Source organism: Melitaea cinxia, chromosome 15, assembly GCF_905220565.1.
Source record: "Melitaea cinxia chromosome 15, ilMelCinx1.1, whole genome shotgun sequence".
Classification (NCBI taxonomy): domain Eukaryota; kingdom Metazoa; phylum Arthropoda; class Insecta; order Lepidoptera; family Nymphalidae; genus Melitaea; species Melitaea cinxia.
The window spans coordinates 1,892,676-1,964,764 of record NC_059408.1 but is presented as its reverse complement, the minus strand read 5'-3'; the positions used below and the strand labels follow the sequence as shown (position 1 = coordinate 1,964,764).

Below are 72,089 nucleotides of genomic sequence, written 5' to 3'. Positions count from 1 at the left end.
ATAATTTCATAGACTAACTGTATACAATATTATTAATGTTTTATAAACATTGACGCAACTTATTATCATATTAAAGCTATTATAATTGTGTTGGCCATACAGGTGTTTGCCGTGGTCTGGGTGTTTGTGCAGTCCTTGTGGGTCTCCCCACCGTGCCTCGGAGAGCACGTTAAGCCGTCGGTCCCGGTTGTTATCATGTACACCTGATAGCGATCGTTACTCATAGTAGGGAATATATCCACCAACCCGAATTGGAGCAGCGTGTTGGATTGAGCTCTGATCCTTCTCCTACATGAGGAAAGAGGCCTATGCCCAGTAGTGGGATATTACAGGCTGAAGCGTAACAGCAACGGATTTGCTATAGGTTTTATGATTTTATAATTGTACCAGTTAGATTAATATAATAAAATTTTCTTTGGAACTACATTTGTCCATTTGTCCTCTTCAGGACCTAGATCTGTCCAATGTCACGCTACTGCGCTAGATCTGCAGTTCTAAACAGAATAGACTTATGCAGTTGATAATATAGTAAACTATTTACATATAGTAAACTATTTACATATGGAACAACTAGCTGACTCGGCAAACGTTGTCTTATCGCTAAACGTTATTTAAAAATAGGGGTTGGTGGTAGAAGGGTGAAAATTTAGGGTTTTATGTATTTTTCAACGCCAAAACATAATAAAATTTATTAAAAAATTAATAAAAAATTTAGGGTGGACTACCCTTAACATTTAGGGGGATGATAAATAGATATTGTTTGATTCTCAGACGTACCCAATGCACATCATGCACACAAACTTTCATGAGAATCGGTCAAGTCATTTCGGAGGAGTTTAACTACAAACGCCGCGACTCGAGAATTTTATATATTAGATATATCGGCCTATATCTACACACCTTATCTTACAAAACTAACCTTATAGTTGCAAGATATAATTATATTCCCATCGACGTTGAAATTCGAAAAAAACATTAGCCAAATGCAGAGTTCAATGCACTTCCGCGATAAATCGATTCTCAAAGCTATGTTGTCATAGTAACGAAATTGTAAACAGAGTTTGGCACGGCAAATGTAGTTTTTTACATTGCACTTTTTAATTTAAATCCGTCGAGCTCATGAACTCTTTAAGCCATTTAATGATTTTGAGTTTTCACAGTTTTGTTTTAATTTTATAAGGAATTTAACATACTTTCATAAAATTAAATTTAAAAAAATATTTTAGTTTTCTCAATTGAATATTGTAGCCAAAGTTATGGAGCGGGTTACGAATCTCTGCTTCTTCTTCAGGACTAAGGTGGAAATCAAGCGGCTACCGTAGTGAATGGACGCTTTATCTAAACCTATTCATTTTATTTAACGCGTTGTCAAAGTACGCAATAAAGTAAGTTATAAATATTCAGTTTTCATTTCTGTGACAGTGGTTAGTATCGTCCTCCAAATAACGCGTGTTTTAGCGCTTTGACTCATGAACTATAACCATATAAAATTTTCTAGCATAAATACCTCAATGCGATCGTTTTATATCGATACTTTTTTATTACGTCAAATTTGAAAAAAGTTGAACAACAATATGCGTTTTCTATCGAAACTCGTATTTAATTACTCTATTTACACTTACATGTAAACGATTCGTGTAAAGAAAATTGACACACACATAGTAGGTAATCCACGCCATTATGTCTTGAAGCATCTTTATAGTTATCTTTATTATCATCTTTATGGTTTATATATATTACTAGCGACCCGCCCCGGCTTCACATGGTTGAAAAAACTACCAGTATTCCTCTACTATATTATGCATGTATTATACATATAAACCTTTTTCTTCAATCACCCTATCTATTAAAAAAACCGCATCAAAATCCGTTGCGTAGTTTTAAATATTTAAGCATACATAGGGACAGAGAAAACGACTTTGTTTTATACTATGTATGCTTTTTGTATGTATGGTGCTTTTTAGCTTATTAATGAATTGTTTACTATTGGAAACTTTATTGGTTTATGTATTAGTTTTATAAGTTTTTTTTTTTTTTGTATTATTGTACTGTTTGTTTCCAAAATAAAATAAAATAAATAAAATAAATAAATAAATAAATGTAGTGATTACCTTCGACATCGAAGGTAATCACTATATAGTATTGTTTTATAATCAAATTGATCATTTCCTCATGATAATAAGCCACATTTTCCATAAAATGAAAAATAATCTAAGAAAAAAATAATTAATAATAAATATTAAAATATGTATATACATTTGCTTGCATCTATACTCGTAATTGTACGCATAGCATGTTTCACATACCTGCGTGTTTACGCTATTATTGTATATAAAACGTGGTTTCCACTTGCACCTGTACTAATGGCATATCTGGTAAAGTCGTACAAGAGTGCTAATAATATCGGCGGTTGCTAGTATTATTATCGTTCTCACTATATATTTTTGTTTCTGAAATGTTTGTGTTAGGACTAGACACTGTTACGTAGCGAGCTTAACTCGAGCGCGAGGCACAATACCTTTTTCCCCCTCCTCCCCCCATTCGAAACCCATATAATATGCCCAGCAATTTTTTTTTTTGCGAACCATATTTGTATGATGCCCCAATTCCCTTGCCCCCGCCACTCGCTACGCCACTGACTAGACATATTTTACATTCTTTTGGGCCTCTTCACCAGTTGCAGGAAAGACTGGAGGCAGATGCGGTTGTTACCACAGTAAACAAATCAAAGTGATCATTATTATAAGTAGGAAAAGTATCCCCAACCTAAGAAGGAGCAGTGCGGTGAATAAATTTTGTACTTTTTTAGTGCAGTGGAATATTTACAATCTATTTTACATCGGTAAAGTTTTGTATGTGATTGGGATAGCAAACAAGCGTACGGCGTAACCGATGGTAGCGGTAGGTACTATAACATGTGGACCTCTGCAACGCTAGAAGTATAGAAAGCACGTTGCCGACCACCTTCTCCTACTTAAACCTCTGGCTATTTCACTCACCAGAGAAACACAGAAAATTTTTCGATTATAATCACTACCATTTTTAGTAGCAAATGAAGAAACTATTATATTATTACATTATTGCTATCATGTACAACTGATAGCGTTCGTAGGAAACTCATAGTAGGGAATATATCCGCCAACCCGCATTGGAGTAGCGTGGCGGATTAAAATTTGATCCTTCTCCTAAATGGGGAAAGAGGTCTATGCCCAGCAGTAGGATATTAAAGGACGAAGCGGATCGGATTTATTATATATAAGCTATCGCTAAGCGAAGCGAGTTAAAAAACTATAGTAAAAACAATTTTTTTAATGAAAATCAAGCTGACGGCTTCAAGATTCGACTAAGGAAGATTAGGTAACAAACTAATTTTATGCATATACTGGCATTCATTATTATGGACAATCCTCATTATTTATAGAATAATTGTGTCTGCAGGCAAACGAAGAAAAACCGACTTCAATTATATCGACAAGTAATACAAGGTAGGTAAACGAAAAAATAGTCAAGTAAATACGCGTTATCAAAAATTACTCCAAAAGTTGTAATCAGATCTCGATGAAATTTAAATATGACCACATGATTAACATCGGCTTTCGATTAAATGAAAAATCATCAAAATCGGTACACCCAGTAAAAAGTTAAGCGGATTTTCGAGAGTTCCCCTCGATTTCTCTGGGATCACATCATCGGATCCTGGTTCCCTTATCATGGTACCAAACTAGTGATATTTCCTTTCCAACAAAAAAAGAATTATCAAAATCGGTTCATAAACGACGGAGTTATCTCCGAACATACATAAAAAAATATATATATATATACGGTCGAATTGAGTAACCTTCTCCTTTTTTTTGAAGTCGGTTAAAAATAAACCTTGTCTCAACATCCAATACAATCATTTAAGCACTAATACAACGTTTTATCTATACATATATAAAAGCGAAAGGTCACTCATCACGAAATCTCCGAAACTATAACACCTACAAACTTGAAATTTGGCAGGTAGGCTCCTTATAAGACGTAGGCATCCGCTAAGAACGGATTTTACGAAACTCGACCCCTAAGGGGGTAAAAGGGGGTTGGAAGTTTGTATGAATGTCCTATGTTTTTGAAGTAAAAGACTTGAAATTTAAAATGTAAGCTCTATAGATAGTGAAAAGGTGTCCAAATAATGTATCTTTAGAAATCAACTCCTTTTTGGGGTTAAAACGGGGGATCGTAGGTTGACTTACTGATCACGAAATCTCCGAAACTATAACACCTAAAAACTTGAAATTTGGCAGATAGGCTTCTTATAGGTCGTAGACATCCGCTAAGTACGGATTTTACGAAATTCAGCTTATAAGGGAATAAAACGGGGGTTGGAAGTTTGTATGAAAGTCCTATGTTTTTGAAGGAAGAGACTTGAAATTTAAAATGTATGCTTTATAAATGGTAAGAAGGTGTCCAAATAATGTATTTTTAGAAATTAACTCCCTTTTGGGCTTAAAACGGGGGATGGTAGGTTGACTCACTAATCACGAAATCTCCTAAACTATAACAGCTACAAACTTGAAATTTTGCAGATAAGTTTCTTATAAGGCGTAAACATCCGCTGAGAATGGATTTTACAAAACTCGACCCTTAAGGGGAAAACGGGGTTGGAAGTTTGTATGAAAGTCCTATGTCATTAAGGTAAGAGACTTGAAATTTAAAATGTATGCTCTGTAGATGGTGAGGAAGTGTCCAAATAATATATCGTAATCTATATATATAAAAGAAAAAGGTCACTGACTCACTCATCACGAGAACTCAAAAACCGCTGGATGGTCCATCCATCCAGGATAAACAAAGATGAAATTTAGCAGGGAGGTAGATTATAGTTAGTAAACGTCCGCTAAGAACGGATTTTTTGATATTCCACTGCTAAGGGCGTTTGATTGGGGTTGATAGTTTGTATGAAATATATACAGAAGCTATAAGTTCGCCTGCTAGGTTATTTATACTTCAGCCTGAAAATAAAACTAAAAATGTGGTGTATAAAGAGGTTTTATAAAAATAACTAATAAATTATACTAAATTGTGCCTTTTAAAAAATTACTCAGCGTGATAAGCATTTCAAGTGACTGAAATAAAAAAATAATTTGCTTAAACATCTTGATAGTAATGAATATCTTCATAACCACGCGAACGTAGTCGCGGGCAACAGTTAGTGTATTATAACAATAAGTCCCCAAAAGTGTATGTGATCGATTCCCTCAAAATTTACTGAACGGCTTTTCATGCGGTTTTACCAATGGAGAGAGGACTTCAAGAGGAAGGTTTACGGAACGACGAAGCCGATTTTGCGACTTGCGCGAACTCAGTGAGGCCTTTGTCCAGCAGTGGACTGACTGACTGACTTGATATAAGGCTTAAATAGATAGTCGATTCCGTGTTCATCATCATCATCATCTTCACCATCTTCACTTTAGCTTCATACAGTTTACTGCTGGACATAGGCCTCCGCAAGTTCAAGCTCCTCATGTGTGTTTGTCATAGTCACCACGGTGGGCAGGCGGATTGGTGACCGCAGGGCTGGCTTTGTCGCACCGAAGACGCTGCTGTCCGTCTTCAGCCTGTGTATTTCACATCCAGCAGTTGGATGGTTATCTCACCACCGGTCGGCTTTTTAAGTTCCAAGGTGGTAGTGGAACTATGTTATCTCTTAGTCGCCTCTTACGACACCCACGGGACGATAGGGGGCGGTTATATATTTTATTGCCGTAACAACACAGATATTTTGTCCAAATGAAAGTCCAGTAATAAAATAAAAAATAAAAAATAAATAAAACAACTACCGCAGGTTAGCTGGAAGAGACTTCTTCTAGAGTTATCTCTACCGGCTTTCTACATATAAATTATATAATGTGTATAACGCCTGACTAAGCGCAGTAGTCAGTGGTCGTCGTCCGGGCTACATCTGACGCCCGTTAGCAATAGTTTTCATTCATTAGTTTTGATTCATTGCATATTGGAAAATTACTAAAATCGGAAACATCGACATTTTTTTTGTTGTTCGCTGAACTTAAACACGCCAATACGCCAACACGCTAACATGCCAAAACTCCAACACGCCAACACGCCAACACGCCAACATGCCAACACGCCAATGCGCCAACACGCCAACACGCCAACACGCCAATACATCAACACGCCAATACGCCAATGCGCCAATGCGCCAACATGCCAACACGCCAATGTGCCAATACACCAACACGCTAACAGTCCAACACTCCAACATGCCAACACGCCAATACGCCAACACGCCAACACGCCAACACGCCAACACGCCAACACGCCAATACGCCAACACGCCAACACGCCAATACGCCAACACGCCAATACGCCAACACGCCAATGCGCCAACACGCCAACACGCCAATGCGCCAACACGCCAACACGCCAATGCGCCAACACGCCAACACGCAAACACGCCAATGCGCCAATGCGCCCACATGCCATCACGCCAACACGCCAACACTCCAACACTCCAACACGCCAATGCGCCAACATGCCAACACGCCAATACGCCAACACGCCAATGCGCCAACACGCCAACACGCCAATGCGCCAACACGCCAACACGCCAAAACGCCAACACGCCAACACGCCAATGGGCCAACATGCCAACACGCCAACACGCCAACACGCCAACACGCCAACACGCCAAAACGCCAACACGCCAACACGCCAAAACGCCAATACGCCAACACGCCAATGCGCCAATGCGCCAACACGCTAACAGTCCAACACGCCAACATGCCAACACGCCAATACGCCAACACGCCAACACGCCAACATGCCAACACACCAATGCGCCAACACGCCAACAAAAATAACAAACCTGTTTAATAACGAACCGTTATTTATGATATTATATCTGTCCAGGTGCGGAAGAAGCCACTTCGCCATCTAAGGACATCGTGGCAGGATAGGAAATTAACTTACCCTTTTTGCGCTTGATAAAGCTCCAAAAAAGTTTAGGGTTTGAATTGATATGTTTATGAAGTAAGAGACTTGAAATTTAAAATGTAAGCTCTAAAGATGGTGAAAAGGTGTCCAAATATCTTTAGAAAGCAACTCCTTTTTGGAGTTAAAACGGGGGATCGGAGGTTGACTCAGTCATCAGGAAATCTCCGAAACTATAAAAGCTATAAACTTGAAATTATGCTGGTTCCTTATAGAGTGTAGACATCTGTTAAGAACGGATTTTATGATACTCGACCCCTGAGGGAATAAAACTGGGGTTGGAAGTTTGTATGAAAGACCTATGTTTTTGTAGTAAGAGACGAAATTTAAAATGTATGCTCTATAGATAGTACAAAGGTGTCCAAATAATATATCTTTAGAAAACAAATCCATTTTGGGGTTACAACGGAGGATGGTAGGTTGACTCACTCATTACGAAATCTCCGAAACTATAACAGCTAAAAACTTGCAATTTGGCAAATAGGTTCCTTATAGGGCGTAGACATTCTCTGAGAAGGGATTTTACGAAACTCGACCCCCAAGAGGATAAAACGGGGGTTAGAATTTTGTATGAAAGTCCTATGTTTTTCAAGTGAGAGACTTAAAAGACTCTATAGATGGTGAGAAGATGTCCAAATAATGCATCGTAATATATATATACTAGCTGTGCCCGCGGCTTCGCCCGTGTTGAAATCAGTGTGTCACAAAGTTTTCCAGGCAAACTTTCAGTGAAACTCTCATCAAAATCGGCTTAGCCGTTCAGTAGATTTTGAGGGAATCGATCACATACACTTTTGGGGACTTTGTTTTATAATACACCAACTGTTGCCCGCGACTACGACTACGATCAAGATGTTTATCGCAAATTATTTTTTTATTTCAGTCACTTGAAATGCTTATCACGCTGAGTAACTTTTGAAAAGACACAATTTAGTATAATTTAATAGTTATTTTTATAACAAGTCTCAAAAAAAATAATTTGTGTTAAACATCTTGATAGTAATGCATATCTTCATAACCACGCGGACGTAGTCGTGGGCAACAGTTAGTGCATTATAAAACAAAGTCCCCAAAAGTAAATGTGATCGACTTCCTCAAAATCTACTAAAAGGATTTTCATGCGGTTTCACCAATGGAGAGAGGGCTTCAAGGGGAAGGTTTACGGAACGACTAAGCCGATTTTGATGAGTTTTACTGGAAATTTGCCGGGAAAACTTTGTGACACATTGATTTCAACGCGGGCGAAGCCGCGGGCACAGCTAGTCTATGTATACAAATAAATGGAGAGTCAGTTTTTTTTGTTCGATTATACTGAGAAAACTACTAAACCGATCGGAATAATACTTATACCATAAGATGCAGCGTATTTCGGAGAAGATTTAAGTGTATAATATGTTAGTGATTACTAACGTGTAAAAAATATGGATGGACAAAGGTTGCTAGGATATATTAAATTAGGTGACCAGAGCTCCTAGGGGATTGAGGATTGGGTCGACAACGCGCTTGCGATGCTTCTGGTGTTGCAGGTGTCTATAGGCTACGGTAATCGCTTACTATCAGGTGAGCCGTACGCTTGTTTGCCGGCCTAGTAACATAAAAAAAAAAAAATCAAAATCAAAAATAATTTAAAATAACTTTTGAATCAAAATTCAAAAGTTATTTCAAAATTTTACTTAAAAATTAAACTACCGCCGATTGGAAAATTAGATTCTTAAGTGAAATAAGAATTGGGAAAAACTCCTCAATAACTCCTTCCAAAATACTGTGAAAATAGTTTGATAAAAAAAATACAGCTTCGAAATAAAACACATCAAACATCGCATAAAGAATTGGTTAAAAATACAATGTTATATTTATTGAGGTAAACAATATAAAAAGATTTTGATAGTCATTACATTTTTTATTAAAAATCATAGCCCTTAGGTTTTGTATAGGTATAAATCTCACCGAGTAATATCACAGTGGCTATAAATCTTCAAAACTACACAACTCGAACACTTAAAGAAAACCTTACACTACATTTACGATTACTCGACTGATAAATAAAAGAGATATTTTTTTAAATTCTATTGTCAATATAAAAATAATTTACAGACACGCTATTATCTAATGCATTTATCGACTACTATATCATTTGTACGTTTGTTTGAAGAACATCTTAGCTAAAAAATCTACGCCAATGGTTTGGGAAAAGCACCCGTTCGTTATTCAGGGCTGCGGTATCAGGGATACAAATTGCCAAAATGATCGCCGAACTTCGTGAGAAGATGGCACTTTAAGAAGAAGAAGATATCATTTGTATAAGAAAAAAAAAATACACAAGTAAATAAGTTAGTTATTTTCCCGCAAGTAGAATGAAACGTCAGATTAAGGTATCATCGAGTCTTTCTGTGTTTTTCAACTTCTATTCAATGCAATCGCGTCTTCTGTCTTCAAAACGCATCCTAGCCAATCCAGCAAGAGGCGTCTATTCTTCTTTTGACGTGCCATCATCTGATCCGCTTGACTAACTTCCTACCTGCTGCCTGGTGTTTTATGCAGGCAAATCAATATTTTTGGGTGTGTTTTTTATGTTGTAGTTACCTTTTACTATTTTGCAGTCGTTTTTTCTGAAAATATATATTTTTTGTCTTGTGTTTTCAAAGCTGATATAAATAAATAAATCCTAGGTGATGCTACTTTTTTAGAACTACTAAACGAACTTACTATGTTCTAATAATTTTATCGAAACTTTTGAAGAAAAAATGTTTCCTTATTGCTTTTAGTCACAATTATATTTATTTTAACCGGTTCAAGTCATGCTCATTCTTATGTTAATTAATTGCTGACTGAAATGTATAAAACAGAAAAGGTTATTGTATTAAGCCTTACCCGTATTAAAAACTACAAAAGACAAAGTCAAAATCGATTTATGCAATAATGTGATATCGACAAATCTAATTCACAGAAAAACGCGATAAATATTCGACATACGATTAAGAGCAGCGATCCAACCTACGACCATAAACAGAAGAAACATTTGTTGTACACGTTACGCCAGCCTATTTCCTACGAACCCCGTATTTTTTTTAAATTTATTCGGATGAAAATTTTGTTTCTTACACCAAAAACCCACCACGACAAACAACTAAAATTTTTTAGATAAATTCTTCACATTTGATTTATGTCGTTTCGGTATATTAAATAACATTCCTAACTGTTTTAATATTACGAAATAGTTCATTTTATTTCAGTAATAACTAGAACCCTCAGCAAACATTTCATTAGCCTTGCCACGTCAAAGCTAATTAACATTTCTCTCAAATCTATGCCGCGATTAAGCAGAAAATACTGCCAGATATCTTGGCACTATTCCACACGAATATGACTTACATTGTAATCATTATTTTCGATTTTAAATCTAAATTACCGTTTATCCCTATTATTTAACTTTATTACAGAAATATACAAGTTGCGCAAAAACTAGACTTAATGCCGTACGGTTTTATCTAACAGTTGACTTTAAGACGTTTAAGATAACTTTTGGGGTAAAGGAAAAACAATAAGAGTAAGAAAAAAAAGAAAATTTTGTTAATTAATGGATATGAAAGCTTACTTACTAATCCTTACCTTATTATATAATTCATTTACTAAATGAGATATCTATTTATCTTATTATATTTTTTATAACACATATTGCTTTTCCACTGTAAACAACTCTGTTCGTGTCAAATGTGGGTTTTATTGTTTTACTTGAAATCAGCCTCATAGGCTCATGAATCAATTCAGTGTTTCAGGTTCAAAGGGCAATATCAAATAGAAAAGCAATATCCTCTTTGTTATAATGTAAAAAGGAATTGTTATTTACCCATACCAAATACACATAGCAGCGTTTGTGACATTTTTGAATGGAAATTTTGAGTCATTATTAGTGGAACACTTTTACTATGACAGGGTCATGTTAGCGTCACTCACTCAAAACACAATAGAACAATAGGGATTTCTTCAACAATCGCAAAGAGAAAAAAGGAGGGAAATTAGTTAAGGAAAAAGTCGTGGAAACATCAAAGAGTTGACTGATATTGTGTCATTAACGTGTGTTTCGCCAAAAATATATCCATTATTTTGGCTTATTTTGTTTAGATTTAGATATCAAAAGAAAATAAGAAGTCATTTAACTAGCAGTAGTTCTAGAAGGTTGTAGTAGTATATAGTAAAGATTTAAGAATTGATTTCTCATTTTAAATACTTGATTTTAGAAGTCAATTAAGAAGAAGATGATGAAATAAGAACTTCTCGACATTCTGCCTTCTGATAATAATAGAGAACTGTTCCTACAGTACTGTAGAAAAATAGTCATAAATGTTAATATTAGAAATAAAAATTAGTAATTATGTTATGTTGTCTTAATATAATGGTTATATTCTAGTATAACATAAACAATCAGTATTTACATAAGTAGGAACAAAATTAAGTTGTTAGTATATTTTCTTTGTGTAAATTAGTTAATTTACTTAGAAATATAAATAAATGAATATTAAGTTAAAATTATAAAATGAAAATCAGCTAAAGTAAGTGCTACCTCCATAGGTTAAGTAGTTTAGAAAATAAAGTACCTAATAGTAAACTAAGAAGTTGTTAGTGTATGACCCTATATTATAGAAGTAGAGATAGAAAGTAGAACAGATGTAAGTTATGTAATATTATTATTATTATAGTGTATATAAAAAAGGAAAAAGAAAAAGATTGTAAATAAAAACACCATGCCCAAACCTCACTCATTTTCCCAGGTGTTCATAAAATAAGCAATAGAATTATAATAGTAGGTCAGATGGGAACCCACCCAGTGTGTGAATGTGGAAAGTATGAAAGAAAGAAATTAGTATGCAGAATGAAAGTGCGAAAAGAATAAATGCGAGAACTGGTATGGATGAGCAGTTTAAACACAGACTCCGACCCCATGTCGGAGGTATTTAAAAAAAAAGACACAAGTCACCACAGAAAGCAGCATTATTTAGCTTTAATCTTTCATAAATTTGAAGCACTCCTCCAGACGCCCTGGTTCACCTTTTTGAATATTACTGCTATTCCATATCTCAATGAAAAGATAAACATATTTATGTTATATAAAGGTTCCAAAATCTTTCTTCCAATATATAATTTCACTGTACGTTAATCTTTAACGCGTATTATACTCACATGACATTCAGTTTTATATGTTGTTTTTTATCGCCTGCTGCGAACTTCCGAACAATCTGCGGAAGGGACGAAATGGTCTTATATTCAATATATTTGGGATATCTATTAAGATTAAAGACCTTTTGCAGGTGGCAGGTAAGTTATAATGCCTCCGGTGTGTTTATACCTTTACTGCTGTTAGAAATTTCAATTACAATTTGGATAACTAACTTAGTGTATGTTATTTTTAAGATATTTCTTAATAGTCTTAAGTTTGCTTACATTTAAGTTTTCAAACAAAAAACTATTATCTAGATAAAGTTAATAGAATTGATTGAAAATAGAAATACAAACTGAAATATATGGAAACAAATTAACAATTGGTTATTACATTTGTTTTTTTTTTTTACCAATGTTATTTGTGGTACCAATGTTATTTTTGATGGCCGCTATATTGACCTTGACTGGTCTGCCATGCGCCTTTCACTTTATCCCTATTCCGCGGCCAGCTGTGATGCGACATGCGATAGATGAACAAAAATTTTTAGGGCGATACAATAAAAGTACACTTTAAAAATTAAATAGATAAATTTCCATAAATAAAATAAACTCCACAAAATACACCATTCAATCAAGTTTTGTACATTTACCATAAATGAATTACTGTGATATAGGTATATCATCTATAATGAATTAACGGCGCAGTCGTGACGTTCTTGTAAAACAATATTTTCTGTCGTATTTGTTTTAGACAATGTGTATTATCTCATAATAGAAATCGATGGAAAAGATCAAGGCTATTATTTGTATATTAAATATTAATTTTCGTTTACTTATTACAAGGAAGACAACGACTCAGGATTGGATTCACATGATATTTTTAGTTCTAGAACAGCTTTAATTGTCTATATAATAATCTATACCTATGTGAATATACATGTTGTGTGGTTAGGCATTAAGAATATAGCCAGCCCCTCTCTTCCCGTAGGTGTCGTAAGAGGCGACTAAGGAATAACACAGTTCCATGACCACCTTGAAACTTAAAAAGCCGACCGATACACCGACTTTGAAATACACAGGTCGAAGACAGGCACCAGCGTCTTTGGTGCGACAAAGCCAGCCCTGAGGTCACCAACCCAACTTGTGTGTATAACCAATGTGTATATAATATATATATATCTTGTATATTTATATGATAGGATTTATTTCAAATACATTATTTATATTTAAGATCGTACGATATATTCGAATACTAAGTACAATTATCATACTATCACGTTTACCCATCCATAGTTTATCACCATCACGAGGTAATATCATTTATTGTTATTTATTTTTATCACTATAATCAATAATATAAATCACACAATACATAATGGACATGTATTCAGTTATATATCCTTATGTAGTTATGTATACTAGTAATATGGCTTAAGATATATATCAGGTATATACGCAAACTGATATGAGACTGATTTATATCTATCATCAAAATCTGGAGCAACCCGACTGTGGAAGTAACTCGATATTACAGAAGAACAGTTAAATAATACTGCTTTCAAGCAGTGCTGTGTTTCTGTTGTGCGTAATCTGATCAGATCTCCTGGGGGAGATTGAGGCTAGAGTAGGTATGAGTGGATATAGGATGCAGACGTCTATAGGATCAGGTGAGCCGTACGCTTGTTTGTGTACATGGTATTTTGTATGCATGGTTTAATTTAATGCCTAACTTATACTGTTACTGTTGTGTGGCTACGGCAGTGAAGAATATAGCCACTCCATCTCTTGCCGTGAGTGTCGTAAGAGGCGACTAAGGGATAACGCAGTTTCACTACCACCTTGGTATTAAAAAAGCCGACCGATGGCGGGATAACCATCCAACTGCTGGTTTTGAAATACACAGGCCGAAGACGGGCATCAACGTCTTCGGTGCGACAAAGCCAGGCCTGCGGTCACCAACCCACCTGCCCAGCGAGGTGACTATGGGCAAAACACATGAGTTCGCGCCATTTTTGGCGCAAACTTGTGGAGGCCTATTTCCAGTAGTGGACTATGATAGGCTGAAATGATGCAATGATGAACTGCTAGCTACTGCTACTGCTACTACTGCTACCTTATTAAATAAACAAATAATTATTACAATGAGATACTGAATTATTAAAAACTGCTTGATTTTATCTACTTACTCGTCATTTCGACTAAATCCTGGTTGCTATATAGTAATTGAGAACAAATCATGTTCGAAATTTAGTTGCTCGTAAACAAAACGAATCGTTTTCTGAATATAGCAACAGGGCATTAAAATATAATCACATATATATTAGATCTTACATAACAATGAAATGAAACTAAAACATACCCTAAAGAGACTGAAAACGACTTTAAAATTATATGAACGTAAACAGCATTCGGCCGTAACTTTTGTGTTTGCTCTGAGGCCGCCTTTGAGCACGTAATTTAAATTTTAACTGAAAGGGCATCAGTTGGGGAAATGTAATTTTTAGTATGTTAGCAATTAACAGACATGTTTAACACACGTATGTGAGTTTTAATGTTGTTTTCAATGAAAATATTGCTTCATTATTTGACTTAATATAATACTTACAATGTGCTTGGAGCTATGTTGACTTTTTCTTAAATAATGGCAGTAAATAATCTAAAATATATAAAAAATATGACGCCGCGTTGGCGCAACTGTCACGGCCATGGAGTGAGTGAGTTTTGACATGATATTCAAAAAAATGTTTAGAATTCCTAATATGTGGGTAACAAAAAAATAAAATCGTACTTATTAAAATATAGCCTCGTTAAAAGAACCATCCAACACAAAAATGATTTTTCAGTTCGAATCAGTAGATCCTAATATTAGCGCGTTCTACCAAACGAACGTTTTATGTATATATATATATATATATATATATAATATTAGTATATAGAACTAAATCTAAACCTTAATACATCAATATTACATGCCATTAAATATGGCGTATCCAAATCTCGATTGTTCTATTTAATCTCCATTCGTTGATCCGAGGACATCCGTCATCCTGACGAGGTGATAAATGGAGCTTCTATCGGAGCAAGTTTGCGGTGCGGATGCTGATCTTACGGGATAACGCTATTTGCGAAATTGAGGCTTTGTAAAGATAGTTTAGTAAGGTAAAATGTATTTGAACAACAATAACTCTTGATTTTAGATAAAACGTGCTTCGACATGTTTAGTGTAATACTTCTTTGGTTATTCTTTGTCATTATAAGTTTTTTTTGTTCTATTTATCTGATATATAAAATTCTCGTGTCGTAGTGTTTGTAGTTAAACTCCTCCGAAACGGCTTGAACGATTATCTTGAAATTTTGTGTGCATATTGGGTACGTCTGAGAATCGAACAACATCTATTTTTCATGCCCCTAAATGTTAAGGGTAGTCCACCCCAAAAAAATATTTTTTTTTTTATTTAAGATATATTATTTATTCTTAATTTTATTATAATTTAGCGTTGAAAAATACATACAACCCTAAATTTTCACCCTTCTACCACTAACCCCTATTTAAAAAATAGCGTTTAGCAGCAAGACAACGTTTACCGAGTCAGCTAGTATTCTATAAATGTCCACGTATAAGTAATATTAATTTTAAAAATAGATCAAAAATCAAAAGTAACTTTTAAAAGGCAACTTTGTTTGACAATAGCGAATCTCCTGATGTACAATTTGAAAATCATTATATTATTTAGTTATAATTGTTAGAATAGTTCTATAAGGTAAAACTAGATGGCGCTGCCCTGTGTTTAAACATGCTAACGTTTCGTTTTCTGAATTACATATAGTTTAAGAATATTTTTAATAAATTGCTATGCGTTTTCCGGGTATACGGTAGTTTTACTGGCCCTGGCTCTATCGACTGAGAAACATAGGTCCATACGAGTCGGAACGCTTTTTGAAAAGTATATTGGTACACCTAAATATTAGTTCTAATCGAGTAAAAAAAAAAATAGTTCAGTGTTAGTTGACGAATTAAAAAGGTCGCCGTGATTGTGCAAAGTTTACAAATTAAGAAGTCGGTGCAGCAGTGGCGCCACCTGGTGGAGAAATTTGGAACTAACTGGAGGAGGCAAATTTACGATCTGGTGAAGTGGTAAAGTGCAACAAACTGTGAATACGCTATAATTTGAATCTTATTAACAGTGATAAAATAACTTAGAAAATATATTATTAAAAGTGGACTTGTAAAATTTTAAAGTGTTAGTTAGGACTTAGAATAATTCGCGAAAAAACGACAAGACGAGGAATCTATGCCCGATTTTATTTTGACCGGGCTAAGTCCAAAACACTTAGAATAATTCGGCTTAAACTAGACTTAGAAAATTTTTGAATAAGTTGGACTTGTAAAAGTTTTTAATACATATATAAATTCAAACGAAAATGGAAGCCGACTTTAGACTAATGGACGATTTTATAAACCAAATGGAAAGAGGAAGAAACAATTTTAAAAAATCACCTAAAGATAGAATAACTGAAACATATATCAGTGCGAGATTGGAAAGCTTGGAAGGCACAATGCTTAAGTTCAATCAGAAGCACGAAGAGATTATATGTGCATACAAAAAGGAGAAATTAGACGAAAGTTATTATGTCAAAAATGATATATTTAATACTGGTTATGAAATTTACTTAACTTACAAGAGTGAGCTTAAGACAGTGTTAAACTCCATAGAGAAATCGTCGTCTATAAGCCGGGAACCTTCTACATCTCACGGAAATAAAGACTCTATTGTTCGATTACCGAAAATATCTATTCCAGTGTTTGGGGGTAGCTATGCAGAATGGACTTCATTTAAGGATCTCTTTACGTCGTTAGTACATAACAATGCTGCTTTAGATGACGTTCAGAGGTTACATTACTTAAAAACACAAGTAAAAGGAGAAGCAGAACAATTAATAAAGCATATTCCAGTTACACGTGACAATTACCAGAAATGTTGGGAGCTATTAAAAAATAGATATAGTAATAAGCGGTTTATGTCAAATTGTATTTTAAAGCGTTTGTTTGCTCAACGTACTATGTCTTTTGAATCGCCTAATGCTCTCAAGGATTTACTTGATACCACAACGGATTGTATACATGAATTGTCTAATTTAGGTATTCAGGTAGAGTCTTGGGACGTTATTATCATTTATATTGTTAGTATGAAATTGGACGATGAAACGAGGAAGCAGTGGGAATTGTATGTTAATAGCTTATCAGTAGAGTTACCTAAATTTAATAATTTTAAACAATTTTTAGAAGAACGCTTCCGTGCGTTAGAATTTGTAGAGTCTTCAAAAAATAAATTTAAGCCAGTAAAACAAACTACTTATCAGCCTAAATCTTTGCACGTCGCTTCCAAAACAATTTGTCCTCATTGCGCTGAAAATCATAAACTGTTTTCCTGTAGTAAGTTTGCCAAGCAGGATCTTGATAGCCGTCAGTCTATAGTTAAGACATTAGGTCTTTGCTATAATTGTTTGGGAACCAATCATACAGGTAAGATGTGTCGTGTACCAATAACGTGTCGTATATGCAGAAGGAAGCATCACACGCTTCTTCACGGTAGAGCCAGTTCGAAGACTGATGACTCAGAAGAGCCAAAACCGGAATCGTCTTTAAAGACGAATGAAGCCACTAATAATAATATTGTTAGTCATTTTGTGACAGATCGAATACAGAGCCAAACCTTATTAGCAACAGCTTTGATAAAAGCTGAGTCCAACAACGGTTCGTCTCAGATATTGAGAGCGTTGTTAGACCAGGGATCGCAAGCGTCTTTTATTTCGGAAGCAGCTGTTCAATACTTATGTTTAAATAAAACAGCATCAAAGATTTGCATTTCAGGTTTAGGTGGCGGTCAGAGTGACTTAACCTCAAAATATGTGGTTATGGTAAACATGCAGTCCCTTCATGACCCCACGTTTACATTACAGGTAAAAGCTCATGTATTACGGAAGGTAACTTCAGTGTTGCCGGAGAGAAAATTTCACTTACCTAATTGGGAAGACATAGGTCGAATTAGGTTGGCAGATCCTCAATACAATTCACCTAATAGGATTGATATTTTATTAGGGGCCGAGGTATATTGTAAGATCCTGAAAAATGGGGTACTGAAACACCCTACTGGTTCTATGATTGCGCAGGATACTTACCTTGGATGGGTATTGTCAGGATTAGTAAATGAAGGCAACATTAGTGACCCCAAATGTCATAATGTTATTGTAAATATGCATATTCAACTCGACGATCACGATCTCTTTAAACGTTTTTGGGAAATAGAATCAGAACCTAACTTGGAACGCGGAAAAGTCTTGACGCCTGAGGAGCAAGAATGCGAAAACCATTTTGCCGCTACTAAAAGTAGAGACGAAAATGGTCGCTATGTAGTCGAATTGCCTTTCCGACCCAAGACGAATGTTGAAAATATTTATGGAGATACAAGAACAATTGCAGTAAAGAGATTGTTTAGTCTGGAAAAGAGATTGTCAAAAAATTTAGAAGTAAAGAAGGATTATACAGAAGTATTAAAGGAATACATTACTCTTGGTCATATGGAAGAAATAATAGAAAAGGTAGAAGAAACGGGGGAAAAAGTATGGTTACCGCATCATGCCGTTTTGAGACCGGATAAAAGTACGACCAAAACTAGAGTTGTATTTAACGCTTCAGATCGAAGTGCCAATGGTGTGTCATTAAATGACACTTTAATGGTTGGGCCGACTTTGCAGCCGGAATTGCGACATATTATAATGCGATGGCGAATGCATCCTATCTGTCTTACTGCTGATATCATAAAAATGTACAGACAGGTAAAGATAGCTAGAAAACATGTTGATTATCAGAGAATAGTTTGGCGTGAAGATACTGACTCAGAAATTAAGGATTACAGATTGTTGAGGGTAACCTTTGGTACATCTTGCGCACCATACTTAGCTGTAAAGGCCATGCATCAACTTAGCATTGATGAAGGTCATAATTTTCCCTTAGCTGCTAATAGAGTCAGAACGGACTTCTACATGGATGATCTCATGACAGGTTGTCAAACTGAAATAGAAGCGATTAAAGTATACAAAGAAATGAATGAATTAATGAAGAAGGGAGGATTCAATTTACAGAAATGGTCTAGTAACAGAAAGTTGTGGCAAGAAGATAACGGAAAGGATATGGAGATCAGAGAAGACGATACTATAAAAATTTTGGGTCTTACTTGGAATCGTTTTACAGATGAATTTGAATACACAGTTAGGTTATCTTCTGAAATTGCAATTGAAACTAAACGAGAAATTATATCGGAAATCAGTCGTTTATTTGATCCTCTTGGGTGGCTTGCTCCATGTATTGTTACCGCGAAGATATTTATTCAAAAAATGTGGTTAACGGGATTTGATTGGGACGACCGATTACCGATTGCACTCGTAAATGAATGGGAACTCTATCGACAAGAATTAAGTAAGTTGGTAAATTTTTATTTACCTAGATGGGTTCAGACGTCGGATGATGACGCTATTGTGGAGTTGCATGGCTTTAGCGACGCCTCTAGTGTAGCTTATGCCGCAGTAGTGTATATCAGATGTATTAAGTTAGACGGTAGTGTTGAATCCCACCTCGTCACAGCAAAAACTAAGGTTGCTCCTAACAAACAAATCTCGATACCAAGGCTCGAGTTGTGTGGAGCTGTTTTAGTCACAAAGCTGCTGGTTGAAGTGGCAAAAGCCTTAAACATCCATAAAGCTAGATTACATGCTTGGACAGATTCGACAATTGTTTTGGCTTGGCTAAGCGATCATCCCAGTCGATGGAAAACTTTCGTTGCTAATCGGACTTCGGAAATCCTTATGCATCTAGATTCGTCACAGTGGTCCTATGTAAGTACTAAGGATAATCCCGCTGATTATGCGTCGAGGGGTATCAAACCAGCTGCATTGTTGGATAATCAAGTGTGGAAGTGCGGTCCAAGCTGGTTGTTTGATAATGTTATTAAATATGAAAAACCTGCTTCCATATACACTAAAACTGAACTAGAATTAAGACCTACTAAAGTACATGCAGCTGCGATGACAGACCCAGGTACGGACTTGTCTACTCGATTCTCATCATTAACAAAATATATACGCGTAATCGCTTTCTGTCGAAGATTTCTTCAACTCAAATCTCCCAAAACGAGTGTAAAGAATTCGCCTTACCTGACAGCGAAAGAAATCCAGGACGCACTTGACTGTTGCATTCGACATCACCAATCCGAGGCATTCGCGGTAGAAATGGCAAGTCTTACTAAAACTAAAAATATAAGTAAAAAGAGCAGACTGTCAATGCTCAATCCATTTCTGGACAATTTTGGAATTATGAGAGTCGGGGGTCGCATGGAGAAGTCGAACTTATCATATAAAAGTAAGCATCCCATTATAATAGATGGCGCATCTCATTTAGCAAGGCTTATAGTAGCTGATGCCCATAATAAAACGATGCATGGTGGACAACAATTAACTTGTAATTATATAAGAAGTAGCTATTGGGTGACCAAATTAAAAAATATAGTCAAAAGTCACATTCATCATTGTGTCCCATGCATTAGACATGCAGCTACTTTTCGGACTCCTTTGATGGGTCAAATGCCCTCCTGTCGAGTCACCCCTAGCAAACCGTTTTCAAATGCAGGTGTTGATTATGCAGGCCCTATAAACATACGTGTTTCCAAGGGTAGAGGCCAAAGGTCTTACAAAGGCTATATTTGCCTTTTCATTTGTATGTCCACACGAGCCGTTCATATCGAAGCTGTTTCAGATCTAACCACTGAAGGCTTTTTAGCTGCGTTTAAACGTTTTATAGCACGCAGGGGTCGATGTAACCATTTATGGAGTGACAACGGAACAAATTTTGTAGGGGCTTCGCGAGAACTGAAAAAACTATTTGCAAATGAAAAATCTACCCTGGCCTCTGAGATTGCATCGGCACTGGCAACTAATAACACCGAATGGCATTTTATTCCTCCACATGCTCCAAACTTTGGTGGATTATGGGAGGCAGGAATAAAAAGTGTAAAGTATCATCTGCGTAGAGTAATAGGTGACTCTACTCTTACATATGAAGAACTGTCAACGGTACTGGCTCAAATTGAGGGGTGTCTCAATTCGAGGCCACTGTCAAATGGTAGTTCTGACCCTGATGATTGTGTTCCTTTGACGCCAGGTCACTTTTTAGTGGGCGAACCCTTAGTATTAGCACCTGATCATAATTTAGAACATAGCTTGGTAAGTAATTTGAGACGTTGGCAACTAACACAGCGCATGGTTCAGATTTTTTGGAAGCGATGGTCGCAAGAGTATTTAACTCAGTTTTTTCAAAGGTATAAATGGAAAACGAAAACCCCGGAATTAAAAAAAGGTGACATGGTTTTAGTCAAGGATGAGAATTTACCCCCAGCTAAGTGGCTTTACGGTATAGTTGTAGATGTTCATCCGGGTAGCGATAACATCAATCGTGTAGTTACTCTTCGTTACAAAAATTCAACGATTCAACGTCCAACTTCAAAGCTATGTCTCTTGCCTATTGATGTGAATGAAACCTAAATTGTTATTTTAAAATAGGTTTAAGATTACTGGTGGTCATATTAACGTAAATTTAAGAGTTATTGTTCAGTATTCAATTTAAGTGTTAAGTTTGTTAATGTTATTAATAAGGATTTTACTTTTATTTCTTATCTTAAACTTGTAAAACTCGTTGTTAAGAATGTTAATTATTTAGAAATTATTTAACAGTGTTTTTTTTTATCTTACTAGTTTTTATCCTATGAGGGGTATTGTATTATTTTCTTTAATTTTACCTACAGTCCACATTTGCAATACATTTTAGCAATAAGTATTAATGGCAAGTGTTTCATAGAAAACCATTTACTATAACTTTTTTTTTATTCTTTATAGAGGTGTATAAATGTAATGTAATAATAAATGTGTGTTACGAAGGACTAGTTAGTCCTTGGCGGGCGGTATGTACAATTTGAAAATCATTATATTATTTAGTTATAATTGTTAGAATAGTTCTATAAGGTAAAACTAGATGGCGCTGCCCTGTGTTTAAACATGCTAACGTTTCGTTTTCTGAATTACATATAGTTTAAGAATATTTTTAATAAATTGCTATGCGTTTTCCGGGTATACGGTAGTTTTACTGGCCCTGGCTCTATCGACTGAGAAACACCTGAGATGAATGTAATCGTAGTCGTTACAAAAGATTGGAAATACCGAACAAGAATGTTTACTTTTTATTATTAAATTTTACTTCCTGATATGCTTTGTATTTTAGATTAATTTTTCGAATTTATTTTCTCGAATAGATTAATGTGTATTTCATATTTTTCTTTAACACATGTAATAATAATTGTGTTCGCAGGAAAACGAAGAAAAACCGACTTCAATTATATCGACAAGTAATACAACGTAGGTAGACGAAAAAATAGTCAAGTTAATACGCATTATCAAAGATTACTCCAAAAGTTGTAATCAGATCTCGATGAAATTTAAATGTGACCACATGATAAACATCGGCATGTTTCCCTCGATTTCTCTGGGATCCCATCATCAGATCCTGGTTTCCTTATCATGGTACCAAACTAGGTATATCTCCTTTTCAACAGAAAAAGGATTATCAAAATCGGTTTATAGATAACGGAGTTATCCCCGAACAAACCGAACGGTCGAATTGAGTAACATCCTCCTTTATTTAAAGTCGGTTCAAAAGGTAACCTATCGCTGTCTGTACATGGAAGATATATGAGAAAAAATATTATTGAAACCTTTATGAACATAGAATCCAAAACAATGATTTTTAGAATTATCATCCGTTTGTCTTTACGTTTGTGCACGCTTATCTCAGAAACGGCTTATAAAATAGAGATGTCGTCATCACAGCCTATACAGTCCACTGCTGGACATAGGCCTCCACAATTTTACGCCAAAAATAACGTGAACTCATGTGTTTTGCCCATAGTCAGCACGCTGGGCAGACGGGTTGGTGACCGAAAACCGAATAGAGATGTGGTTTTGATTAATATTTTGTGGTAAGCTTGAGTTAATATCTAGCGTTTGTTTCATGTTAATTGGTTCATAACTGAAAAAGTTATGGCAATTTAAAGAATCACGTTGAACATGTAAATACCCAAAACGCGAACGAAGTCGTAGGCACAGCTAGTTTGAAATAAATATTGTCATTAAAGTTCTGATACTTCTTAGGAAAGCAAAAATAACTGCATATTATTATACTCGTATTGACATCGTTAAATTGAATTGTTACTTTGTTTGTAACTTCAGGTGCTGTGTGGCTACGGCACTAAAGAATTTAGCCACCCCCTCTCTTCCCGTGGGTGTCGTAAGAGGCGACTAAGGGATAACAAGGTTCCACAACCACCTTGAAACTTAAGAAGCCGACCGATGGCGGGATAACCATCGAACTGCTGGCTTTGAAATACACAGGTCGAAGACGGGCAGCAGCGTCTTCGGTGCGACAAAGCCAGTACTGCGGTCACCAACCCGCCTGCCCAGCGTGGTGACTATGGGCAAAACACATGAGTTCACGTTGTTTTTGGCGTAAACTTGTGGAGGCCTATGTCCAGCAGTGGACTGTATAGGCTGTAATGATTGTAACTTCAGAGTCACAATTCAGCCTGTAACATCCCACTGCTGGATATAGGCCTCTTTCTCCGTGTTGGAGAAGGGTTGGATTTTAATTCACCACGCTGTTCCACCGCGGGTTTGCGGATATATTCCCCAAATCTCTACTATGAGTGACCTATGAGGATCGACAGCTTAACTTATTACCTGTTTACGGTGGGGAGAACCACAAGGAGAGACATCCAAATCGGAAAGAATTATTTGTACAAATATAAATACCTATCCTGAGCGGGAATCAAACCCACCCGCAAACGTTGTTTAGGTGTGCATACGTACCCACTACACTGGAGCGGTTGCTGTTCTTTACTTTACAAGTTTTTATTTGACAACACTTGTTTCTGATTAAAGTAAGTAACGAGTCGTTCAATTTCCAAGAAAATGGTATCATAATGTCAAAACTTTAATTAAAACTACTCACGTTGTGTTAAAACGTAACGACGTTATGTCAATTTTAAGACTAAAGCTATAAAAAAATATTATTGAAATTTAAAAATTAAAAATATATTGTAAGTACTTTATTCAATTTGATTGTGAAAAGTGCTACTGAATCGTAATTTTCCAATATTAAATTATAATAAATTTACTATAATATTAAAACGAGATCTTAGTAACTGCTCGGTGTGTATTACAACATTTGGTGGAAACTTTGCTGATTTATAAAATATTACTGTTGTTTATGTTTATGTGTATTAAAAGTTGTTTGTTTCCCAAATAAATAAAAAATATGTGGTGTCATGGGACACCAGGTAGGAACGAAGTTCCTTCGGATAGTATAGAAGCAATACAATTTGGAAAAAAAAATGTTGAATTTTATATATTTTTTCGAGTTCTTGATTTTTTTTTTTTTTTTTTTGGTGATTGGTTTTTTAATTAAGTACATAAAAGTATTTAGGAAATTTAGTATTTTATAAAATAAAATAAATCAAATAAAATAATAACAATAATAATAATTCAAACTATTAAGTGAAATAAAAATCATATGGCGTTATTTATTTTAGTCGACAGTATAAAATTAAATAAATAATTTAAAAAAAAAATTACTAGTAATATTTTAGTTTTACAAACGTTATATTATACAGTCGTGTGACTGTCGTGTCGTGATATTACGTTACTTCCGTTATATATTTTTCTTACGGTTTTAGTAACACATTTTTTTCAGTTCGCTCGCCCAGCCAAATGTCAAGCATACCGTAAGGAACTTCGTTCCAACAAACATTTTGTGCGATCTTCAGAAGTGTCTTTCGCAACAGCTCAATTGCGAATTTTCGTAAATCTCATAAAAAAACATGGACAAATTAATGTAGACCAAATTCTCATAGATCTCCCAGCCTATCATAACTCTGTATACATATTTTAATTTTCGTAGTTGAAAATTCAACTAAATATCTCGATAGAAATTAATTTCGAAACTGCCAATTTTTTTCCCCGCACATTTGTGTCAAGAATGCTGGCGGCATTTCCACGTCAAATCCCACTATCGATTCTCAGGTGAAATAATGCATCAGCTCTCTTATGACCAGTAGAAGCAACAAGAAGTATTGTCACGGACGGAGCTAAATATCTTACAATGATAAATTTACTAAACTATCATTGTGTGCCAACGGCAAGTAAAGTAGCCATTAATGCGTACTTTTTTTTTCGTTGTAAAACAGAAAATAAAAGGTTTCTTATAACCGGTTGGTGACCGCAGGGCTGGTTTTGTCGAACCGAAGACGCTGCTGCCCGTCTTCGGCCTGTGTATTTCAAAGCCAGCAGTTGGATGGTTATCACGCCTTCGGTCAGCTTTTTAAGTTCCAAGGTAGTAGTAGAACTGTGTTATCCTTTAATCACCTCTTACGACACCCACGGGAAGAGGGGGGGGTGGCTACATTCTTTGATGGCGTAGATTTTGACACTTTTGATTTATAGAAAAACTTTTGAATAAAGTAAATTTATTTAATCTGGGTTTTATCTTGGTTCCTCTATAGCAGTCTGAGAAATCTCTTCTATAATGTAAATAAATTGGATAAAAATACCCATAGTAAGTGAGTCTTAACCCGGCGCAAATTACGTGAAAATAATTACGAGGACGATGAGGCCGGGTCATATTGACCCGAATTTTATCAATAATTTTTTTAAGAAATTTAGCAAGTCACTTTAATTTTAATGACTGTTTGTTTAATAAAAGGGTTCTTTGATTAGGTAGTAAAATAAAAATAATAACGACAAGTTCTAGAAATTAAACTGTTATTCACTTTTTCATTAACACATGCAAAATCAACTTTGAAAACATAACATGTTTATATTTTGAATTTTTGGTAAAGTATTCGTAGCAACAATAGGATTCAATAGTAAGGACCAACTTATTTAGGAAAAATCGTCTTTTACATTCCTTTTGGCCCAATGTATTGCTAGATATGTTAGATATGCTAGATATATTAAACATTGTATATAAAATCGTCAGTGGCTTTCGTTTTGAATTTTTGCTCACGTTCTTGCTGGTGCTCATTCGATCTTGCTGGTGCTTTTTGCCACATTCTTCCATCCTTTCCTTGGTAATCAAGATCGACTTTGTACGCAAGATCAATATTATCTGAATCTGACCTTTTATCGCTAGCTTCTTGTTCTTTTTCACTGTCATTACTGCGTTCAGATAAATGATCTTTAATATCCACGTCTGAAGCACCTTGGGAGTCTTCATTGTTGTTATCAGACTTTTCTAACAACGCCACAATTCCAGCTGGGTCATTTGTCAATGTAATTTTCACTAAAAATCTTTAAAAAAACAAAGTTAATTAACATTAAGCACTAAATAAACAAATAAACGTAAGTAACGAAATTACTACGCCAAAGATGACGCTGGGTCATAATGACCCGTTTTCACTTGACGCACTTGTATCTGCCAGCGCACGTGGCGTCGCACTAAGTGTACCAATGGAGCTGGTAGAAGAGGGCTATATCTCCAGCTACACAAACTTTCGATCCATAAAACCAAAGCAAAAATAAAATATATCTGTTTAAAATTGCCTCGGGTCAATATATTAATAACAAGTATTTTATATAATTCTGTGCGTATGATAAATAAATAATAAATAAGAAAATTCGAAATGGAAAATACATAACTGCGCTGAAAAGGATAATAAGGCCAATGGGATTGGATTAAGAGAGTACATGAATAGGTTTGCATCTTATGTAATTTCATTGACTCTATTTAGATATTTTTTTGTATCTATTTTATCCTGAGAACATTAGTGATTTGTTGGTACTACGATTTTTTTTACATTACTAGGTCGGTAAACAAGCGTACAGCTCACCTGATGGTAAGCGATTACCGTAGATTATAGACGGCTGCAACACCAGAAGCGCGTTGCCGGCCCTATCCCCAATTCCTGCCAGGAGCTCTGGTCACCTTATTTATGAACAGGAACACAACACTTCTTGAAAACAGTATTATTTTGCTGTGATCTTCTGTAAGGTCGAGGTACTATCCCAGTCAGGCTGCTCCATATTGTGAGCAGGAAATTTCCTGCTGTGCCCTACCTCAGTTGTTGTTATGAAAACATAACAACAAAACTTTTAAACTATATATCATATATTTTCACTGTGTCAAAAATATGACAGTCAATTTGTATCAGAATTTTGCAAATACTGTACGTACGTACATAAAATAAATTTGCCCAAATTATATCCGAAATTGCAAAGTACGTAAAAAAGCTCAATGTTTTTTTTAAATTTCCAAGCCTTAAAGGCGATTTTTCTTTAGAATTTGTAGAGAGAAAACGTCCATTAATTGATTACATTACTAGTCAGAACCCACCTCAAAATTAAATCGGTATTTTTAGGATCTCGTGGACGTCATTTTAAACATAAATTTTAAACAAAACTTTTAATGAAAAACAAAACGAATAAATAATTATTTGTAATTCTGGATTTCTATTACGTGAATAATTTGATCAAATCTCTTTTAAGACCAACTGTATGAAATTGAACATTTAGGTAAACTTTTTTTTATATCTGTCCCATACCGCAGTGTTTTTGCCAGACAGTTACTTTCCAACATATTATTAATATCTACATATTCAGGTTTTCGTCCCCATAATGGCTGTGAGACTATTTTCTTTCAACCTATATTCTATTGATCAGAGGCTTTTAGGTGATTGCCCGCCATTCATCACGATTTGGCATATCACGGTGTATTGAATTAAAGTGTAGATGATTTTCTAATACCTGTTTCTCATAAATTAAAATAGAATTTGACGTGATAATGACGTGACTTTCTAGATCGTAAATCAAAATCAAAAATGCCATCGGACCAGATAACCTAGGCCTTAAATATTATGAAAAAATTAACGGCTAAACTATATAGATCACAAGGTGATGACAAGGCGAATGTTTATTATATACAAAGATTAAGAAATAGACAAGTAGATAAATGTAACTGCCAGGGTGCAATTCTATAGTGTGCTATGGGCTCCCGTTGGTTGAATCAGTACATTTTCAATGTACATTTCTTTATAATTTAAATCGTACTCAGAAAATAACGCAAAACAATTTGCATATACCGCACAAAATGCTTAATAAAATGAATAATATATTGTGCTCAAGTAAAAGATTTTTAAAAGCTTTTCGTTAATTAAGATTTCCTTACAGATTTTGTACAATTTTGACGACATTACATTTCCTTTATAGGCTTGTAAAATGTATCATTAATCCATTTTCTAATAGTTTTATATTATTACTAGCTGACCCCGTAAGCGTTGTTTTGCCATATATGTTATTAACCCCCCTTAATTTCCCCCTCAATATAACTTAGCTGTATGAAAAATAAATGTTGGCCGATTTTCAGACCTACCCGATATTGACACAAAAAATCAGTCCAGCCTTTTCGGAGGAGTATTGTAACTAACATTGTGATACGTGAATTTTATATAAGTATAAGATTTTTCACTGATTTTTTTTTTGCTCAATCACAATAAAATATAGCCTATGTCACTCCTAAATAGTGTAGCTTTCTGTTAATGAAAGAATTTTCGTGATCGGATCAGTATTTGCGAAGATTACCCCCTACATACAAACAAAGTTAGAAGTAAAACTTCTTGACGCGTGCTTGACTTGGGGGGTAAGCTGGTGAATGCGTGACGAAAACGTGAACGGAAGTTGAGAGAGAGATATAACTTAGTGAAGATAGAAAGGGAGCGAGTTACGTTTCGTATATTAGGGACAACTAAAGCAGTTTTACTTGAGTTGTTGGTCTAAAGCACACTCGTAATAAAGACATTGGTTTAATTGAAACACGTCAAAGACTTTAAACTTCACTTTCTCAGATTTAAACATTAATACCTTCGTCCCTTTTACCTGAACATGACAGTATACGTCCAATTACCTCATAACTTATCTTTGACAATCACCAATATCTTTTAACAAGAAAATCTTTTAAGGAATTAATGTCGTACCTCGTCAATTTCGTAGAACCGCTGACACAAAATGTCGTCCGTCGAGGCGGAATTAAAACCAATTGTCCAAGGAAACCTATGAACTTTTAATGCCGTCTGAGCCGTCGTGCAATCTAGAGTCGGTACTGGGATCAAGCCAAATAAATACTTTCACCCGCTTCTCGATGCCAAATGAGGCGATAAAAAGTTTCCGACTACACTTGCTACAGAATGAATTAAAAGTGATTATTTGATCTAAAAAAAAAAAAACCGCAACGCTCTGGAACGTATTCAAATGGTTTATTTTTTATTTTATCTGTTTAATAAAGTAGGACAAAGCGCTAAAACATACATTGAAGGTTTGTATATTTATTTATAAATATATATAATACTCGTACTTAATTATATGTATACCTTTAAATATTTTACTACATTCATCGCTGGAGAGGAGACCTCGTCTAGGCAAATGCATTGTGGGTTCCCTTTAGCTTTCGATTCCCTTAGCGATTAACGCAAAACCACTTGCGGGGACTGAATGACGATTACAAATGACTGAAATAATTGTATAGCGAGCAATACTGTCATCATATTCACACACATCCAAAACACAAACACGACCATTCGTATTCTTCCCTGTTGTAACAGGAAATTACAGCTAAATAACACTGCTCTTTACTTAACGTGACTTTTATATGTTGTATTCCTGTGGTGAGTAAGGTAGCCAGAGATCCTGAATAGGTTTCTGAATAGGGCCAACAAGGCGCGCGTAACGCTGCTGGTATTGCAGACGTCAGAGGAAACTTTAGAGGAGTCTTTAAGTTTGGATGTAATGTATTACATCCAAACTTAAAGACGACGTCTAATTTAAGCCGACTATAGATCATTAAAAATAAACTATTAACATATTTGCCTGGGGGACAGCAGAAAATATCCTGCTCAAAATCTGGTACAGCCCGTCTCAGGAAGTTTCTCAGTCTTACAGAAGATAACATCTAACACTACTCTCAAGCAATGATTTGTTCCTGTGGTGAGAAAAAGAAAAAAGGAGATCATGTGACGTAAATTATGGATGGCCCTTAACTTCACATTGACACAAATTCAGTTGTAACGTGCTAATACTTTCAAATCTTGCATTAATAATGATATTGCTGAATTTCGATGGTTTCAATGATTTTCTCGTGGATTCAAAGCCAACATCAGTTAAAGTAAAGACACTCCATTCACTGGGATTTCTTAGTTCAAAACTACTAACACGGACTAAGTAAGTAAGTAAGATTTAGATATAAATATACACAAATAAAATAAACTTATTTGAACTAAAATTATTGTTTCTTTTTACGCCAACAAAACGATTTCAATATTAAATTCAAGTTGTACGTGTAGGCATTTCAAAATGTTCACGGAACTTAAGTCGACAAATCCCCTGAATACGGGATCGGCCGGCATTAAATAAACGGGATTAGGGAAATATGAACAATACATTTTGTTTGTATCTCGTTAGCCCGGGATCAACGCGTAGTAATTTGTGGCGCACGATTTCATCCGGGGATCATCTGTTTGCTTTGCTAATCGTAAAGGTATTTTTATAGGTACAGTTAAATTCAAAATAATAAAAAAAAAAAGAAAATAATATATTTAATAGACTTTATAAAATAATTACAATAATTGTTATACACGTAACAGTCCCATATTTCGGCGTCGATTCAGAAAAACATTACATAAACAAAGCCTAGACCATGATAAACACGCAAATTGACCATTCAAATATTTGTATGAAATGGTTCATTTAACTACAGATATAAAATTACAAACGTAAGTATTGAATTTTTTGTCGAATTTCCAAATTGCGTTTTAATCAAAATTCGTTCTGATTACATCGGCAGAAGGCATACATTACATACTATTTTTTAAATTACTAGGTAAGTTAGCACTTGTGATATCGTGCTAAAATCAAGAATTCAGGCTAACGACTTAACAACACATTTATAGACTAATAAGAGAAAACTAATAGATAAATTACGGAGTAAAGTTGTAACTTTCAATAACTTTTCATGTATTACAAAAGTGGCTAACAAGCGTACAGTCTAAGGTTTCTTCTGACGTCTGCAATACCAGCAGCGTTACACGCGCCTTGTTGGCCCTATTCAGAAACCTATTCAGGATCTCTAGCTACCTTACTCACCACAGGAATACAACATGTAAAAGACTCGGTAAGTAAAGAGCAGTGTTATTTAGCTGTAATTTTCTGTAACGGTATTGTTTATGTAAATTTGAAGTTTTTATTAAAAAGAGATTAATAGATAAAGCGTATTATTCGGTGCAGGATTACATAGTTGATAAAGATGTGTGGACTTAGTGACGTTGGATATTACTAATTTTATATAACAACACAGTTTATATATTAGTACCTGGGTGACCGAGCTTAACTCAGTATTTTTAGTAAATCGTGTTTTTTGATAATCATATTTAAATACGAATTACATATTTATAAAATATGAATAATATATATTTTTTACCAACAATAATAAATATTTTATTTAATTAATTATATTTTTCACTTCACAGAGTTATAAAATAAATTTCTAAAGTAAATAAGCCTAAGATACTCTTTACTACATCAGCTGTCTGCCATCGAAACTCATACATGTGTATACATCCATATTTATTTAGTAAAATGCGGTTATTTTAATATTACAAACAGACGGTTTTATTTACTTGTATAGTAAAATAATTAAATTTCTAAAATAAAAGTAGACTAAGTTACTCGTTACTACATCAGCTATCTGCCAGTGAAAGTCCCGTCAAAATCGGTCCAGCCGTTTCAGTGATTAGCCGCAACAAACAGACAGAAAGACAGACGGACAGACAAAAATTTTATAAAGTTTTATTTTGGTATATGTACCGTGTATACATCTATATGTATTTAGTAATAAAACGGTTATTTTAATATAACACACAGACACTCCAATTTTATTTATTTGTATAGAAGAAGACAGTTCCTGCTGTGCCCTATTACAATATACCCAATTCTTTCATTTTAGTTTTATGGTTTTAACAAGGTGGTTAACAATGCAGGAATGATAGATGATGATGAATGAAGTAGCACAAATACCACTTATACCGGAGAATGCAGATGGAAGACTCATCGGTGCGATCAAGATTACAAAAAAACTTCGCTTTGGAAGAAAAACTTTAATATAATTTTACTAAACTGAGTTTGTGACTATGAGCAATACACACGAGTTCTCGCCATTTTTGACGCGAAGTTGTGGAGGTCTATGTCGAGCAGTGAACGACGATAGGCTGAAGTGAAACTGAGTTCAGTTGAAATGAATTCAAATGGTCTGTAAACATAATGTCTGCGTAGATTGTTGTTCAGTTCAATATATATTCATGTTTGAATACAAATTGCGGTGTGTATGCAGGTTTACTATTTATACACTATGAATATATAAATGTCTTTTCTACGATATGTACGTCATTTTGTCACTATTAATAGGTAAGGTATTATTAAGGCGCAATTTTCACTAATTATAGATTATAAATAATTTATGTTTTAGATAATTTAAATAGTTATTTTTTTTAATAAATTATTATTTAATTAAAAACATAAGAATAAAAATAACGCCTTTCTTTCTACAGCTAAAAAAGGAAAGTAAGATCTGGTATTTTGATTCTATTTGTCGTATGTGTATTTTTTATACTGCTGTGTGGTTACGGCAGTAAAGAATACAGTCACCCGTCTCTTCCCGTGTGTGTTGTGAGAGGGGACTATGGCAGAACACAGTTTCACTACCACCTTGGAACTTAAGAAGCCGACCGATGGCGGGATGAATGGTTATTCAACCGCTGGCTTTGAAACACACAGGCCGAAGACAGGCAGCAGCATCTTCGGTGCGACAAAGCCAGCCCTGCGGTCACCAACCCGCCTGCCCAGTGGGGTGACTATGGGCAAAAAACACGAGTTCACGCCATTTTTGGCGCGAACTTGGGGAGGCCTATGCCCGACTGGGGACTGCGCTAGGCTGAAGTGTGTATTTTTTATAAAAATGTATCAGATAATATAATTAATATTATACATTATATATATTATATTTTTATCTTTTCTGTACTGTGCGCTATTTGACTCTAAGACTTCGTCATATTTAAAAGATAAGTTTGAATTTCTCGAGGATCATTCTTCTCTAAGATCTTCAAGGAGACTAATGTTAAAATTGCCTGTTCATAAAACAAAATTTTTCAGTCAGTCTTTCACCATTCGGGCAAATTAAGCTATGGAATAATTTACCATTATATATAAAAGAAGACAAATCACTCCCAACGTTCCAAAAAGTAGTTAAAAAGCGTTACCTTAATACTGAGGGCAATTCCAATTAACTTTATTTATTTATTTTATTAATTAAATATTTTTATTTTTTTATTTTTATGGCGGAATTGATTGTAAATACTATGAGATACTGTTGTTATATTTATTAGTTTATTATATTATATTATGTTATTCTAATGTATGTATTGTTACGTGTTAGGGTTCGAAGGATTTGGAGAGAAAAACCTGCTTACTCTAACACGTAACATCTGGTGTCGGAAGTGAGATTTGGAGATGCCATTGACTCCGAGAGAAGACTTTAAGGACGTCAAGGGCGTCAGGACAAGGGCGCAACGAGCTGCGGAGGCCACACCTACTGGGGACCAAGCTCCGCCCACCGTGGACCAAGACCCGCCCACTGACCCCGCCTATCAAGCCCCGCCCACCCGAGCTCCGGCCCCGCCCACTCAGGCTCAGGCCCCGCCCGCTCCGAGTCAGGCCCCGCCCACTCGGGCTCAGGCCCCGCCCGCTCCGAGTCAGGCCCCGCCCACTCGGGCTCAGGCCCCGCCCACTCGGACACAGGCCCCGCCCACTCGGGCTCGGGCCCCGCCCACTCAGGCTCAGGCCCCGCCCACTTTGTATCAGGCCCCGCCCACCGGACCCGTCCACCTTACCGCGCCCACCAGTGACACCGTAACTTCTACAGACTCTCAAGTGGCTCTTCAATTAGGAAGTTTAATTAAATTAATAGAGCAACAAAAGGTTGAAATTCGTAGTGCTTTGCAAGAATCACAAGAGCAAACAAGTTTCAAATTGCAAGAATTACAAGAGCAACAAAAAGAGCTCCAAGAAAAAACGCTTTGGGCTGTAAAAGATGTTAGTGACGCGGTGACTAAGCTTCGAAAAGATGTGGATGATGGAAGAACGAGTTACCGGGTTAGGATTGGATCTTGAAAATGTGAAAACCGGCCTCATTGAACTACAGAAGAGAGTAGTACGCCTTGAAACCATGAGAATTGCGATGTCTAGTGGAACTACCGTGCCGTGCGTTGCCGTGGGGCAAGGAGCAAAAGTGAAAGTGCCTCCATACGACGGCACTACTTCGTGGAACGCTTATCGTCGACAATTCCAGACTGTTGCTACTGCCAACGGATGGACGGAAGAACAATGCCTGACCGCTCTCACTGTTGCGCTCAGGGGGCAAGCTTTGTCGGTTCTGGAAGCACTGCCACATATGGAAAATGGGTTCCAAGACTTGATGGAGGCACTTGAATCCCGATACGGAGATCGACATCTGGAGCACGTGTTCCGTGCCCAACTGCGTGACCGAGTTCAACGCCCAGGAGAAGGACTACAACAATGGGCGTTGGAAATCGAAAAACTCGTCAGGAAGTCATACCCAGGAGCCGACAACAAGATGGTAAACACGAATATTGCTCAAGCATTTGTCGACGGAATCAAAGACCTGGAGATCAGAGCTGCAGTGAGGCTTCGTCACCACACCTCGTTAAAGGAAGCATTGGCGCATGCTTTGGAGGTCGAGGCTGTTCGCCATGACATACGGCAGACCCATAAGATCCGCGAGGTCTCTGAGGAAGTCAAGGTAGTTAAGGCTCCTACGAAGAAAAGTTCTGGAGTCATGTGCTACAAGTGCGGCGAGAGGGGCCATCTTTAGCTCAACTGTCCGCAGAAGAAGACCCAGATAGCAAGGATGAAAAGAATCGAGGAACAAATATAGGAGCTGAAGAAGCAAGGGGCTTCGCCCCCTGCCCGGGATCAGGAGTATGACTTCAAGACGAAACACCGCAGCGGAAAGATGCATGGGGATGCCGATGCACTCTCACGAAGGCAGTGTTCGGAAGACTGCAAACATTGTGTTAAGCAAGAATCTAATGAAGTAACATTAAAGGTAACAAGAACGAGTCCTTTGGGTCTCTGGGAGAATGATGCTATGAGGGAAGCTCAAGAAAGAGATGACGACCTTTGGTATATCATCACATGGAAGAAACGGGGTGACGTATAACCAATCTGGAGTGAGGTTGCACCCACTGGCGCTGTCACTAAGACGTACTGGGCTCAATGGGACAGTCTGATACTTCAAAACGGAATACTCTACCGGAAATGGGAGAAGACTAACGGCAGAGAGTTCCACCTTCAGATAATTGTCCCAAGAACGAGAGTACCAGATGTTCTCCGTGAAATACATTATGGCGTATCAGGAGGTCATCTAGGTGTCAAGAGAACGTTAACAAAAGTGCGAGAACGATTCTACTGGTTGCATTGTCGAGATGATGTACAGGATTGGTGCCGCAAATGTACTACTTGCGCTGCTGTAAAAGGACCACGGACCAGGAGCCGTGGGAATCTGCGGTTGTATAACGTCGGTGTACCGTGGGAACGAATTGCAGTTGACGTAGCGGGGCCATTTCCTGTAACGGAATCGGGAAACAAGTATTTTATGGTCGTCATGGACTACTTCACCAAATGGCCCGAAGTGTTCGCCATACCAAACCAAGAAGCTTCAACAGCCGCTTCTAAGTTAGTCGAAGAAGTGATATGTCGCTTTGGTGTGCCTCTAGAAATCCATTCAGATCAGGGCAGGAACTTCGAATCGCAAGTATTCCAGGAAGTGTGTAGAATTTTGGGCATGCATAAGACGAGGACCACTGCGTACCATTCACAGTCTGATGAAATGGTTGAGAGATTTAACCAGACGCTTGAGAGGCATTTAGCGAAATTGGTAGATGACAAACAAAAAGATTGGGACAAGCATATACCACTCTTCCTTCTGTCGTACCGAACCGCCGAGCATGAGCTCTCATGCTCGGCGGTTAAAAGCGGCATAAAAGCTACCCCGGCGTATGTCAATTACGGTAGAGTATTACGATTACCAGTAGACTTATTGACTGGAGGGTGATCGGAGGGACCAAATACCGTACAAGACTATGTCAGCGATTTAAGGGAAAAGGAGGAGGGGGTTCGGGAAAATGGGTTACAGTCAAGCAAGAACATGAAAACCAGATACGACCGGAAATCGAACACGAGCGGCTTCAAGGAAGGGTCACTGGTGTGGCTGCATAACCCAACCCGCCGGAAATGGAAATCTCCAAAGTTTTAGACCAAGTGGGACGGCCCATACAAAGTGGTTACCCGACTGAATGATGTGACTTACAGAATTCAAAAGCAACCTAGAGGGACATTCAAAGTGGTACACATAGACCGTTTGGCGTGTTACCATGGCAGTAACAACGATGCTCGGGACGAGCATCTCTAAGAGAGGAGTAGTGTTACGAACACACAACGAAACTAGCGCCATCTAGCGGCAACCATTGAAACCACACAAAGACAGCGATAGCATGAAACTCTCTACTCAATACTAGATGGCGTTAGAGGAACTACTCTGGAACTATATAGAAGTATAGTCTCGAAAACCGGGTACATGCGCGAAATTTCCAGAATGGTCTGGGCCTCGTCTCGGCCGATATAAATAGCCGCAGGTAGGCGAGCGAGTTCAGTTCAGTTTGAGCGATTTTCAAAGCGACTTCAAAGTGAAAACTAGTGATCAAGAGTGGTACCAGCGAAACCTACGACTTAGGACATTGTTAGTGCTTAGTGTTTGAACCTAGTGCTTTGTGTTGGACCTAGTGCTAGTGAATAAAGTCTTGAAAAGAGTCAGCAGGTCTTTCTCTCCAAATCCTTCGAACCCTAACACGTAACAGTATGTATTGCTTGTAAGTATTAATGTGTAGGTATTTGTATGCAAGTTTTTTTATAATATAACTGCACCTTCTGATCTGATCTCACTGATCTTCAAATAAATAACACTCAATCCTATTTCGGGTTGTCTGGAAGAAATGGTTAACTAGGCATAAGACCGCCTCTTGTACTACACATTTTTATGTTGTTTCTATTATTATTATTTTGTATTTGCATATTGTGGTTTACAATAAAGAGTTCATAAATAAAAAATAAAAATTAATAATTTTACGTTTTCGTAATTAAATTAATCGTAATGTATACAACCCATTAATTTCATTCACAATACTAAACACACCATACTTCGTATATCCGTTTAATCTTCACATCGGATCACATTTGAATGACGAATTGCCGTTACAAAATAGTTTGGTACTAAAATAGACCTGTCATGAACGATGATCAATTAACCCTCTCGCTGGGAAAGGTTTCGGGTGATTTCGGGCAACGGTACAAAAGACCGTCAGTTGTTTGAACTCAACTCGTTTGCACGTCAAAGGCGTTGATTAAAAGTGATTCGGTACATTTCACCTATAGGCGAAGGGTTGAAATTTAATCTTTTTTTTTGTATTCGGTGACAAAATTAAAGATATTCACTAGATTTCTTGTCTCTAAAAAAGTCTTATTCAGGTAATACTATTACTTAGACTCTTACCATATGTGTTTATTCATATGTTTTTTATTTTTTTTTTTTCTAGTAGACTATGCTTCATGTTAATACAGCTTTTTTTTAAATATTAACTTGTTACTTTTTAATTAATTATATTTTTCTTGCGAGATCTTCTCTTATTACACACACACGGTCGTCTGTTACTGTAGTAAGCAACTTAATGTTTGTATTATAAGTAACAGCTATAAATAAATATACATAGAGATAATACACATTTAGATATATAAATACAAATATTACACCCAGACTCAGGCTGGAATCGAAACCAACCCGCGGTACAGAAAACAGGGTCACTAAAAACTACGCCAAGCGTGCCAAATTATATAAGTTTACAATGCTTTAAGAAATATATTTAAAAAATGCTCTCCAAACGGCAATCAAAAAATTTTTTATTTTATTTTCTCATTGCCTAAAAATGCAACCTTAAAATGTTTCTCTTTATTATCAAAGAATCAAGAACATATGTAATTCATATATTAGTGCACGGCGTGCAATGTTCTATGAAAGCAGCATTGATGCTAATTTCGCCTTGATCTCCATATTGGTTTGGCAAATGTACTTCTCTAATTCCTCAATTAATATTGAAATTATATAAAATGCATTTTCAGGCATTTTTAACTACAATTTAGATTAGAAATCTGTCACAACATGAAACACGAATAAGATTTTAATAGAATTTGTATACTATTCTTCCCTTTTCTGACTAAATTTAGCTTAAAACGCTTTTGCGACCAAACTATAAAATGTCTTCTACAGGCAACAAATTTAGATGAATGATTTTAGAAAACGGTGACAATAAGTTTTTGCGATTTCCCCAAAAAAAAAGTTGGTTTAAGATGAAAGTCCAAGGCTGATAAAACTGTTTATTAACACAAAATTCTCTTTTCCACCCTTTTTCTAGACAAAAAGGCCAATGCCCAATTGTGGGATGTGGGGACAAGCAGAATCAAACAAATATTTCATCAGATCGATGATCAACGATCGATTTCATCGATCAGTCATCCCATAAATACACAAAATATAACAGATTTACTCTTTACTACAGCCCTATGGAAAAAATCTCATAAAACTTCATAAAAACATGGACAAATGCAGACCAAATTCTTATACTGAGTTATGAAATCTACGAGAATTTGGTCTGCATGTGTGCATGTTTTATGAGGTTTTATGAAAATTTTCCATAGGGAGATATTTTACTAAACAGCGTTTTTTAACTTAAATAATAAATAAGTAAATAAATATATTTAACTTATATTTAGGGCACTCTTTTCTGAGACAAACAAGCTAATGCTTGTGTTATAGCTTATACACATATAACAGCTGGCTGATTTAGTTATTAACATAACAGCTAATCAAACAGCCAATCTCAGGGCGGAAATTGATGCCACAATCCCTGGAGTAGAAAGCAAAGTCACTGCAAACTGCGCCAACGGATTAGTCACGAAATACTTAAATTGTATGCTATTAACTCCATTACGTAAAACCGCAATGATATAACACCAACGAATGAAATTAAATCAACTGTCTCAGCAATGAACATGAAAATCATTAAACGGTGACCGATTCGGCCACAGTATCGCTTTTAATCGACACCTCAGTCGCAAACTGCGATAATCAAACGAACGCCGGTCCTTTCTGCCGGTACACACCGAATCAAGCTTTGGGCCTTTGTGGGAAGGAATACAAGATCAATTGAACGTTATAAATTGAAAATTTAATTTCATTGACATTTGAAGTGTCTTCTTCTTCTTCTTCTTTGGCTTTGGCACCCTTGCGGAATTGCCAGTGTTTGAAGTGTTTAATATGAAATCTGACGTATTGATAAAAGTAGTAATTTAATATCTATCTAATCGGTAACTGATAATTGTTTTTGCTCGCAAACGAAAAAAAAACCGACTTCAATTACATCGACGAGTAATACAGCGTAGATCACCAAAAAAATAGTCAAGTAACTACGCGTTATCAAAGATTACTCAAAAAGTAGTTATCAGATCTCGATAAAATTAAAATTTATCAAAATCGGTGTACCTAGTAAAAAGTTATTGCGAATTTTCGAGAGTTTCCCTCGATTTCTCTACCCTATCATCAGATCTTGGTTTCTTTATCATGGTACCAAACTAGGAATATCTTCTTGCCACCAAAAAAAGAATTATCAAAATCGGTACATCCAGTAGAAAGTTATGCGGTATAATACAACGTAGGTTGACAAAAAAAGCGTTAAGTAAAAACGGATTATTAGATATACTCGAAAAGTAATTGTTAGATCTCAAATAAATTTAAATGGGACCAATTGACACACACCACCTTTTGATTAAAAAAAAATTGTCGAAATCGGTCCTCCCGGTCAAAAGTTCTGTGATACATAAAAAAAAATACAGTCGAATTGAGAACCTCCTCCTTTTTTGGAAGTCGTTTAAAAACTTAGTCCTCGCCAATAAAACAAACGATGTAGATAGGTGTCGTAATCTAATGTATAACATTCTTGTGTCGTGGTGCTTGTAGTTAAACTCCTACGAAACGGCTTGACCGATTCTTATGAAATTTTGTGTGCATATTGTACCCAATAAGGTCTGAGAATCGAACAACATCTATGGAGTCAGCTAGTAACGATATATATAACGATACGCAAATAATACAAACAAAAACGCATCAAAACATTTAATCATTAAATGATGTTTGGGGGTGATGTCACAATGACGTAGCTTGCGAAAGCTGTATTGATGATCACGTCGGGGTCACCAGTTTAGGGGTGTGAGGAACGGGATGTTGAGTTCCTCATCCACCGTTGATTAGAGAGGATCTTCCGACCAGACGGGTGTTGTGTCTGGTGGGCTACTGGCCCGACAGTTGTTGTTGGTTTCTTGTATATATACTTAATTGCTGTAATAACTTTGATATCGCAATGTAGGATGCGTCAGTTCTTAGTTACGTAGTTCGTAAGTCACGCGATAGATGTCGCCACACATAGTATGCAGAACTCTATTGTGATGAAATCCAAGAAGCAAATGAGGTAACTCTGGCGAAACCGGCTGGTGCCGCCGCTCAACCGCGGGCCGAAACGAAGAGAGCAATACCAATCTGTGGAAAAATTTTCAAATTAACAATTAAATATTATTTGTCAATAAATGTTAATAACAATAAGCAAATAAAATCGTATTTCAGTAAAATAAAAAGGGAAGTCGTTACTGGTACAAAATAAAAGACGAGAAAAGAACGAAAAACAATCACTGACCAAGGTATTGCCGACCGCGAGAGGACCTCCTGAGTCACCTCCGCAGGGGCTTCTGCCGCCGTTGTTAGACGTGCACAAAGTAGGAGCGACGACTGCGTCTCTATATGATCTAGCACACGTCTCGTTATCAATGACTTGCAGGCTTACATGTCTCGCTACACTTGATACTGTGTCGGCTGAAATTAAAAAAAAATACTTATTAAAAAAATCATCGAAAATGCCTTCTACGGTCGTAATTAAAATATGCAGGCATATAAATAAGAAATCAAATCAAATCATCTGTAAATGAAAATGAACTTACTGTCGCTCGTTCTTCCGAAACCAGCAGTTACAGCCGTAATACCGACATATTGGTTGGAGCCGGTGGCTAACGCGACGGGCCGGATGTTGTCTGGGGAAAGACGTTTCTTTAATTTTTTTTATTTTTTTGAATATACATATTACAGTCGTGACATATATACAGTAGTTATATTTCGTAGCAAATATAGCTCAGCCTAATTCCACTCCAATGACTCCAGTAAATAATTTTTAAACATTCATTAATGTGGTAATAATAATAATAATAATAATAATTTTATTTCATTAAGACTTACAGTCCACTTGTTAGTAACATTAGTAACTTACAACTACGTTAGTACACTTAAATTAAAAATTAAAATTAAAAATTTACCAATTCACTTGCTTAACCTCTCTTGCCTCACCACTACGCCAACAAAGTGCTGAAGCATAGGCTCAGCAAGCTTAGCACTGAACATTTTCAGAATTTTGTTAGAACTAAGCCGCATTCTGTTTAATAGAGAGGCGGTCCGTTTCCTCAAGATTGCGAAAAAGGAGTCAGTATTCGCTTCAGTAAACATTGCAGACGCACTACAGAAGCGTCTCAGTCCCAACAAAATCCTAAAACCATTGTTATATTGCACTCTAAGTGCGTCCAGCGATTTTTTACTATACCTGGTCCACAGGGCACACGTATAAAAAGTTTGACAATATGCTTTAAACAATGTTATTTTAGCATCGTTGCTACAGCGAGCAAACCTGTGGGCCAGCATATGGCGCAGTGACATCTGGCGGCAAGTGCCCTTCGTTCACGTTCTATGTCAGCATGGTCCCTGAGATCCTCGGAAATGTAATGACCTAGATATTTAAAAAGTTTTACCCGTCTTAGTTGAACATCGTTTAGTTTTAACACTGACTCGTAGTCAATTACCTCTCCGCGGACCACAAAGACCATGTACTCACTTTTATTTACATTGTACGTCAGGCCATGTTGTACCGCGTATTCTTCACAAATTTTTAATAGTGTCCTAATAGAGCCAGCCGACGGGCCCAGCAGCACCATGTCATCTGCGTAACTAAGATTATTTAGGCAAATTCCATCAATCCAGCATCCGACACGTCTGCTGCTGAGTCCCACAATTAGCTCATTTACATACAAATTGAAAAGCTTAGGTGAGGTTATACCCCCCTGCCTCACCCCGCAATCCAACCGATAAGTATCTGATAAGGTTTCGCCCCACTTCACATAGTTTTCTTGGTTTAAATACCAAAATTTTAGCAACGAAAGCAGCGGTCAATTTTTGATATGATATTCAAAAATGTTTAGAATTCCTAATGTGGGTAACACAAAAATAAAATCTTAGATATTAAAAATAGCACGGTGTCGTCTCCTGTCAAAGATTTTCATTGTAATATGAAACTTTGAATAGTTACGGGTTTCTGTAAAGAGCTCACTATAGACGGCGCCACGGTTCGCTTAAACCGAAATTAAAAATTATCATATCGAAAATTTCGCTCGAGCGGGTGCATCGTTCCATAGCTTAATTGGCTAGAGCGCCGACACGGTACGTCGGAGACGCGGGTTCGAACCCCGCTGGAGCGGTCAATTTTTGATATGATATTCAAAAATGTTTAGAATTCCTAATGTGGGTAACACAAAAAATAAAATCTTAGATATTAAAAATAGCACGGTTTCGTCTCCTGTCAAAGATTTTCATTGTAATATGAAACTTTGAATAGTTACGGGTTTCTGTAAAGAGCTCACTATAGACGGCGCCACGGTTCGCTTAAACCGAAATTAAAAATTATCATATCGAAAATTTCGCTCGAGCGGGTGCATCGTTCCATAGCTTAATTGGCTAGAGCGCCGACACGGTACGTCGGAGACGCGGGTTCGAACCCCGCTGGAGCGGTCAATTTTTGATATGATATTCAAAAATGTTTAGAATTCCTAATGTGGGTAACACAAAAATAAAATCTTAGATATTAAAAATAGCACGGTGTCGTCTCCTGTCAAAGATTTTCATTGTAATATGAAACTTTGAATAGTTACGGGTTTCTGTAAAGAGCTCACTATAGACGGCGCCACGGTTCGCTTAAACCGAAATTAAAAATTATCATATCGAAAATTTCGCTCGAGCGGGTGCATCGTTCCATAGCTTAATTGGCTAGAGCGCCGACACGGTACGTCGGAGACGCGGGTTCGAACCCCGCTGGAGCGGTCAATTTTTGATATGATATTCAAAAATGTTTAGAATTCCTAATGTGGGTAACACAAAAATAAAATCTTAGATATTAAAAATAGCACGGGTCGTCTCCTGTCAAAGATTTTCATTGTAATATGAAACTTTGAATAGTTACGGGTTTCTGTAAAGAGCTCACTATAGACGGCGCCACGGTTCGCTTAAACCGAAATTAAAAATTATCATATCGAAAATTTTGCTCGAGCGGGTGCATCGTTCCATAGCTTAATTGGCTAGAGCGCCGACACGGTACGTCGGAGACGCGGGTTCGAACCCCGCTGGAGCGGTCAATTTTTGATATGATATTCAAAAATGTTTTAGCAACGAAATCAGTTCGGATTGTATACCTGCCTCGCGGAGTTTCCTCCATAATATGTCGTACGCTACTAGATCAAAGGCTTTCGAAAGGTCTAAAAAACAGGCATACACCGGTGTCTTTCTGCTTGTGTAGTATTGGGCAAAGTGCCATTTTGTGTTTAAAGCAGACGCTTTAAACACAAAATGGCACTTTCCGTTGAAAGATTGGGCACAAACCCAAACTGCGCGTCGTGTATATTTAAATATCGATCCAAATTTTGGTCTATCAGACTGTCCAACACCTTAGCAAGTACTGTAGCTAGAGATATTGGCCTGTAATTATTTTTATCAGAAATATCTCCGGTCTTATTTTTAACTAAGGGGACCACCACTGTTTTCATCATATCAGCTGGTAAGTAAGAATGTGTTATACATAATGAAAAGAACATTGCTAGCACACTATAAAGATGGTTCCCCGCATGCTTAAGATGCTCGATGCTGAGCCCGTCATGACCCGGAGACCTACCTCTGTTCATTTTCTTAATAACAGCTTCTACCTGCTTAGCAGAAAAACTCATAGGTATACTCGTAACGGTCTCAGCATCGATCACCCGTGACGGAGGTCCCAGAGGCGAGGTCACTTTAAAATGATTTTTAAACAAGTTGGCAATCCCCCTTGGCTCACTACAGCCCCCTATGCTCGCGGGGCGACCTATTTTTACATTTAACTTGTTCGTTTCTCTCCAGAATTTAGTAAAGTCATGTGACGACCTGTGTGAAGCGATTATGTCCATTTTAACTTGATCTTCATTTTGTTGGCACCATCTTAGTCTACTTTTAAAAACCTTACGACTCTCACGCATGTCGTCCCAAACTCCGCCATACCCTGGTTTGTTATGGAGCAACCAGGTCCGAAATTTAAGACGCGCATCTTCATATGCTGTACGCACATATTTATTCCACCCAGTAACCCATTTCTTATTAAAATTCTGGTCCTTGTACGTTAATTCAGCAGCACCGCTAAGAATATTGACTACCCGGCTATACAAATCATCCAGTGTGCGCCTATGAGTGACATCATGACACATCCCACCTGCACACGAGGTTAATGAGACCGGAAAATCGATATGCCTCAGCTGCTCATGGCATATGTCATGATATCGCCCAGTTTGCGCCTCAGACCTAGATTGCCACAGGATTTTATTGCATTTATAGTTTTCAGTGTTTAATTTTGGAACTACTTTGTCTAAAATTATCTCTATTATTAGCGGGAAATGGTCAAACCAGTGTATATCACTATCAACTCTCACATTTGAAATAGTTTTCCACGCTGTTTGCGTTACAATACAATGGTCTAACCATCTCATGCTACCATCAATGTCGCTAATAAATGTAATAGTGTTTGACATGATTCCTAATTTTTCCGTATCAGCACATACCCATTTTTTATCTGAACAATATTCCCGTAACTCCAACCAAAATGGTTGGCCAGGGTGCGCGTTATAATCACCTAACATGTATACAGCTTCCACATCATTATTTTCTACAATAGCATCGATTTCGCCTTAACAGTTTACAAACTCGACACTATTATCAGGAGCATCCGTGGGCATGTATACTGAAAACACAATAATCGATTTCCCGCCTATCGTTCCTCTGATTGCAGTTAGCCTGACACTACTGCAATTTATAACAGAAACTGTGTCAAATACACCTTTTCGCCATAACAAAGCAACCCCACCATATGGCCTCCCTCTGAGAATACCCACGGTAGTATCAACAGCCGTTTTGGACGTATATTCAAAGTTATCACTTACCGATCCCAGCAATGGTAGGTCATGACCGAGGAGCCAGGTCTCCTGTAAGGCTATTACATCAGCGTAAACACATAGGTCCCTAACAAACTCTACAGACCTTTTAAACCCTTTACAATCAAACGAAACAAATGTACTCTTACTTTTATTATCCATTGTCAATTTAATTTAGTTCCTTTCTATCACTAGAGTCTTTTTTAAACACTATAAATTTCCTAAAACAAATGCCTTCCGGCCATATTTCATCTTTAACCCTTAATTACTCGCATGGGGTCAAAGCATTTTTGGATTAAAAAATGAAGCACTTGGCTCGGCCCGATTTCCCCCACGCCCTCGCTAGCTTCATAACGCGCGTCTAAGTTTGTATTTTACCAGCAATCAAGTCACAGGAGTGGAAGGATGCGCCGCTGCACTCTTCAGTGGTGACCCCGTGCGAGTAATTACGTTACTTTTTTGGAAGAGGTAAGTTTTTTATTTTCTGTATTTTTTTTGTGAATAATGAATTATATTTGTGTTATTGTATGTTCAGTGAATAAATGTTTGTTATAAATATGTTTTTTATATCTTTATACAGTGAAATTATCAAAAAATTCCGTTTTACTACGAGTTTTGTTTTTTTGTCAGAGTTAGTCATGGATAGGAGAGAATAGGAAATTGTGCAATGGTTGGTAGAGGATGAAGGAGGTTCTGACGATGAAGAAGTTGGAGGGTCAGGTTTCTAACCGCTTTATTTGGTTTCAAAACCAAATAAAGCGGTTCTGTTGTTATCTTTTATGCATCATGTAACTCATATCGCTGTCCCCGGGCAATAAAGCGGTAATATCAAAAATCAAATTTTACAGGAGAAATAAAAGAAGCTAATTTTTTTATAGTGCAGTGTACAGTGATCCAAAACAGACGTTCAATATGTCAAATGAAAGCTATTTTTTTTACCAATTTAAGCTTTTAAAAATATTTTTTTAAAAACAAATCGTATATTTTTTTAATGAAATAATTAAAAAAATGTATAATACAATTCATAGATGATACTATTTTAATTGCAAGATCATTAACAATTACTGTAAAGATGTTCACCGGTTTTTTGTATTATTTTTCTTAAGAATAATGCAATAATACATAGCTTAGTCGTAAGAGAATTATCCATGCAATAAAACGGTTATTGTCATTTATTCTAACGAAATATTAATAAAAAAAAACTGAAAAAAATAAGAGTGATAGATTGATACTCAGAGAAGCCAAAAATTAAATAACATTAAAAAGGGTGTAACAGGCGTATACCGCTTTATTGCCCGGGGCCAGCGATATTAACCCAGCCTCAACTGACAAGCAGAAACCTGAAATAATAACATTTTAAAACAGCACTAAATGAGGAGTGGACACCAATAATCCCTTGTGTGGTACATTCAACGTAGGGAGGTGAACTAGACGGTGGCTGTTAGCCATTTTCTTCTACCTGATAAATGTTTCAGGCATAAATTCACTCATTGTACATCGAGTAAATATCGAAAAATCACGTACTCACACGAGGCGTAATTTCTTACGGCAATTGTTTGTTGAACTTATTCATAATAACCAAAAACGATGACTTGAAGTCAGAGTAACTCCTAACAAGGTAAAAAAATGTCTGATGGAAGTGCATGAGTTGGAAAATCGCGTCCCGCCAACCACTGTAAAACGTGGACGTTGCAACAGCTGCCCGAGGAAATGCGATCGCAAAGTACCAACAAAATGCAAGAAATGTACAAGATTTGTTTGCTATGATCATTCTGACATATACTGTCAACAGTGTAACGAGAGTGATTCGAAGAGCTCCTAAAAATACGAGTATTTACTATGATCTCAGTATATTTAAGTACAAATTGTTGATTATTGATAGTAATTTTCGTTTAACTTATTTTTGTATAATTAGTTAGTAATTCATGTTATTACTTATAGATAATATAAAATAAATAAAGCACTTTAATAATAAAATAGTTTCATTTACTTATATATTTCAAAATATATTAAAAACTACTCATACTATTTGGGGTCATCTGTGACCCCATGCGAGCAGTAATGTAATTTTCTTTGTGCGAGTAATTAAGGGTTAAGAAACAACGGTACCCTATAGCTATCCACATAAAAAATATAAGAATCGTAACCTCTATCCACTTTTGGTGCGATTTTCTCTAATGTAACTAACACTTGAGTCTTACGTACAATATAGTCTATGATGTCCTGTTGCGATGTTTCCTTACTAATGTTAGAAATGTACAGCGGGACTTTTACTGACGCCGCCTTAAACTTCGACTCCGGCCCGTAGCTCGCTTTGCCTTGGTTACTAATAAACCGATTACGATACCTAGATTTCTTTTTATTCACAACTACACTCCACTTCCCTTCCACCGCCTTCTTTTCAAAAACTGTACTTGAGCTATTTGACTCTGTAACAACATTCCGATTGTTGTGATTCTCTGTATCGCGACGCAATGACGGCGACAACGCCGAAGAGCCATTCGCGGTAATCAGCTGACCAGCGTAGGAATGATTCATTACTTTATTTGTGTTCGAAACCACGGTAGGCCTCACCGTCCTTAGAGTTTGTTGCACCTGCGTCGAAACCGCAGTGATTTGGGGCGCCTCCACGTGCTCACCTGTATTATTTGTTTGCGTGTGCGCAACAAAGACGGCAGATTGTCTTTCTTCGCTGGGCGACCGTGTGCCAGAGAGAGACATGTTGCCGCTGTTGCCATCGCCGGGTTTGTCGCTGATTGTCCGTGTGTGCAAGGGAGACGGATTGCGTTTATTATTTCCGATAGCACTATTCATTGATTCCTTGGACTTATCAATGTCTGTTTTATAAAACAAACTCGTAGTATCCATCCCCATGGGTCCGCTGTCATATTCAAAACGACGTTGTATGTTGTTAAAGACTCCTCTTTGAGTATTAATATTTGTTTTGTGAATATCAAAACTACCCTCACACTGCGAGGATTGTTGACATCTATTTGCAACACAAAACTCATTCATATCTTGCCGAACGTTATTGCATTCTTGTTTAACAATTTCCATATCATTCTGTAACAATAACATGCCATCCTGTAATTTTAAAATATCCCGTAGCAAGCGCGTCGCGTCGAGATGATCGAACGTTATTGGTGGCAATTTATGCAATTCTCTAGCTACAAACATTGGTAACATATCTGGATTAGTTGCGTCTGCGTGTTTTAGAAGACATATAATATCCTGTATATTTTTACGAGATTTATCATTCCTCTTACGCATCTTTATTTTCTCCAGTGGCACTGCCTCAAAGAGCAGTTTTTTTGCATCACAAATATCGTCTGCAGAAAATCCAGTTTCACACACTCTTATTAGTGTTTCCTCGTCCATGATTCTAATTTTATTATATACAAATGCAAGTACTTCATTAATTACGATATTGCACGTAGCACACTTAACAGTATTTGGGGTCATTGCACTCGCTCCCGCGCACGCAACCGTGCATGCGTACTGTCAAATGACGACTGTTATGCTTAACTCATATATTTTTATAGAATTTCCTGCCCGTAGAGACCTTATTATTTCGCTGTTTCTTTATTCTTGCGATCGTCCAACTGTGATTTTAAATTATTTTAAGTTCCTCTACTACTAGAAATCTTATTACGCGTTAACGTATTACAACTGAACTAATCCCCTATTCGCTTGTGCTGAATTTTAATATTGTAGTTGGATAAAAAGTATCCAGTTTTCCACCTAGTGATATAAACTCAAAACGTATAAAACCAGAAGTTAGCAAAAGCTAAAAGTTGTTTTCTAAATTTAATTATAAAATTAGAATTGACTTACTGTCGTAGTTAACGTGATTGATGCGAATGACAGCAACATCGTTTTGGCGGGTATTAATGCTGTAACTGGGATGCATAACAACACTTCTGGTGGGGATACGAACGCCACCATATCTGAAGTTAACAGATCCGAGAATAACGGTAAAAGTTTCAGCTTGTAGACCAAAACTTCTCCAACAGTGAGCAGCAGTGACCAGTCTAGTGTTACTAATAAGAGAAGATCCGCAAACTGATATTCGTCTGTCTGTCAGTGTGATTTGTAGACCAGCCTTAAAAATTACAAGAAAATTATTATAAAATACACGTGAAACAAAGACTATTATTGACTAAAAATTATCAAACATACAAAGTGAGGATTAGTTCCTAGTGTTGAAACCTGTCCTCCTATAATCCTGGAACCGTCAAAGTCCGCGGCCGCCTCAGCAGCGTCTATGCGAGCCCTTTCGGGGATACCTATCTCTAGATGATAGTCACGGAAGATTGGTTCTTCTGCTGTAACAGCTAGAGCCAGGCCGAGGACGACGATGAGGAGCTTCATGTTGGACGATAGTGCGTTGTTTTGCAGTCGAACATTGGCCTTAAATACTGTTTTGTATCTAATCTCACCATTTTTAACTTTAATTTTTTCCATTAATTAATTAGATTATATATCTTTAGTTGAATTATCGCTTTTTTAATCAGTTCAAATACATCAGTTTTTAATATAATAATTGCAGTTAAAGCGTTAAAATCATACATATATACATACATACATATAATCACGCCTCTTTCCCGTAGGGGTAGGCAGAGACTACTTCTTTCCACTTGCGATCCTTACATACTTGTTTCGCTTCGTCCACTTTCATTATTCCCTTCATACATGCTCTTCGGTTTAGGGTACTCTTGACCTGGCCTTTTTTCAAGACATCCCTTATTTGGTCTTGGAACGCCCGCATAGTTCTACCCCTTCAAACCCTTCCATTCACACTCGCATTATACACTTTTTTCGTCAATCGTTCTTCACTCATTCTCTCGACATGGCCCAACCATCTGAGCATACCTTTCTTAATTTTTGTCACTACATTTTCTTTCAGACCACGACGTTTCTTTATCTCACTATTTCTTATCCTGTCACTCAGTTTAACTCCTATTATACTTCTTAACGCTCTTATCTCAACTGCATTTATTCTGCTTTCACGTTTTTTCTAATAATACATCTATAGAGACAGTAATTTAAATAATTAACCTAATTGTGTGTTAATATTGAGTTCATTTATGTATTAATCTTTTATCTTTGTATAACTCGCTTAAAATATTAACTCTTTAAATGTTTCTTACGTGTTAATTTTAAATAATTTACATATTAACGGTAAGTTATGGCTTTTGTTTTAAATCAATTATATGAGGAATTAAAGAAAGTAAAATTATATTTAATTAAGATTGGATCGAGTAGAAGACAAGGAAATATATTACAAATTAAGTTGAAAGAAGCTCATTTTATTTTTAATGGATATTCGAGTAAATTGGTAAATATTGAAAAAGAGATAAGTATATCATATAGGATATATCGCTTTATGAGTATTATTGTAGGAAATTTGATTTGTTATATAAGGATATTTGACATTTGTGTTCCGCTTGTGTTGAAAGCAAAAGTTATAGCGAAATGGACACTTTCGATTTAAAAACGGCTTTGACCTTGATGCCTGTTATGACAAACGATGAAACAAGTATATAGCAGTTAGTAGATAATGTTCAGTATTACGATTCCTTGCTTGAATCTTCTGATTGCATTTGTATTAAAAAATAGACTATGACAATTTGCCAAATTACGTCTCCAAGATGATTATTCTTGTTGTTGACATGAAAAAACAACTATTACCAAGTAAAGGGGCGACAGTTATTCAAAAAAAAAATTACACAATATGAAACAAAATGACATGTCTATTTCAGATTTCGGAGAAGAAATAACGGAGTTGTTTGTGAACCTTACGATTGCGCAAGCCGCCGGTAACACAGAGAACTACAATGTTTTAATGCCTATCAATGAAAAACAAACAATTAAGCAGTTTTCCGATGGCTTACGAAATCTTAGGCTTAGTACTTTAATAGCGGATGGGAATTTCAGGTCGCTGAAGGATGCGATACAAGCAGCCAAAGATAAGGAAACTTTGTCCCCCTGTACCACAGGTGGTGAGGTAATGGATACCCATTACCTCACCACCTGTAGTACAAGCATAATATAATGTAATAATAGTAAGCGAAATTGTGTATCTAGAAACTTTAAGAACAACTATAGGTATACTCGTGGAGGACCGAATCGCCGAATGTCTTCACATAGAGAACACTCGTTCCGTGGATGATCGTAACCTGGTTGGAATTCGCCTGCATCGCGAGGCCAAGGAGAGCGCGGAACTTACAATCGAGGCATGTACAATACAGTACCCGAAATAGAGGGATAAATAAAAATTTTGTAAATATAATTAATGAACATGAAAAGCCAACATCAGAATTAAAACCAAAATTAGATCAGTTTTTTCGTGACTAAATTTCCCAGGGTAGCGTGCTCTCTCCACTACTATTCTCTATCTTTATGAACACGGTCACTGAACTACTCACCATCTCCTTTCATCTTTACGCTGATGACTTGCAAGTTTATTTGACAACACCTGTTGAGAATATTGTAGAAGCTATAAACACCCTAAATTAATTTGAGCACTATCACCAACTGCAGTGGTCGTTTGGATTGTCTGTAAATTCCGGCAAGTCGCAGTTCTCTATTTTAGGCACTTCTAAACAACTAGCAAAGATTGCTTGCTATAACCTTCCTGACGTTATATTCGATGGCTCCGTGGTATGTAACTCCAACACGATAAAAAATCTAGGGGTTATTGTTGACAGCTCTCTTTCTTGGCGTCCACAAATTGCCCTTCTCTTCTCTTCATCTATGCCTTCGCTCTCAAAACGACAACAAATTGAGTGTGCCAATTCATAACTCGAGTTCGTATTCTAAATCTTTTACGTTAAAGGCTGTTGAATTGTGGAATGCATTACCATCAGTTATTCGTCAGTCTCCTTCTATCTTTGTCTTTAAAAACAGCGTAAAGCATTTCTACCTCACTATGACTTGAATAGCATGTCTATGCACACTTATTTTCACTGTTTGTACCCATCTCTCTAACGCGTACGTTTATTCATTGGCTTATGTATGTGTATTTACATGTTTGTTTTTGTGTATATGTATATATATATGTATATATGTGTGTATATGTATGTGTATGTATATGTGTATGTGTATGTATGTATTTGTGTACCCGTGTTTGTATATATGTATGAATGTGGGTATATAAATATATATAAATTTATATGATTTATTTAATTATTGTATTTTAATTGCATGTGTATATATGTATGTATGTTTGTAGACATTTATATATGTATTTTGATTAAACTTTATTACTATTGCGCAAGCCCGTTACACTGCTAGCTTTTTTCTGTTGGTTAATCTGGAAGAGATCGCTATTTAGTGATAAGATCGCCCCTTGCACTATACGTATCTAATATTAAGGTTTGCTATGTATACTATCTTTAGTTGTAATAAAGTGGTTTATTATTAATTTAACTGCAGATCTAGAGCCATTATATAAATTTGATGATTACCCTTGTGAACTTAAATATCGTATACAGATGACACAAAATTATGCTAGAAATAATTTATTAAAATGTAAACAAAATAGAAAATTAAATTATGGCAAATATACTAATTCAATTACTTAACAGTTTAATAATATGGTATTTGTTAAAAATGAAACCAGTTACAAGTTGTGTTCATTATTCTCAGGTCCATTTAAAGTAATTAAGGATAAACCACCTAATGTAGAAATATTAAAAAATGGAAAAACAGAAGTCGTACATAAAAATCGTACAATGTTATATATACAATAATATCAAGATTATTATGTATTACATGTCTATGTTAATTACGCTTCAGCCTGTAATATCCCACTACTGGGCATAGGCCTCTTTCCCCATAGGAAAAGGATCAGAGCTTAATCCACCACGTTGCTCCAGCAATTAACCTCTGATATATATCCTATAAGCTCTGATATATAAGCTCTGATATATATCTGCCAACCCGCATTGGAATGCGGGTTGGCGGATATATTCCCTACTATGAGTAACGATCGCTATCAGGTGTACATGATAACAACCGGGACCGACGGCTTAACGTGCTCTCCAAGGCACGGCGGGGAAACCCACAAGGACTGCACAAACACCCAGACCACGGCAAACACCTGTATGGCCAATACAAATGTTTGTCATGTGCGGGGATCGAATCTGCAACCGCCAGCGCAACAAGTACAATCCATGGCTGTAACCGTTGCGCCGACGCAGCGTCTATGTCTATGGTTGATATTTGTTAAATAAAAAACAAAAAAAAAAATGATCAAATATTATTAGTATTAGTAATAAGAAAATGTATCTTATATAATCTTTTTAAATTTTATTATAATGGAATTCGTATTTCTTGATTAAAAAAAAATGCTACTATAATATGTAATCATTTTTTTTTCTTTTGGATGGGTGGTGTAGTAGTGTAAGTTAAGATGTATGCTATATAATAAATTGTTTAATGCAATAAAGGTTAGTTTTACTTCAACCCTTGTTTAATTCACTAGACCGATAACTCCCACCGTACAATGTGCAAAGTTTTGATGAAACGGAAACGTTTTTGTTGAACAACAGAGACTAAACAACCTAACTAGCCTAACGTGTACTATAGAAACTACAAAGGTTGTATATAAAAAAGGTTATATATATATATATGTAAAGGTTGTATATATATATGTATATATATTGTTTAGGTCGTATTTTCGGTAGCGGGATAACCATCCAACTGCTGGCTTTTAAATGCACCGACCGAAGACGGTCAGCAGCGTCTTCGTTGCGATAAAGCCAGCACTGCTGTCACCAACCCGCCTGCCGTCAAAAATTTCGGCCCTTAGTTCCCGGCTATTTCGATTACCAGTGAGACCGGAATGTTTGCCGCGATCTTGTGGAGGACTATCTCCAGCAGTGGACTGCAATAGGCTGGTGTGTGTGACTTATAAAATTGTTATGGTGAGCTAAAACAAAATTAATGTCTTGGTTAATATTTTATGTTATGTGTTATATGTATATAATTATATATTTTTTTATACGAAAAGAGCGGAAAACTAGCGTTCGACTAGCCTGATGGTAAACCAGTAACATCGCAAACGCTTTATCGACCCTATCTCCGACCAGAAGAGCTGGCAACCTTACTTATTACAGGGACACGACACAAATATAAAGTATTATTATCCAGCTGTGTCCTTCTGTAAGGTTAAGCTCAAATTTCGAGCAAGCTGTCTAGAGAATTTCCTGCTGTTTCCTACCTCAATAAAATATTAACGTAATTATATTGTAAAATTTCGACGTTAAACCATTCACACGATCAGTAACCAAAAATTTGTTTCCAAGCAAACACGTACGTGACAGACAGTAAGTACCATAATACGAAACAAACGAAAGTGGCTGTAACGTGATTAATTTACATGATTTGCGTTGTCACACATTTTCGCATTCTGGCCGCGTTGTACTTGTCATTCCATGTGACAGAATTTATTGGTACCTTAAAAAACTTTTTGGAAACGTTTTTTTATTCTTTTGTTATAATTTTTTATATTGATTGATATGTATACTAACTAATACTTATATTATAGGCTAATGCTTTAGTAATTGAATTACCAAATAAAATTGAATGGTTGATGGTTTTTACTGCATTACAAAATATATTGTATATCCTAGTACCGTATACAATTTTAAAACTGAAATTATTATTTTTTTGTTTAAAGAATATAAATATTGTAATCACTATCTGTTTTTACTTATTTTTTTCTTTGTTTTTTTTTTTGTTAATGCCAATTTTTTTGAATATCCATCTGTAGTAGTAGTTGAATTTTTTTTGCATGTAAGGGTACAATCACTTAGCATATCTATAAATGCAAAATATGTGACCGATACAGCACAGTACAAATTCTTAATAGAGATATGTTTGATAAACATTGCTTTAGGAAGAGCAATTTACATTTTCATTACAAAATTTCACTCGTAAATAAAATAAAACCGACTTAACCAACTTCACAAAAAGGAGGAAGCTATCAATTCAGCAAACAGAATATTTTTACCAGTGTGTTACTTACATCTTTATACCGGTGTACCTACTTTTAACCGACTTCCAAAAAAGGAGGAGGTTCTCAATTCGACTGTATTTTTTTTAAATGTATGTTACATCAGAACTTTTGACCGGGTGGACCGATTTCGACAATTTTTTTTTTAATCGAAAGGTGGTGTGTGTCAATTGGTCCCATTTAAATTTATTTGAGACCTAACAACTACTTTTCGAGTTATATCTAATAATACGTTTTTACTTGACGCTTTTTTCGTCGAGCTACGTTGTATTATACCGCATAACTTTCTACTGGATATTTTTTTTTTTTTTTTTTTGAATATCATATCAAAAATTGACCCACGACCACGGTTCGCTTAAACCGAAAATAAAAATCATCATATCAAAAATTTCGCTCTAGCGGGTACATCGTTCCATAGCTTAATTGGCTAGAGCGCCGACACGGTCAGTCGGAGACGCGGGTTCGAATCCCGCTGGAGCGGTCAATTTTTGATATGATATTAAAAAAAAAAAAAAATGTTTAGAATTCCTAATGTGTGGGTACACAAAAAAAAATCGTACATATTTCTACTGGATGTACCGATTTTGATAATTCTTTTTTTGTTGGAAAGCGGATATCCCTAGTTTGGTACTATGATAAGGAAGGTTATTATGTTAATAACCAAGCTATATAAGCTAGCTTCATACTATAAAAATCACGCAATATAAGTAAGTAAGCCGATAAACATAATTAAATGTATATAAGTAGACAAGACAATTTTAAAGTGGCGCCATCTATGAGATTTTTCCATAGATATGAAATGTAAAGAAGAAACGGGTAAATGAATGTTATTTTAAAAGGTATAATCGTAGGTATTTTTGGTGCTGTATAGCGTTCACGCAGACGACGTCGCAGGCAACAGCTAGTCATATATATACAGCCAGTAGTATACGAGTATATACAGTCAGTTTATTCTTTAGCTATTAGTTTCCGTTCCCTTCCGAGGTGGCAATGAAATGTGAAGTGAAATCGGTCGGTCACGGTCCACGAACAATCTAGTCGACACATCTTTGATTCGGTTCACTGACTGTTTTTACTACCTTCGCTTCTTACTCAAATACAATACCTTATACATGTTATGTGGCGTTAGTCTGATGTCTTTGAGAGGCAAAAAAGTTCTTACCCTAGATTTTTTAAATTTGGTACTTGATTTATTACTGTACTATAAATTGGCAAACAAGCGTACGGGGCCATCTGATGTCAAGTGAATACTGTAGCCTATGGGCACATACACCATCGAGAGCATCGCAAGCGCGTTGCCAACCCAAAAGGACCAAGGGAGGGCAGTAGCAGAGGGCACAGCAGTAATTACTTTTATCAAAATGTCGGGCAGCCCGAATGGAGAACCACCCTAACTTTACCGAAGACGGTTAAATATAGAGCTGTTAGAGCTGCTTCAGATTCGTTTTACCTTACGGTAGTCAAAGTTCCTTGGGGACGGGGGTGTCGAAGGTCGAAATTGAGTTTGATACTACTGGTGTTGCAGGAATCTGTTGATTATAATCATCATATGGACAGTACTGTTATTTCCTTATTTTACTTACCCGTTATATTAGTTAACAATGACATACATTAGTTATCGATGATACACCTACACAAATTTAATAATTACAACTATCTAAAAGAATATAACAACTAAAACATACATAATTTGAATTTAGCATTTGAAGAAACTAAAATTAGAACTAATGTCACTGAAATTGAAAATGTAAATTATACATTTAAAAAATAAAAAAAAATAATCGTATATTATTTAGATTTATTGTGATAACGAATTTTAAAATATCAAAATTTAATATAAGCAAAACCACACAGCTTGCGTAGAATATTTCAAAATAAAAATAAAAGCTATTAATAAAGTTTTGATAAAGATGTGTTTACTGCAAGCTATGACCTAAAATATTGACACAATAATGAATGCAAACCGCTTCTGTTAAATATTTATTGTATTAATTTTAAACTAAGTTTTTAATTAAAGTTTTATTTAGTTACTAGCTGTGCTCGCGACTTCGCCCGCGTGGGATTTGACAAAAAAGTCATTGTTCCGTTCGCAGTCACAATATAAATAAATTTGAAAAATAAAAGTAGCCTCAGTTACTGCTTATTACATCAGCTATCTGCTAGTGAATGTCCCGTCAAAATCGGTCCAGCCGTTTTCGAGATTAGCCAGAACAAACAGACAGGCAGACAGAGAAAAATTGTAAAAAATATTTTTTTGGGTTATGTATTGTGTATACATCCGTATGCATACAAAGAGATATTTGTATAGATTAATGTTGTTTCAGTTTGTCAGAAATGTATCTTAACACAAAAGAAAGGTAGGGCACAACAGGAATTTCCTGCTCAAAATATGGAGCAGCCCGACTGGGTACCTGGACCTTACAGAAGATCACAGCAAAATAATACGGTTTTCAAGCAGTATTGTGTTCCTGTTGGTGAGTAAGATGACCAGAGCTCTGAGCCAGAGCTGGGTTGGGAATTGGGTCGGCAACGCGGTTGCGATGCCTCTAGTGTTGCAGGCGTCTATAAGCTACGGTAATCGCTTACCATCAGGTGAGCCGTACGCTTGTTTGCCAACCTAGTGACATAAAAAAAAAAGACAACAAGTAAAAAAAACTAATATATTTCATTAAAAATATTACGTTGATATCTTTAAAAAAAATCACAGAACTACTTTTTATTTCATAGGCACACTAACACACGTATAAATTTAATTCATAAAAATGAATTACAGGAAAAGCTTTTTTTTTAATTTTTTGTCGATTTTAAAATTAATAGCCTCTAGCCGACGACTTTCTAGCAAGGATCTGGCCTCTCAAAGAACAGATAAAATCAATTTTTTTTATATCTTCTTTGAGTAGAGGTAACAAAAAAGTTCCATTGAATGTGGGCTCCCAAAAAGCAGCTGTCCGGGAAAAATGGAGACGGATCATCAAGCATGTGACTCAGAAGTGATGACCACGATCGCTCTGACAAGAGCGTAACGATAGAGATGAACAAAAAAGTACTTGCGTATATTGAGGTTCATAATTATGATATGCTCTACATCAGTTGGCTACAGCGCTCAAATAGTTCTGAAGGCACAATGTATCACTTGTGTCTTATGCTATCACTGTGCTTGCTATTCACACTATCAACAGATTTGGAAATTTTGAATTAGTCTACGTGTCCACGCAGTTCAATTTATATTTTTTATTTTTCTATGTAACTAGATCGGTAAACAAGCGTGCGGCTCACCTGATGGTAAGCGATTACCGTAGCCTATAGACGTCTGCAATACCAAAAGCATCTCAAGCACGTTTCCGGCCCCATCCCCAGTTCCCCGCAGGAGCTCTGGTCACCTTACTCGCCAACAGGAACAAAACACTGCTTGAAAACAGTGTTATCTAGCTGTGATCTTCTTTAAGGTCGAGGTATTACGTTGGATTTGAAATTTATTTATGGGTTGTCTGGAAGAAATGGCTAATTAGTCATTAGTCCGCCCATTGTACTTTACTGTCTGTAACTATCTTTATGCTTTGTTTGTAATATATTTGTGGTGTACAATAAAGTATAAAATAAAATAAATAATATAACCCCAGTCGGGCTGATCCATATTTTGAACAGGAAATTTCCTGCTGTGACCTAACTCAGTTTTACTTTATTACAAATTATATTACAATTAAAAAACAAATTATTTAAAAAACACGATAATTAATTATTGAGAATAATAAAGCCAAAATAATAATTATAATTACAATCAGGATAATAATTATACTGAAACAAAAAGAAAAAATATAAACAAATGAAGCAAGTAAAAATATATCAATTGTGTGAGGACCGAACTTAGCTCAATTTAGTGAAAAGATACTAATTTGCGACAAGTTGAGCTGTGAATACAATCGTTATAAAACGAGTGTAAGTGATATTGTGATTTATTATGTTATCTATTGTGACTCAAAATAACAAATTTTGAATTTTGACGGTAGTTGATTAGAGTCAATAATTACAGTTACCCACTATGTGATTCTAAAAGCTGTAACAACATATACATTGCACATATTTTCAATGTTTTGTACAGTTATTTGGTGTGAATTTTGAGTGGATTTGTTCAACAACCCAATAAACACTGCATTTTTTATATGTAGACTAGCGCTTGACTGCGATCTCACCTGATGGTAAGTGAAGATGCAGCCTAAGATGAATCGCGCTTGCCTAGAAGATGCCTATTCACTCTTGATTTCTTGATTTAAAGATACCCAAGTATATTTTGGATCTTATTGTTCATTTTTGAGTGATCTCAACTTTGGTATTTGTTCAAAGCTGAATATAAACTGTTGCGACCACTATATGAGCCAATTAAATTAAGTTCTACAAATAAGTACATAAATCTACTCTTAACTTTTTATAAAACTGAGTAATTACGAAGCAAGATAGTGCATCATCGTACGACACATTTAAAATTTCATTACCGTAACCTATAGACGCCAGCAACACCAGAAGCAGTGCAAGCGCATTGCCGGATCCCCCCCCCCCCGACCCTCTCCAAGAGCTCTGGTCACCTTATTCACACACAGGAACATTTCACTCCTTATAAGTAGTATTATTTAGCTGTAATTTTTTGTATGGTCGAGGTAATTTCCAGTCGGGCTGCCGGCTGCTCCAGATTTTGAGCAGGATAGTTCTTGCTGTGCCCTACCTCAGTTAACGTAATATTGTAATGGATATTTATGATAACAATAGGGAGCAGCATGTCATGCATCCAACGCATGGAACCAAGGAATAGTGATTCACCTTTCACCTTGAAATTCACCTTGATAGTGAAACGGTTACGTCAAGGTTCTCTTAAATCTTTTAACATAAAAACCGTAACACAACATTTTCACAAAAAACACGCTTTATCGGTTGTTTTTATTTTCGGGGTTTTTCCGAATCAACGGAGTGTAAAACGTTTAAAGTGAGTAAAATTTTTGTACTGTATTGATAATTATTTCTTCCAAATCATGAAGCTAGTAATAAGACATTTATTGAGAGACATTCATCTAACGATGATTACGGATCTATAAAGATAGATATTTTAGTTTCGATTATAAATTTGTAGACAATTGGTCAAAAACAATAACTAACTTTAGTAAACCGACTTCAAACAACGAGGTTGTTATCAATGCGACTGTATTTTTGTATGTTACCTCAGAAAAGTCCCTTAAGATGCTAATCTATACATATAATAAATTGGTAGGAAAGTCAACTGAAAGAAAACTGTACATTGAATATTTTTTAAAGGAATACTTGGGTTGTGATCTACAATCGATACCGAGGCCAAAAATATAGTTTTTAGAATTTTTGTCTGTTTGTTTGTATGTATGTCCGGGATAAACTCAAAAAGTACTGCATGAATTTACTTCGAATTTGACACGAATATTATTAAGAAGTCGGGTCAACATATAGGCTACATATTATCACGCTATCACCTACGGGGAACGAGCAGTGAACCTTTATTTCTTCAACGCATTCTGTAACAACGTGTAATCTAACGACGCATATTTGATTATTGTTATTATTTTAATAACCATGCTATAAGCTAGCTTCACACTATAAATAAAGACATTCTGTAGTAAATTTAGTATCAGCATTGCACCCGTGCGAAGCCGGGGCGGGTCGATAGTAGATAATAAATATTTTATATACGTGGCGACCAAATTTATGACTATAGTGCATCAGCCAATTGCTGTCTCTACTTTCCTAACGCGTCGTCGTAGATGGCTCACAGAATAAGGCTAAGAATCGCGCAGGGGTCACCACCTCATGGGGTAGCGGCGCGATTATACCCTATGCGAGGGTGACAGGCGGGTAACTGCGAACTAGAATCGGCGTTTTTTCGTCTGGTTTCCAAATTAATTTGATTTTGTGTTATTCCGTTTGATTGAGTCTTAAGCTCTGTTTTACCTATTTTGTTAAAATAAATGTTTAATTTTTATTCACATTGTTAGTTTGCTCTCAATTGTAAGTTTCGTGTTTCTTTATTTTATTTTTTAATCCCAGAATGGTGGTATCGATTTATACTTTTTATTAATTACTTAACTCTGTAATGTATAGATTATTAATCAAATAAAAGCTATCAAACATAAATAATATAATCATAGAAGTAAATTACTTTCTTTAATTTTTTATAAACCTATAATTAAATAACGCTTATATAAAAAACTCAACTAATACGTATTTTACGTGAAAGTTATCAATTTTTTTGTTAACAAGGCTAATTTCAAGGGTACCCACTAGCAAAGCAGTTAATTTGAGTCTAATGACCTTCTAAATAAGGAAGGTTACTTAGCATCTGCTTGGCCTTTGAACCAGGTGAGTAGATGGTCACTATTATTTCGTGTATCAATAGTACGAAATCTTAAATGTTTGTATGTCTGAACGCGTAAATTTTGTGGTCATTACGCGTCGTGGTTTTATTGCTTTCTTGAAACTCACAAAATCGTGAATAAATACACGATTTATATCTAAGAAGATATTATTTATATTTTCACAGAAGATTTCTGAGCAACAAAATACTAAGCTGCATTTCCGACTGGCTGTATTCTCAAAACAGACTTAAGAACTCATGCTGTTTGGTTGACGTCTGCCGCGTTACTGTCAATCAAAATCTACATATTTACAGGAACTCGCACACATGTACAACGAGATATATGTCTATATGTCAATTGCAAGGTGTCAATATTGACAGCAACGTGAGATACAATTTGGCGCGAAATTTAAATATCAAAACATATAAGACTCCAATCCGTCACAGATAAAAAATGAGAGAAGGGTTAGGTCCTTCTTTCTTCTCGACTGCACCAAATAAGATAATTCTTTTTTTATTGTGTTCGTTATTGCCAGTAGTGTGATGATGTTCGGCAAAACAGCTAGTTTATGTATAGCTAGCTGTGCGCCGCGGTTTCATCCGCGTTAATATAAAGAAAAAACGTACATAACGTATCTAACACAAAAATAATTTTTCAATTAGAACCGGTGGTAGTTCCTGAAATTAGCGCGTTCAAAAAAACAAACAAACTTCAGATTTATAATATTAGTATAGATATAAAGATCCTTTTATATTATCGTTTGATATTGACTTCTAGTTAGCGTTGTGTAAGGAAGTGAACGGCGACCAAGATCCGTGACGACAGCTACATACTAACGTTTTGCTTTAATTTTATGTGAGAACTTATATTGCAAGAATGGTGTCATTCAAAAATGACGTATCGCTTTTTTAATTTTATGGTTGGAAAGGCAAAGGTTTGACATCGTAATCCCTTGATGAACGTTTTATTTTTATACTATTATACTTTTGTAATTATATTAATATAAGTAAGAAAAAATATACCAAAAAATAGCTCTTTTATAATATTTATCATAAACAAAGAAAACAGTGTGAACATAATTACATTAGGTATGTTTATAATTTCAGGCGCCAACTCGGCACCTGCACCACTACACTGGAACGGTCGTCTTACCGCGTTATAATAAGTGTATAGAAAGTAATAATTGTGTTTGCTCGCAAACGAAAAAAAACCGACTTCAATTAGATCGACAAGTAATACCAACGTAAGCAGACGAAAAAAATTAACAAACTCGCTAGTCGTCACTACGATTTTCGAGGGTTTCCCTCGATTTCTCTGGGATTCGATCATCAGATCCTGGTTTGCTTTTTATGGTACTACAGCTGGGATATCTCCTTACCAACAAAAAAAGAATTATCAAAATTGGTTCATAAACGACGAAGTTATCCCCGAACATACATTACATATATATACAGTGGAATTGAGTAAACTCCTCCTTTTTTGAAGTCGGTTAAAAAAGATCAATGTCAATTGATATTTTAAGAATCAAAACTAAACATATTGTCTCAAATCACATGCAACATCTATTCGGTAACAATGTGACGTAATTAACAGTTGACAAAAACTTCAGTTAAAATTCTAAATAAATTATATTTTAATGGATTATATAAACGACTGAAGTGGTTTTTATCTCGACTTTAAGAAATTCCGTAGTTAACAAAAAACGAGATGATCTTGCCACGCTTCGTAAATTTGCGTTTCTTATAATCGTTTTTGTAAACACTAAAATAAAAAAACTATCTGTATTTTAAAAAGTGTACGTATATTAAAGTCTTAATATAATAATAATAATAATATTCTGTATTCGGCTAGAGCGTCTTAGTATGGGATTAATGAAAGTTACTGGTTGATGTTATCTACAATCGATACCGAAGCCAAAAATATAGTTTTTAGAATTTTTGTCTGTTTGTCTGTATGTATGTCCGGGATAAACTCAAAAAGTACTGCATGAATTTACTTAAAATTTGGCACGAATATTATCAAGAAGTCGAGTCAACATATAGGCTACAAATTATCACGCTATCACCTACGGGGAACGAGCCGTGAACCTTTATTTCTTCAACGCATTCCGTAACAACGTGTAATCTAACGACGCATATTTGAATGTTGTTATTATGTTGTTGTTATTATTAACCATGCTATAAGCTAGCTTCATACTATAAATAAAGACATTCTGTAGTATATTTAGTATCAGCATTGCACCCGTGCGAAGCCGGGGCGGGTCGCTAGTGGATAAATATATGTACAAGAATTGTTTGTGTATTATTATTACAATGAAACAACTTTTTCGGATTGTATTAAGTTTTTAGACGCCTGACCTTTCGGATTCTTTACAGCAACCATGGTCACGGAAGGACTATCAGTCAGATAAAATCCGAAAAAGTTGTTTCATTGTAATGAGTGAAATTATTTTTATGCTTGGAAATATACTTCATCAATTTCAAATTCAATCAAACAATTATTAAATAGTCAATCGATGGAATATTTGTTAATTTAGAACTGTTATTTTTCAAGTAAATCCTGTTGTTTTTCTGATTTTAATAACGTGTTTTTTGTGTGAGATACATTGTAAGCGTTTTAATTAACTAAAAATAATAAAATAGATATTCTAGAAGAGCGACAATTATCATAAACAACAACACAAATGAAACCGCGATATTTTTCTAATATAAATATAAAATATTCTATAATTGACAAGTTTGTGCATTTAAATAAGAAGCTATTTGACCTTGCTGTTGATTAACACAACACAAACCTTGTCAAAGGCTGCACTTCAAATCAATTATCAACAGACGACAGTTTTTTTTTTCTTATATAATCTGACCATTTACCTGTGAAACAATAGGTTATTTAAGTACTTAATATGTAATTAAAGACAATTATGTAATAATAATTAATGATAACTAAAAGAACGGAATTCGCTTTGGCTATTTTATAACCTTCTCATTTATTGTTATTTCATTACATATATAAATATTATATATTAATATACCTATCGTTTTTTTTTTTCTATTTATAAATCTCTATTTTTTTATTTATTATTATTGCCAGGCTTCTTTCCGTTTCGGTCTCTTTATGAACTTAGCCTAAAGATTGTCTGAAAGAGATCGTCTTGTGAAATTTTGTTTTCATTATTTTTTATAAGTATATAGGTATGTGTACAACAAAGAAAATTAATATTTTGATACATTTTTACACAGTCATAATATGTCAACTATATCTTTATAAAAAAAAAAATTAAAATTATTGAATTTATTTTTTTTAATTTCACGTGACATTCCATTAAGATTATTATTGATTAAACGATTAACAGGAAAGACTGGTTATTATATATTTCCTTAAAGATTCATTGTTTTTGATCGTGTAGGAAAACTTTACGGGCAGCTAACGAGCATCGCTCAGTGCTCAGTCGTCTCGCGTCTGCCCGGCGGCGCAGACTCTACCAGAGTTTGCGTTGTATCGTCTGCTTCGACTGTAACGTCGCGAGTGCACCATTTGTGTTTCTATTTTTTTTTAATAATTTGTGATATGTGCCAGGATTTATTTTCATTGGAATAAAGAGGTTTGTTATTTTTCTTTTATGCAATGTATAAATTAAATATTGATTTTTTTTTTCTTTTGTTTCAATTTGATAGTGACAGTAAAATTTGAAAGCGTGTTTATTACCTTTTAATAATATAAATCTTTTGTTCTTCTAAATTATTAATTTTAAATGATCTACAATTTTATTAGATAATCACTTTTGTTTTATTGGTGTATTTTTTTTCTTGATTCGGTCAACTGGCTTCACTTAAACTTTCCGTTTCCTGTAATTAAGGGGCTACACTACCTCAGCTCGAATTCAGATTTCACCCGTACTAAATACACATGAGAATTGAGAGCGCATGGTTATTCATCGCGCGAATTATATGTATTTTCTCCCCACAAACATTATCAATAGTTATTTAAAAAAAAACGCAACATATAAAATGTTCTTCATACTTATTTCCATTACCATGCTCAATCTCAAGTCCATAACTTCTATATTTACCGAGATATTAAGGTTTTAATACAAAAATAGAGGTAACTTTGCGATTTTTTTGTATCGAGAAAATTTTATGGAATCGTGTTTTTGAAACATATGAAAGATAGTTTATGTCCTGAACTTTACCATACCTAAATTTCAAACTTAAATATTCAGTAGTTTGGAAGATATGGACATCCTGCCGAGTGGAAAATATGCAATTTGAGGTAGCATACACTCTTAACTAAGTTAAAAAATGAATGTAGGAAGTTGCTGTTAACGTACCAGTATGAACATATTATACGATATTTTTTTCATTGTTACATCTTATTGTCAGGAATATTTTAGAAACAATAAGGTTTATAAAATAACTTTTGTTTGATCACGGAATATAACTATTTTCATAAATAAATAAATAAACAATAATTTTCAATAATTGATTAGTTTTTTTTTTGTGTAATTATTGTAATTTTATGTTTCAAATGAGTTTGCAAGTACGTAGGTAATGATTTTGTCAAGTGAGTTCTTGATATACACCTGTATTAAATGCTTAAAAATATGTATAATTTTAAACGTACGAGCTGCTTAAAAGAAATAATAGTTCAAAACTTAATTAATATATTATAATTAGGTCAACAGCCTTGTTGAGTTCATGTTTTTTTTTAATAAACATTCGTTCTATATTCAAATAGTTATGACTGAATGGGGCATTGTTTTATTGTTATTATTGGCGGGAAACTTGAGAACAAACATTTGTCACCTCAATCAATGAGACGATTGTTAACACTGGCGCGCGGTTAATATGATTTCTTAGAGATTAAAATGTATTTGAAAATATAAAGCCTCTTTTGTATTATTTTACACGCTTCCAAGGATCAATCAAAAGAAACTGGCATGCGATAGATATTAGTTTTTTTTTAAATATTATGTTTATTTGCTTGTCCTTGCTTAAAATGCGGAAACTTAAAGACAATCTATTACCACAGTAACAGATTGTCTAATATATTTTTAACTAAAGTAATAGACGACTATTTTTTTTTTTTAATTTTTAACACGAAAATAAAGACGAAAAAATAAAATATGAATTATAATTTATAATAACTAAAACCACATATTTACATTTGAATGGACTGTGAGAAAATAATTATAAAATCCCGGAAAAAAGTAACATATTTTTTCCAACGTATTGAGTTTTGTCTTTACAGAAATAATTAATCGAGATATATTTTTAATTAATTCTGAACGTATGAAGTTTTCCGGCGAATTAAAAAAAACGTCATATTTTGATTGAAAACGATTCACTAATTATTTATGATTGATTTTATAATCTGTTACGTTATGTTTGAGTTATTTCTAAAAAGTAACTGAAACAATAAAAATATTGATTGTAGGGTAAAAATAATAGGTACCTATGTACAAAGGCGATCTTACGATTCTTGTCGCTGAAAGAACGATTTCTTCCAGATAACCTTTAGTTATAGGAGATGATATAGCAGCCAGATAAAGCTGTGGTATAAAATAGTCTAATAGATAATTTATTTATATAAAAAAATTGCATGTTTTTCCCAAAAAATTGTCACAAAAAAACAGTCTATTACTCCATCTTAGAACAAAATAATTATATAATAAAGTACCTCGATCTTACAGAAGATCGTAGCTAAATACCTAATACTGCTTTCAAGCAGTGTTGTGTTCCTGTTGCCCCTGTTGGTGAGTAAGGTGACCACAGTTCCTGGGGTTATTGGGGATAGGGTCGGCAAGGTACTGACGATGCTTCTGGTGTTATGACGTCTGTAAGCTATGGTAATCACTTACCATCTAGAGAGTCGCTTGCTTGTCGACCTTGTGTAAAATAATTATGTTTGCTAGCAAACGAAAAAAACCGACTTCAATTACATCGACAAGTAATACAAAGTAATTAGACGAAAAAAAATAACAAATGCACTAGTCGTTACTACGATTTTTGAGGGTTCCCCTCGATTTCTCTAGAATTCCACCATCAAATCCTTGGATCCTTACTCTTGGGATATCCCCTTTGCAACAAAAAAGAATGATTAAAATCGGTATATATATATATGGTCGAATTGAGTTATCTCCTCCTTTTTTGAAGTCGGTTAAAAATATCCAGAGTACATTTAAATAAATAAACAATAGCTGCTTCTTTGTAATGATGGTACAGATCCATTGTCGTCTTTTTTCTGCTTCATACATTTTAACCAATTCAAAAAAAAAGGTAGAGGTTCTCAATTCGACTGTATTTTTTATATCATACATAAATTTTTAGTGGGGGCAACCAATTTTTTTTATTCTCGTTTAAAAGATAGCTTGTTATGTGGTCCTGTTTAAATTTGACCACAATCTTGTTATTTTTGAGAATTGGTGGTCACTGTTTTACCGACTTCCTACGTCGTACTTGTCAATATATTTTTTTACATAACTAGGTTGGCAAACAAGCGTACGGCTCACCTGATGCTAAGCGATTACTAGCTTACAGACGTCTGCAACGCCAGAAGCATCACAAGCGCGTTGCCGACCCCATCCCCAATTCCCCCCAGAAATGCAGTATTGTTTAGCTGTAATCTTCTGTAAGGTCGAGGTATTATCCCAGTCGGGCTGCTTCATATTTTGAACAGGAAATTTCCTGTTGTTCTAATTCAGTTTTACTCTATTACAAATTATATTACAATTAAAAAAAATATCTAAAAAACACGATATTTAATAAGAATAATAATATTGGGAATAATAAAGCTAAAATAATAATTATAATTATTACAATCAGGATAGCTTCCCTACCCTAGCCGGGCTGCTCCATATTTCGAGCAGGAAATTTCCTACTGTGCCCTACCTCAGTTAATATAATTGAAGTATATAATATAATTCAAGTATATTATATAATTCAAATCGGTTTTGTTTCATTCGCGAGCAAAAAATTATATCTATCGCAATATCATAATGCTAATTATGTGTATGTAGCAGTGTGTATCTCAAATAAACTTAATTTAGTTTTTCTATCAATTTATACTCAGAAAGTTATGACCTATTTCTTTTATAAAGTCTAATATGTCTCTCAAAGCCGCATCTACTCAAATACCCTAATGTATCTGGTAGTACAGATGTCTCACAGCGTTGTTGGCGTGTGTATAGGGCTTAGGTGTCTGTTTATTTAAATGGCATGTTGAATTTAGCGTTTTGAATCGGTTTTGCTTAGACGTTTTATATTATAATATTATAGATAAATTTGATAATTAAATGCAAAATGGAAGATGTTTTTAATATTCCGTTACCAGGAATTGTGCAGATTATTCAAACACCAAATGCATTATTCCAAGCGATATCACCTAATGCAAAACAAGAACTTTACCTTATCTTACGCACAACTTTCTCAAGAATACATTGAATATGTTAATAATAAATAATTCTTTTTACGTTCGAATCCTCTGACATCACTTGGTCGATCAATTAAAAAAAAGTTGTTTTTTCCGACGTGCTAACCTAACCTAGATGGTTCAATAATTTCACCATTATTTTAAGAAATGGCATATCAGTAAACTGAAAAAAAAATATTGGAAGCCGCTTACAAAAAATATTTGTTGTTACAAAAGGTTTTATGATTCGTAACTGTTATATAATTCAGTGTAAGGTCTACCAAAATGTACAGAGAACGTTCAGGTTTTTAAATCCATTTGGATAAATTGAATATTTTTTAACTGTAATAATTTCAGTAGGCTTAAATACAGCACCTTTTTTAATATTGTCGTATAAAATAAAATATATATAGTGGATTTGTATGATAGTTTGATTCAGCCTGCAACATCTCACTGCTAGGCTCTTTCTCTATATGGGAGAAGAATAATCGTGGTTAAGCGTTCATACAGCTAATCCTTGTTAATTTCTATAAATAATAAGAATATTTACAGCAATGGATCGTTTAATAGATGATAAGAGTTCAGCCGTAATAGTACTATTATAATATTTATAATAAAACAAATGATTGTAACTATTATTATTTATTATACACTTACAGCCAGAATTATTAAATACTCGTAAAAGCAATAACAAAACCGCTGTTGGCGTACAATTTTTGATCTGAAATAATTTACTTTGGGTGTTACAATCAAATCGTGTCATACAAAGCTTATCGAACGTAACTTAAATTCTTTGTTAGTTTGTGTAGGTTAAATCTTGAAATTGAATTTTATTTTATTTTATTTGGATGTTTGTGTCGTAATAAAAAATCAAATATGGCGGACTATCAAAAAATTTTGACCACGAAAATTTTATCCTACCAATAAATTTTAAAGTCTTGAATAAACACATTAATTTTTCACTTATCTCTTCTGGAATATTATTATACTTATCTCGTTTTGTTTTTTGCTTTGTATTTTTTGTTGTTTAAATTATTCTGAAGCTATTAAGAGTTTAATTTATGCGAGCTGGTTGTATATTTATTGTTTATGGATGGGTCAATGTGAACTGCATTTATAGTATTTCATTATTTTTAATATTTTATTTCAATTTTTTTTAAATCAAACGAATTATGTTTGTTTTTTTTTTTAATTTCAACCAAGCAGGCTTTATGAAGAATTTCGAAATCGTTAATCATTCGATTTTTAAATTCCTTTAATACTATATTTCAAAGTTCTTATTTTAGTCTAGTCATAAACTTCCTACGGTGTTTTACACCGATTCAGTAAACTCGTATCTAATTATGCCTACAGGAAAAGATGATTTAACATAAAGCCTTCCGGGTTAAAAAGATAAATTATAATTATTATACAACAATAGATTTCATTAAAGTTTTTTGTATTCAAGGTGGCTTCGTCGCTACCGTATCTAACAATTAAGATAAACTAATGACTTCAGTTGTTAACATAACGATATTATCTTAACGTTATAATGATTTTCAAACATACATATAATTTCCAGGATATTTTTTGAATGGGTTAATCTACCTTAGGTAGAATGTTCCATACTGGTAATATTGTTGCTTTTGTTACAATATTTAACAAACGGCAAAATTAGAATAATCAATATAACTAATGTAGAAGCGTAGGAGTATTGAGTTTTAGGAAATATCGTTTCCATATCTATAATACTTACGCTAAAACAGTTTTAAGGCTATTAAATTTACGACAGCTGGGTAAAGACGTCGCCTCATTTATCAATATTATGCACAATTTTAGTACCTACCAAGTCCGTAGTAAATGCGTATTAGTTTAGTTGGCTACGGTTATCGACTAACATAGATTATTTAAAATTTCCTCAATAACAAGTATGAATTCGTTAAAATGTTTTGATCAATATCGGTATACATGTGTTGTGCTTAAAAGGAAGACACTTGTATTTTTAAAACTTTAATTTTATTACAATTTTACTATTTTTTCCGCTATTATGTAAGGCAATATTTATCATGTACTGTTTTCTTGAAATTTTACAAAGGTCGCCTTATAATTCTATTCTGGTACTGACAGGTTGATTTTTACGTACATATTGCCATCTGAACCCACGTCCTGCGAGGATAAGCTTTTAACCTTTTTTGACTATTATAATTTCTCAGTCGGTAACTAACCAACCAGAGAAATTTGATTTCAATAAATAAATAATAAAAAATAAAAATAATAAAAATATATGTACGATTTTATTTTTGTGTTACCCACACATTAGGAATTATATTTTGAGCATAATAAAAAAAAGAACAAATTTGGTGAATACAATATTATCAATTTTCCAATGACAAGTACATGCGACCTTCTCCGACGTACGCGATGATACAATAATAATAAAAAAAAAACGTAAACGCAATCTGATGCAAAAAACTAAA

General features: G+C 35.2%; 1 protein-coding gene, 1 long non-coding RNA gene and 1 pseudogene across 2 annotated transcripts in view; 1 reads left to right on the top strand and 2 right to left on the bottom strand.

Moving 5' to 3' along the window:
- The window catches only part of LOC123660514, a 15,065-nt gene extending 1,295 nt beyond the window's left edge, over positions 1-13,770 (bottom strand). Inside the window, exons 1-2 of the long non-coding RNA XR_006744213.1 lie at positions 13,688-13,770; positions 13,207-13,211 (exon numbers count right to left, since the gene is read on the bottom strand). This is a non-coding gene — a long non-coding RNA (uncharacterized LOC123660514). The remainder of the gene's footprint in view (positions 1-13,206; positions 13,212-13,687) is intronic.
- A 2,799-nt stretch (positions 13,771-16,569) lies between these two features.
- LOC123660574 lies at positions 16,570-21,741 on the top strand. The gene has a single exon (XM_045595630.1). It carries the CDS (start codon positions 16,570-16,572, stop codon positions 21,739-21,741), a length of 5,172 nt encoding a protein of 1,723 aa, XP_045451586.1.
- An 18,884-nt stretch (positions 21,742-40,625) lies between these two features.
- Positions 40,626-50,208, bottom strand: LOC123660421 (annotated as a pseudogene).
- Positions 50,209-72,089: the final 21,881 nt, after the last annotated feature.

Excerpts from the sequence above, each read along its gene's own strand:
- LOC123660574 (XM_045595630.1), top strand. The coding sequence starts at position 16,570 with ATGGAAGCCGACTTTAGACTAATGGACGATTTTATAAACCAAATGGAA.